The sequence below is a fragment of the Diadema antillarum genome, unplaced genomic scaffold, assembly GCF_040938485.1.
Source record: "Diadema antillarum isolate AM-2024a unplaced genomic scaffold, OU_Dant_1.0 seq00000069_RagTag, whole genome shotgun sequence".
NCBI lineage: Eukaryota > Metazoa > Echinodermata > Echinoidea > Diadematoida > Diadematidae > Diadema > Diadema antillarum.
In genome coordinates this window covers 2219179-2291267 of record NW_027271168.1, presented here as the reverse complement: position 1 = coordinate 2291267, position 72089 = coordinate 2219179, and the positions used below count along the sequence as shown (strand labels likewise).

Sequence of the window (72089 nt, the reverse complement as noted above, 5' to 3'; positions counted from 1 at the left end):
CTGGTTCATTCAGTGACCCTGTATGACCCATTATTGAGTGAATCAATGGGTAGTAAACTAAAGGGGGAATCACTGGAAGAGAACAGAGAGAGGAGACTAAAAAGAACAGAGAGGATTCAGGACTTCATTTGCATACAGCTGCACTGGAGACCCGTGCTACAAACACACACACATGCACAGGGCACTGGAGAGGTGCTCCTACACACTTCACCGCATACTCACATGGCAAGCATGCTGTGTCCGTGCACATTGCCAAGTGCGCACACACACACTCACACGCACACACTGGCTAGATTTTTACAATAGACAGAGGCCGATAGACACTCAATCTTGGTGTAAGTAGCCTACTGTGCGTGGCACACAGGCGCTAATAGTGGTACTAGCTACTGCATAAATTAAAAAGGCCCAGTGACACAGGCTATTGCCAAGTGCGCGCACACTCACACAGACACAGACACACACACACACACACACACACACACATACACACCATACACCGATGCCAATACGTGGGGCCAGACATTCAGTCACTCCTGCCGAGCACTACCAATATTTGAGTTCATATACATCAAGAGCGTTGTTATTGCCATCCGCACTACATAATACATGATATATGTGGCACGGGTAAGGCAGACCAAGGCGCAAGAGACTCCCGTAGACCCATATATCACACGCCATCTCTAATCATGGCCCGCTAAAGCTCCCTGCTTAGGCTTTGTTTAACGTAGGTAGATTGGACGCATAAATCTCAGCTCAATGGCCCGATGTGGCGACAGTAATAGATTTAGCCTCACTTCACAATATTGGTTTTTACTGTTTCGCTGGGCCAGCCTGGTTCAGCAAGGGCAGACTTCTTCCATTACCAATTCATTTACATAGAGACTGCATTGTGGTCAAGTTCACACCCCTCACATCTCTAAACCTACCAAATAAATAAAGCACCTTAACCTCTTGTGTGCTACGAGTGCCAACTGGAGTGCCAATTGGCACAGAAAACCCCATAGCATTGTACATATCATCCAAAGTCCCTGGCACAGAAAGGGTTTAGCCCACTACAAATTGCATCTTTAGATGCTCTTCTGATTTGGTAAAGAAAACAATCATGTAGAATAAATAGACTCTAATCTTGGGCATGAACAGTCAACAAATTTCATTTCTACAAAATGTTAAACATCTACCACTGAAATATTGAGCAAAAGAAATTCAATATTTTGGTTACTTTTAATAAAAATGCAGGAGCATATCAGTATATTTCAACAAAGAGAGAAAATCAAGTATGAATAATACACAAAAGCACATACAACCAGATCCACTTTGCATACAATACAATTAAGCAATTAAAGATTCCTCATGTAACCAAAGTAGCCATTGCGTAATATCCAAAATGCCAAAAAGTACTTTTGTCCCCTACATGTGTATCCACCTGCTTTTATACTATTGTCAAATAAAAGAAAAAGATAAAATCATTTTTCCGCTCTTCCCCTCTGTACGTTTTGTTGAAGGATTTTGCCATGAGAAGCTCCTACCTACTCTCTTTTTTTTTAGTTCTTCTTATACAAATATAGGTATGCAAATATTACATTCTGTATTGGTACAACTACTGGAGATTGCTGAGCTGACACACGACATTTTGATTCAGATAATGGCAACATAGATACTTCAAATAACTGGTTGAGAGTCGACATGCAACCTGATGTTTAAATTTGCCTGACAAGCAAAGTTTCAAATGAGCAGCCATCAATCTTTTATATTTTCATATTGTCTAATTGTTTGTTCTTTTTTACTGACTGTCATGCACAAATATACTTAAATTCCCAAAACACTCCGTACACTTTGAGCAAAACAATTCAAGTGAAGTCATTTTGAACAGTCTATCAAATCATGTACTCATGACATCAAACATTCATATTCACTTTTAATTGAATACACAGGATCTTTATCATAGACAGTCCTGTAACACAAATCGTGGAAAGCATAACAGGATATCCACTGTTGTTGAAGACAATCCTCTACCACCTGAAACATTTGGGAGTCAAAGAACTAATCTGTTTCACCTTTTGTCAAACATGTTTATAAATGTTCAAAACTATTCAAATTATACAAATCTCTGTCAATTTTATATTTTGAACAACACTTACACATATAAACATCACTTACACAACATTCCCTGAAAACATTTATAACTAGAAAGGCTGAAAGGGGTGCTTCTTTATTGCCATATTAGGTAAGGGTAACAGATTTTGTTCTTTTATTTCCCTATTGCAAATGGCAGTGGTGCCTATAAAAAGAAGATTAGAAGAAGAAAAAAAAAAGAGCACAAGCTTTATCTGATCAAGAGCGGCCAAGCCAAGGAAATCACACAAATAGATTGCAATTGACGGGAAGCAATCAAATCTGAATCACAAATTTAGAAAACTAATCTGTTCCGTGTTATGTTAAGAGGTCGGAATTACCTCCCTCGCATGTCGTACATGTATCATGTATCGGGGGGATTGCTGAATTCATATATTGGACAACAGATACACAACTGCTGCCATTCTCGTAAATGCCCAATCTTCCTTTGCTTATAATGTCTTTTCTTTTCTTTTCTACTCTCTTTGTCTAATCAAATTTGCGATTAATACTGACGCGACCGGGGAAATTGGATGTGTCGTGACGATCAAGGGTGGAGGAAAGGAGCCAGATTGGAGCAGGTAGATGAAGATGGATGTCGTCACTGGAAACAAGAGGGAAGATGGGGATGAGATAACGGCCGCCAAGTCTGGCAAGGGTGCGTTCTCCGGGCATAACTTTCTCCAGCCCTTTCCTGCCGCTTGCCATTATGAATGTTTCCTGCGATCTGCAACAATGCAGCCCACCCCTCCCCACAAATTGCCACCTTGTGCATTACAGGTACATTTTTATAGATGCCCACACAGACATATAAACCTATCATGAATATAGTACTTACAACATACATATACAACACCACAATTATTGCTTACCATTCCATAAATATTCATTTGAATGATTAAGAACTCCATCACAATGTAAACAATGAAGGAGATTTCATTTTATAAATGGATTGTATATTTTTTAGCAGTGAAAGGAAATGACTAAATCTACATGGAATGGATTTTGAAATGGCATATTGCTTGATGTGATTTCCAAAGTAATACTCATGAAAACATGACTTGAGGATCTGGGTCACAGGAACTACTGCTGATGTTTCACCCTGAACTCAATTTGATGATAGTACTATTAGTTTACATAATAAATTCAAGAGAAAACATGGACATGGTTTTTATCATTAAATGAAGTTAGATGTAAAATAAAATCATTACATATAGGTGTTCCTATTCCAAACATAAAGCATACATTTCACAAACCTCGCAAAACTGTTACCATTATTCTGGTCTTAATACACTATCAGCTGATATTGAAGATATGCATTGCCAGCAAAGCCAACTTGTAGAGGAAGAGGAAATCATTGTTAAATGTTTAAATATGTGGATTACAACAGTAGGGGCCGACTTCAAATTTGCAACACCATCACACTCTCAATGATGCTACAAAGAAGCCACGCAAGACCAGCCAAATAGTATCCACCTGATCAACCTGTTCATCATCTCTGTATTCTTTGAGACCATAACCACTACCACCACCACCACGGACAAAGGGCAAATTCACTACCCAGGAAGGTACTTAGTGGCTTGTGTGCCTGACAAGGTTCAGTCTTTAGGATACAGATAGATACAAAGGCTACCTAGATTCAATCCCCTTAATCCCTTTGCGCTCCCTAATCCCCTAATCCCATTGTTTTCTGCATAACCCTCTCCTTAGCTACTTTTCTCCAAAACAACAACAATTAGAAACCAATCCCCTCTCCCATCCCAACCCCCTCCCCCCCCCCCCAAAAAAAAGAACAAAAGAAAAAGAAGCCATCTTCCCACTGAGTTTCCTCAGCGGTCTCAAGGCAGTCCCCTCATCCCTAGTCCCGTGCCCATCCTCCTGGGGCATTGTTCTCCTGCCTCTTGCCAACTCTCGGCCACAACCAGAAGTAGCCCCCCTTGGCCCAGGGGTCTTAATTAGATTACAGTTTGGACGAGATCCCTTAATGACTAATAATGACAATCATATCCTGAGAGAAATGGGTCTCCACTTCTGGGCCCCCATTCATATTATAAGAACCCTCACCATTCCCGGACAGTAACAGACACAAGAAACAAGCAGTGTCCAAGCGACAGACAGATATTCTACAGGCCTAGCAAATGCAAGGCAATGCACTAACCCCTTTTCCCCATCCAATACAGGGTTCCACATAAAATGCTTGCCCCAAAGGCCCCACAGTAAGGAAAGATTATGTTTGCATGAAGATTTGGAAAGCAAAACATTTATGATCAGATGCGATATGAACACAAACATCTTGGTTTTCTTTGAAACATAAATGCAAGAAACAAATCAACTTGCTGTTCAGGCCACTGCCAGCTCACTGATACAAGAACAATGAAAGCATCTTGGTTTATGTTAGTTAATATTAAGGAACTGTTTCACAATACTTCCACTTAGAAAAATCTGAGCTGCTTGGTGCAACATGCGAATGCCACTAGACAGTCATACATTGTGTGAATGTAAGAAAAGATAAGGTTGAAAAATAATATTCAATCCTTCAAAAAAGTGAAAATCTGATACCACAAATTTCCCATTCTCAATATATTTTGCACAGACAGTAAGAAGTGTTAGAAAATAAAACATTCAGGAAATGTATCATCAGCGTGGTGATGTGTTTACACAGCTCATTCAGCAGAGTTTAAAACAAGTTTTGAAATTTGGCCAACAAAATTTTAAATACTTTTCTGATATATCTAAATATTGACAGCTGCATGCATGACCCTTGTTTGTCTGTGTAATCTTGTATCCCTATATTCTTCACTACAGAGCAGACTCGGCACTAGTTACATTTACAAGGAGGAACATAATGGCTTGTTGCACTCCAAAACTGACAGATTCTATGATAAATCATATGTATGATCCACTTCAAATCATGGGTGGGGGGGGGGGGGGGGGGGGGGGGGTAGGGCACCTTACATTGACTGCCAGCAATGTTTGCTAAAACTTGACATTTTGTTTCACTTGAATTGTATCATATTTAATCTTTAGAAGCAAAATTCATGCAAAGGATATTGCTTCGTGGTCTTTACCTTTCAAAAATTATGACTGCCAAAAATTGAGTGACAGCTCCAAACTAACTCTGATACAGAAATTAATATTTGCCCATGTTGTTAGCATGCACTCATACAAATGATGCAAACTGCACAGGGCATTCTTAAGAATTACAATAAAATCTTGGTCATGTGATACAAGTGCTGCAGTTCTACTGGTCCACATCATTATTTCATAAAAGTACTGATATCTTTCTTTTTTTCATATTTGTGACATCTACATACAGTGACAATATCCATACAAGTAGGCAACACATACGCAGAAGTCAAGTCGAATCATTCTCTCATAGATTCTGAAATCCCTCATAGACTCGGTACAGGGCTTTAATAGCATGTTCAAAAAGGAAATGGTTTAATAATATGATTTTTTTTTTAATATAAAAATAAATAAAGATGCACAGCAAATTATATAAATCATCACATTTCATACAGACGATGCACTTGAGTTGCTGCTCGACGATAATTTGCAAAAACCATAAGAAATATACTAATTAAAAAGAAATAGTTCTCAAATACATCATATTGGGGTGTGATTATTTCACATGATGATCACAACATATCAAGCTTTGAAATGAAATGTCATTCATTTCATTCATATGGTACATACAGCAGAATATTAATGATAGAAACACTTCATTGATTTGACTATTCTGGATGAGCCATGCCAGTAAAGTGACTGGAGAATAATGCCAAAAGCGTCTGATAAACATGGATGGATATGAAGAGAACTCTTTCAATTCTTGCCACCGACTAAAACATTACGGAAATCGGAACAACATTTTCACTGACAATAATCAAAACACTTGACACCATCTCTGGATGAAATCCTGAAAAAAACTGTTAAGTCCAATTAAGACTGTTTCTGTTAAGGTCAATGACATACGATATAATCATGTAATATGAACTATGACAAACTCTTTGCTCATTCATTCAGGTTGGGAGGAACCTCAGAATTCATCACTTAAATTTCTGGAGTAGTTAAGTCATGTCAAAGGGAGGTAATCAGGTATACAGCAGCTAATTCTGTAGAGGTCTGTTGCTATCTGCTTGATGACTGGCTTGGGAGATGAGAGGAAGGAGGAGGAGCAGGAGCAGGAGAAGGAGGAACAGGAGGAGGAGGAGGAAAAGGAGGGGGAAGGAGGAGAAGACTCTTATGACCTCACATTTTGAAGATTTTGATGACTGGTGAGGGAGATGGGTATACATAGAGAGAGGGGACCAAGGAGGGAAGGGCGATATGTAACAATGGATTGGTACATCCTGTATAGAACTGAGGACTTTGAAGACCCTGTAATGTGGGGAGTCACAGGCGGCCCTATTCATTCGCTACCCACCGAGGTACATTCGAAAACCACGAATAGCACCGGTCAGCGAATATGAGCATCAAACATACACTCATTGGTAATGGTCGACTCAAACCGAGATTCTTCGGCTGTGTATGTACTTTATATAGAGATAGATCCGTGATTAAGCTGTACACAATTCGTCAAGTGTATTCTTGAATGCAAGCCTTCCCATTCCATGGTATCTTTATTGAAAGCTACCAGGTCTAATTGGGGCAAGCCTAGCCTACATGTACGAAGGGGAGGTCTGGGGGAATATTTTGCTTATGACCTACGATAGGGTACTCACATCATCTCCTCTCCCCTCAAACTATGAAATTAATGAAAGAATGAATAAACAGATGAATGAATTTGTTAATAAATGAATGAATAAATGAACAAATAAATAAATAAATAAATGAATAAATAAATACATAAATAAATAAATAAATAAATAAAGCATGGCTATTACAATGACTGACTCCCTACAGTACACGAAAAGGTATTAGGTAATGAATGTCCTCATTTCCTTTCAATTATAGAAGATGAGAAATAAGGGAAAAACTGACAGTTTTAGACAAGCATATAAACACTTATAAAGTCAAAGTAAACTTGAACTGACCCCAAAACAAAATCAAATGACCTCTATAATATACCACACACTATCATGAGCAGACTGACTGCAACCTACTACTGCAGATTAGATTATGACCTAATTCCTTAAAGTCTTTTCTATATTTGAGTGGCCTCCAAAATCAGTATCCAACAAGTCCGTCTCCTTGTTTATGGGTAGGACAGCATCATTAGCCAATCGCAGCCCCAAAGTGGTGGCCATCTTGAATCAAGTAAATTAATTAGCACTTACACTCTCTTCTCAGACAATCGCAAGGTTGTTCCCCCGTCTACCCAGCGCATTCAATTAGCACGCGGAGCATACGCTAACGCGAATCCCTACTCTGGTACATTGATTTTTCAATCACCGGGTAACAGTTAATTACAGATGCACTAATAGAATTTCCTCTTTCTCTCAAATGAAGGGTGCTCTCAAGATGGCCAAAGAGCATCGCTATCTCCGTCTCTTTCTATCTATCTCTCTATCTCTCACTAACCTCTATCTTCTACCACAATCTCTTACCCCTTCTTTCTCTACAAATCTATATATCTCTCTATCTCTCTTTCTCTTACCATTTTTTATCTCCCAATATTCTGTCTTCATCCCTTACTCTTCTCCTATTCCTCTCATCTCTCTTCGTCTTTCCTTCTATCAGTCCCCCGTACGTTTCTAGTCTTTCCATTACAATTTGACTCCCACTCATGGTAGGGACAAAGCAGAAGAGTGGAAAGAGGGCAAAGCAAAGGGGATGTGATGGGAGTGTTGAAGTGGGTTGAGGCTAATGAGTCCGCAAGCTTGTTTCAGCGCTCTGGGCATTTGATTGGGTTATCACGGGATTCAATGCCACACAGAAACATGGGGGAAGGCAGTCAAGCGAGAAGAAATCGATACATCTTCTTGTTTGGAAACACGTTTGGTTAGCGCTGGACAGCACAAGCCATGTCAGAGTCCAGTCCAGCAATCACCAGATATTTTTTTCTTTAGATAATTGCAATCTCTTCTTCTGTCTGAAACAATCTCCCCACCGATTAGTCCCTGTGCTACCACTGTTTCTATTTGGTATAATTCTGTTTGAATGACTCAGAGTCATCAAATCATACAACCCTTACATCATTTCAGGAAACAACTAAAGAGAGTACACCTTTGTACAGTTTTGCTTTTATTTCACTTTGATGTCAATTTAAGCTTAAAGACATCATATCACCACATACATGGGGAGATCCATATTAATATCACTTGAACATCGAAATGTATATAAAGCACATCACTACTGTCTGGAAATTCTTTTTATGAAACTATATTGAGTACCGGTAGTGAAATTTGGCACTTTCTTGAGAGAAGTCAGAAGACAGCACAATACATTTACCATAGCGAGATTTGAGTTTTTATTTATCTTTTTCACAAATATTCATACATGTCAGCATTTTTTTTCTTTCTTTCTTTCTTTTGGGGGTGGGAAGGGGGAGGGGAGGGATTGGAGTTGGATGAAAGAGTTCTGCTCGGTAATGACAATGTGGATCATCACTAGCTGCCCAACACAATACTCTAATGCTATGCTATACCAACACTTTTTCCACTACATCTCTCCACAGTGGTATAAGATCTGGGAAGACAAATGTACTGAAGCCATTTCATCCAGGGGGATTTCAGGCAGTTATCGCATATGGATAAATCATTTCTTTCCTTCCTATTCTCTCCCTCTCTTCTGTATAGCCGGGGCAAACTCTCAGCTGCCCTTGAACGCTGAACTCAGTCTATGGAGGAGCCACTGATGAAAAGACGGCAGAGGGGCAAATAATCTCAAGCACAAATTTTCTGGTTTAAAAACCTCCCATGGTCTCAGATATTTTTACGAAATCACCCGAAAACCTGTGGATGTAAATCTTCCTACTTATCCCTGTGTTCCTTTCGTAATTGTAAGTTGTAAAGAAGTCAAATGTTATTCACTGCTACATTATTTCAAGTTCTTATCAATAAAGCAAAAAATAATGAATAAATGAAATACAATAAATGAATGAATAAATAAAACACATTAAAAATCCCTGAACTGAGTTAATACTTCATACTAGTTTTATACAGTTGTAGGTGAGATGAATCTTTAGTATGTTTGTAATGGTATATAAGAGCTCTAGTAGATATTTTTGACTTGTTTTACTTGCTCACTAGTTATTGTTTGCATAGTCAGAAGTTTGGAAACTCACAGACAATGTGAATGTTCAAGTTATGCCATAACTTTGAAAGACTTGGACAAAGATATCTACAAATGGTATGTACATGTAGGGCAGGCCTACTTATTGCAGGCTATTAAAAAGCACAGCAAGATTGAACATTTTCTGCATATCTGTTATTAAAATGGCAAGTACTCTTCCAAATTTTGTCAAGCTGTTTTGTATCACTGATAGGCTTATATCACAATGTATAATGGGAGGGAAAATTCATATGTTACATACTATTAGCAGTGGATCAACATTTCAGAGTGACTTAAACATGATAATGCAATAAAAGGACATCCTGGTAAAAAGGCTACAAAATTCTAAAGTAAAGATAATATTTTCTCCAGAGATATTATAATGACTTCAATAATCATACACTGTGATATAATAATCATATTCATAGTATCTACGATCATAGACTGACATGCAGTGAGGTAGATTATCCATCAAATTAATAAGTTTTACATTTTCGACTATATACACTTTGTCATGCACAACCTCCTCCTTTGTAGCCCATCAAAACTTAAACAAAGCCCAGTCCTTTCATTTTGTATACACAATATTTTCCTTTTTTTCTTTTTTTTTTCTTGTACTCAAAACATGAGCAAACGGCAAGGTCCGGTAAGAAGCTTAACTCATTTCTCGGGCTACAATCAATGTTTCTGGATTTCAGAGGCCTCTTCGGCATAGGGAGAGCCGGAGAGATGGAGGAGCAAGGTGGAGGCTCGGAGAAGGGGGGAGACGAAAACACCCTGACCGGGAGGGGAACGGGAGAGGCAGCATCATCAAGCTTGCTTACCTCCTCAGTGATCGGGGCTGTGAAGTGGGCCCCCATTTGAAAGGAGAAGGGAGAAGGAAAGAAGAGGAAGGAAAAAAAAAAAAGAAAACGTGCGAACCTCCAACCATCCTCTCCCCGGAGATCCCAACCAGTCCGGGCTTAATTCTGCTGGAGAACGAGGGAAATTGCACTTTTGCCTCTTATTCTTCTCCTAGCCCCCGTTGACCCCAAAGAAATCTCCGCCCGTGAATTCACAGATTCGAGAGAGAATCAGCGACATAAAGCAGAAGGGCTTAGCGGAATCAGTGCCGACGAAAAAGAAGAAATGAAAGTGTGTGTCTTGGGGGGGGGGGGGGGAGGGAGTGGTAAAGGCCCAAACTTGATACATGCTTCTGTAGTTTCCTCGCCCGCTAAGGCAGGGTTAATGGATTTCAAGGAAGATGGAGGTCTGCGGGATTTACTCGGGGATTCAGACTTGACAGAAATATTGCATTCCATCTACTGGCAATTATGAAAACTTCCTTAGATTTCAGTCACGGTGGAAACAAAGCCAGATAATTTACATAACTGATGCATCAGTTGTAGCACCTTGTGTAAAACTGGGCCAAAATTTATCAAATGCGTTATCCTTCATCTCTCACTTTATATCTTCTTTAATATCACATTCCTATCCTCCTTTCATACTGATATCTCATTTGAAAACACGATTCTAATCGCATTTCATGTCAATCAATGAATACTAATAAGTCTGAATTCAAACTTGAATCGCATTCTCATCTCACACTTAATAGTTATCATGGTCAAGGGGTGTTTTAAAACCAGCTTTTGCTCCACTTGAGGTGTGTATTTGTAATGTGAATTGTTCAACCCTTTCCGTGCAAATGTGTCATACAATGTATGTGCACAATTTTCACACACACACCTATGGGCAAGTGATTAATGTGGCAAAGTGTCAACAGTTCTAAATCAGGATTGAGGATGCGAAGCATAGCGTGACCTTGTAATCACTTCCGCCACAGTGCATACATATACGTACGTACTCCCATATATGCAAGTGTATCAAGAGTTGCATGTTTGATTGACAGATTAGAGCGTTTGTGATGCAGATGCTGTATGGAACGTCATTGGCTGTTCAGGTCAGGGAGGAAATTCCTTGTGGTGTGTTAACAGTCTGAAACTCTTGACACATCTATAAATGTGTTTCAAGAAAGACGATTACACTGAAGTTCTTCCAAATAGGACAGCCATTTACTTCTTTACGACAATTCGACTGGTTAACTGTGGCAATAAAAAAGTGGAATGAGACAAATGCACTTGGAATATGTTAGCCTTTCTGTCTCCTACAGGTCAAATAATACACAGATTCTACTCAAATGATTTTTCATACCACTTGCAGCACAAGGTCATCCGGCATACTAGTACTAGGTACAACTGCATTTAACCGTGTATGATTTCAACTACAAATTTCTTCAATCCCTCGGGTTAGATTCTTTTTTGGAGTCAGATTCTTTTTTTTGGAGTCAGATTCTTCCGTGAAAAGACAAATTTTGTAGTAATTACTGACACGAATAGTGACAACAAGCATGGAACTGAAAAAATGAACTGAATGATATTGCACTGGGCCACCACTCCACCAGATTACAATGTAGGTGCTTTCCCTTCCAGCACCAGATGAATTTCACTGCAGCTTTGTTTTTTCCTTTCCAGAGAATTTGTTCCCCATCACCACCCTACTTTTTCTAAACTGATAATTAGTTTAATTCTTCTTGCATATGTTTCATCATAGATTCAGCAAATGTTATACAGCAAAGAGATTATCATGCTAACACTCCTTAACAGTAAACACAACCACCATTTGACAATCTAGAGTTTTACAGATTACAATCTTGAGATTCAACACTGGAATGGATTTTTCCTTTACACGCAGGTTAACCCCCTTGATTCCAAGTCAAAAATACCCGCCACAGAATTTCAGTCTTTTTAGCATCCCGTGGCCTACGTCTTTCATGACTACCTCATTGACTTCAACAGAACACCTTGAATCACCCGTCTTTCATGCTGGTGAAAGGTGCAGATATGCCCAAACAAAGGGGGGCAAATGCGCCGTAAGCATATGTATAAATAATGGCAGCGTTGGGCACAAAAGCTCTAATCCCGCTATCTACCAGCCACTCATGCCACCATAAATCACCTTGGCAGTGATAGTAAACAACGCTTATGCACCATGAATAGGCTTATTTATGATTGGCCCTCGGCATCATCCTTGCCTGCAGTCACATGGGCTCGAGGCCGTAGACCTGCCCCGCAGGAGCGCCTGCCGCGATTTCTACACAGCCACTACTCTTAACACCGCCCGCTCATTTTTAATGAGAAATGAACGAAATAGAAGGCGCACTGTTTACTGTGTATGTGCGCACTGCACGTGTTGTAATCTACACAATTAGAGATGCTATACATACACAGGGAATTCATTTCTGAAAGCTTGTCAAAACTATGACTTCAATATACTTAGAAAGCGATTCAAAATATACTGGATATTTTCCCTTTCTTTTCACTCTTATTTTATGTAATTATGAATGAACAAATTGTATGGTGAAATTGGGTTGAATCTCCTTTCAACTCCCTTCCCAACATTACAAAAAAAAAAATCAAAATAAAATGAAACACAATCCAGTACAGGCTGCAGACCAATCAAACCAAAAATTGAAAGGCAAATACCCCAAACTTTATAGATCATTAAAAATATTGTCTATGCCTTTCTATGTACAACTAAACTATTCCTTTGACTTTGATTCTAACTATTCCTTTAAAACAAAAACACATAATGGCCCACCATACTCGCTTTTTATTTGTTTTTGTTTGTTTCTTCTACATACATTCACAAGTAACAAACCGTTAAGAACGAGCTATCACAGATATCTACATCACTTGTACACTTGTAACTTGACTGCTTGGGAAGGGAACCAATTAATATGGACACATAAACTTTCCAGTGGGATGTTGACCCCAAATTGATGGCCATAAAATTACATTCTACCAAATCACGCATAAAAGCCTCATAATGATATTAAGGATGATCTTCATGTCTCATAGTTACAGTTGTATGGTCAAACCCACTCCAGCAGCCACCTGTTTATATACACCACCTGCCCATTAAAGGGACTGTACAGTACTGGTTGAGGTGGGGATTCAGGTATATAACATTCCTAAGTGAGATAAGGAGAAACCTCTTGTGAAATATGAAAGAGCATGTAATTTTAAGAAGGATTCAACATTTATTTGATGAAAATTGGTTTTCAAATGGCTGAGATATCCAAAAAAGTGATAATAATAAAAGGCGACAGGCCACGTCTTTTATTAGGATCTCTTCGTTTCACCTTGTTTTTGGATATCTCAGCCATTTCAAAACCGATTTTCATCAAATAAACTTGTGATACCCCTTAGAATTGCATGCCCTTTGACATCTCATAGAGTGGTTTCTGAATATCTCGCAAAACGTTAAAAGCTAAATCTTCACCTCAACCAGAACTGTACACACCCTTTAAGCACCATGAAATCTGCTTCCCTTCAGAGTATTTAAAATGGTAATGAACCTGTCTATAAAGCCAATTACCCCCATGAAGGCTGTCTTTTCTGTCCTCCTTACTATGGTCTTTACAGACAGGTTTACTCTAAGATCGTAATTTCCTGGAAACAATGTAATTTCCATATCTTTCCAGTGATTTCGCTACAGATCAAAGTGTGACTCCTAAAAAAAAAAAAAATTATCACTGGGAGACATACAACAAGTACATTGGCTACAGAACAGCTTTCTTTCAACAACAGCAACAAAAGAAATAGTTTTTGTTGTTGTTGTAATTGTTAATTTTCAGTGAAACTCATATCCATGCTTACATACAGAAGTAGTGTCACATTCTATTTTGATTTTTACAGACTCTGATAATAATCACTGTAATAGCAATAGGCCCAATGAATGATGTGTGTAACTGTATAGCTGTGTGTATATATGTGTGTGTGTGTCTCACTTTGTGTTCATGTATTTTGTGCATGTAAACTGCCCACACTGTATACTACCATGATCTTTCTAATATTCAATCACATCAAATCAACTCGGCTATGCCCCTCCCCATGTCATCAGTGGTGTCCATATGGACGAGAGTCCTCACGTCATTCACTGGGTATAAAATCCATCCTATCCCACAATTCCCCTTGTCAGGCGAGGGCCATCCTTTTGATTCTTCACTTTGGAGCTGTGCAACCTGTGTGAAACTATAATTGCCCCTTTCATGCGAGGTGAAAAATTAGGGGAACCACAAAAAAAAAAGGAAAGAGGCGCTGAAAGAGTGTGCAGCTCTCAAAGTCCAAGTATTATCCTTTGACCGATGGTAAATGAGCTGAATATATCTCCCCTCGTCCAGTCAAAAGGTCTGTGCTCTCTTATCGGTGTACCAGTAACATCCTATCATCCCCACACATCACTGATTGCTTGCAAACTATCTTTTACACACACACACACACAAACACAGATACAATAGATGTACCATCATCAAACCCACGCACAAATGTATACTGTTGATATTATTATGATACTCAAGGCAAAATGCAAGCGAGGCATGAATCAAATCCATCAACTTGTTCAGGACGTCACACACTTGTATCGACACTGGAAGAGAGGCACGAACCAATATAGCGGAGCACCTTGCAGGGTGCTACAAACCAATTTACCCACTCTACCAGGGGCAACTATGACTCACTGTCGGGCAAGTGAAACAAATGGGCACTTGCCCATCGAAAGTACAATCTATTGGGCATTAGCACCAACTTTCCATTTTCAGACATGGGGGAGAAACATATGTATCTCTGCATATTAACTTAGAGGATGAACTGATTTTGCTATACACTGTAAAACAGGTATTTCCCATTGAATACCTCCCCTTCCCCTCCATGGGGGGGGGGGGAGGGGAAGGGGAGGGGGGTTAATGCTCATTGTCCTTGCAAATGGTTACAGGTCAAAGATGACCCTTACCTTGCTTGTAGCTTGAATGGTGCATATTCCCACCATGACTCCCGTTCTTGGAACCCGCAGCCCCTGTTGGTGGTGAGAACATCTGTAAAAGAAAATTGAGAGGACAAAAAAATAATTGTCACATTTTGGAAAATATCTCACCCCTCCCAACCTTTCAGACAAATCTGTCTTTCTTATGTCTCAATTTTCCACACAGGATACTTTTCATTCCCTCCTTTGAATGGACTTTCACGTTTCAAAAAGGCCAGGTGAATTTAAACTGGTAAACTGTAAACAACAAAAAAGAAATAATAATAATCTCTAGCCTAATAACCTTCAGCAAATCTACTTCTGTACCCGACGAAAAAAAAAAGGAAAGAAAAACAAAGAAACGAAAAGGAAACTCACCACCTGTACATTATACCACATACTACAGAAAACAAAGCCAGACTTCCTTTTGTTGACAAATCAAACACTTAATTAGATTTCCAAAAGGTAAAGCAACCAGGACAAAGTCTAAGGGGGCCTTACACTCACAGTAAATCCCACACACACACACACACACACACACACACACGTACGTATAAATACAGACAATGGTCATACCTTCGAAACCAACACCTACATACTATAGATATAATCGTTTAATTCCCTTTCAAGCACAAAATTTAAAACACTTGCCTCTTCAAACAGGCAGCCGTTTAGTCTCCACTCAACTCTCTTGAAAGCTAAAAATACTAAGGAATTCCCCAAACCATTGAAACAAACAATATCAACTTATAAACATCTTAACTTGTGATAAGTTGTTGGCAAACCCCCCCCCCCCCCAAAAAAAAGGCTTATAAATTTGGTTGACTGATCATTTAAATTGATAAACTACTGGTTTCTTTTACTTTTTTTCAAAGCTGTTTTAATTAGTTTCATGATAAATATACAGTTGTGTTTAATGTACCATGCCTCTTTAGGTGGGGAAGTGTGTAATATTATGCGCAAGCCTAATATTGGTTGGCCGTCGGAAGAGTCGGGGCGAAGACGAACCACTTCTGGCTCTTCGGCGGATAATAGAGCAAGATTATCACCGCCAGAGTGGGGGCCCTTGAGTGTGTCATTCGTATCGGCCTGGATACTCAAGTCGCTGTTGAAAGCAGTGTGCAGGAATCAGCCTTCAACTCTGGCTTCCACGACTGTTATTTTTATCTCTTTTTTTTTTCTTCTCACTCTGCTAACACTCTTTCTCTCTCTATCTACATGTATCTATCCATCTGTATCTATATCTATCTATCTATCTATCTATCTATCTATCTATCTATTTCTATCTATCTATCTATCTATTTCTATCTATTTCTATCTATCTATCTATCTATCTATCTACACTTGTATCTATCTATCTATCTATCTATCTACACTTGTATCTATCTATCCATATTTCTCTCTTTCTCTCTTCTTTCTATCTGTGTATATCTCTTTTTTCTACCCCTATCTAATATCTGCTTATCTAAATCTCTTTCTCACAACGTGCAGTATATACGATCTCTAAAACAGTATCTTTCATATAGTCCCAAAGCTTTCCACAGTACTGTAAAATTCACAACTCATATCTTAAATATATATTTATAAAACTAACAAGTCATATGAATTTCTCAGTTACACTTTCATCAGTATTTTTCAAGTGATGGAAGCAGACAGCAGGCAAATTTCACCATAAATAAAACATCTCAATACGTTTGTACAATGTATGTAACAAACCTAAATTACAGCATATGTACCTTTATAAGTACACTGTTAAAAAGAACATCACTATGCAACAGTTTTACTGTAAAAGTGGCTTCTTTCGCGTACAGAAACTTTCGCGGTTTCCATCGGTGCCGACTTTTTCGCATGTGTTTAAATTCGCGGTCGGTAATGATAGCGTTGTAACAAGCGACGAGTTCAAAACATTTTCGCGTGATGTTAAATTTCACGGTTCAATCTCAAAGCGCAAAAAAAAACCCACCGCGAAAGAAACCACTTTTACAGTAATATGCAACTTTGCATCAAACATGTATTTCATGCAAAACTGTATTTAGTTTTGTCATGAATCACAAGGATTTAATAAAGGTTGTCATAAATACAGAAATACAAATCTATTCATTTCCAATTGTTGAATATGCAGAAGTTTCTATTTTGATACAGTTTCTGTCTCAGGCTAATTCTTCAGCCTCAACACTGGATACACCTGTTGGAAGTACAAGGAAAATCTCAGAGAAACTATGATTTCTATTGCTCCTTTTTTTCATGGGATATCAAATGTATACATGAACTTTAAAATGTGATCACAGTGCATTTTTCTGTTTCTTAAGCAAAGTTTTGTATTAAATGTGGTTAACCATATTTCTCTCTCCCAGGGATAAAGTCCATTATAGTTTTGAAAGGAAAAATACGCTGGAGATATTATTAGCAAAGTGCTACAAAAAAAGGAGTAAAGTACTATCAAAGGGAGAAAATGAAAAATCATTGAATAAGTACAATGATTTATACACACTGATGGAATGTAAAAGGCCAGTAGCAGTATACTTTTAATCTATGGAATCCACACAAAAACAGTAGGCCTACATGTACATTGTACTAACTTTTTTTTTAATTCCACAATCACCTTAAAGATTTCAATTCAAACACTCACAATGTCTCACACACTAGATACTCATAAACACCATACACATATCAAATGAGATTATACCATAGCACCAGTGAAGTGTACAACCTAGTAGCCATCAAAGCAGGCAGAAGTCTGGAACAGAAATCACCATCAATATGTGCATGGATTTTGTGACTCACAAGGTAAACACGTCAAACCATTCTGCTTAATACTAGTAGTCGGAATCTCAAGTAACGTTTACACTACAGACTGAGCATGTAATCCAACATATAACACTACACTACCTGAGCTTGCCCATACATTGTAGATCACTACATACCTGGGTAGGTAATACACGTAGTACACAAAACATTGTACGGTATGTAGGCCTACACTGTACTTTTTAGCATTCGAAGTCGAAGTCAAGACAATTGGAGTACATAAGCACTTTAGATTAATCTCTACAAAACAAACTGCCAGCATAGTCTGATACTTTAAAAATGTCATTATTACAATTGTAGGTCAGGGGTCATCTTGGGGAAAAAAAAAACATCTTCTGGGGATATTGGGAGATGTGACCAAAGGTGGTTACATTTATAAAGCTTTATATGTGTAAATGCTGTGGAAATAGCAAGTACAATTGTACCATAGGTGTGAAAGTATTGTTCCATTGCAATGATCGCACAAGGTCATTAAACATTGTTGTACCCACTGTGTAAAATAAGCACTTGTTAGGAATCAATAAAAACATTGTCATCATACAATTGTGTAACTCACACTGTTTATATAATATATCAGTACATGCTGCAATACTTTTGATAGCTCTGCTATGATCTTTTTTGGGGAGTTTGTGAGCATAATGGACTTTTAAATGGAAAAAACTCCACTGCCATCATAGAAAAGGTATTCTGGGTCCAGTATAATTCAAAAAGGCAGAGTTGTTCACAAATATATTGGATTTCACATCATTATGATGACGGTTGAATTTGCATTCACAACATTTCTAATCAAATACAATCTATACACTCACAACTGCAACAATATGAGAGTGATATTTCATTTTTGTCAATGAAATTTTCCCAAAGATCATTCATATACGTGTATGTAAAGATGGATAACAGAGGTTTTAAATATCACTTGAGGAAACATTACTGTAACTTTTAGTATGCAAGGCCTATGTATGAGTGAGTGATTGGTCAACATTAAAAAAAAAAAAAACAGCACACTCTGGCTACACATTAAATTACTCTCCCAAGTGTTTCTTGAAACCAGCACACTTGGGCTAAACATGAAATTACTCTCCAAAGTTTACTACCACTGTGTCCTCAGCTAGTACACTACCCTTTCAATAGCTGAAAAAAGCACTACTTTTTAATGATAAATTTAGATACCGAAGGTATCAACATTTTGGCTTCTTTATGTTGCAGGGGCATTTAAAAGGTACACATAGGTTTGATAGATAGCTCTGAAGAGTCTCAATCTCACTACACTTTACTGCCACTGAGCACAGTGAGAGAGGGAGAGAGAGCGAGTGAGCAACATATGGGGCCGTTCTCACGTAAGGTCATTACTCACCTGGGGTCTGCACTTGAGCTTATTATAAAATGCAAAGCAGCCCTCCGTCGGGAGGGAAATTGATTTTAATTACGGCAAACAACATAATGAAAATCAAATATATCACTCAAGGTAGGTATGCACGAGCCAATAAGCACTGATTGTAAGACTGGCATAGGAGAGAAAAAAAGGAACAAGTTTCACTGCCACTTCTGGTATACCTGTGAACGAACTCTCTCAACGGTTTCCGTGCTGCACTGGTTGATATTCGGAACCATGATACATCGTAGAGGCACTGAACGCAATGTACACTGTATGATACTACAACACTTACATGATGCGCATGCTAATGTCACATCAAGTACTCTGGTTTGTTGATGGTGACATTGGTTTGTTGTACAAAGGCAAAGAAATACTGTTTCCAAATGAAAAAGGAAAACAAAATATCACTTAGGCGGAACAGTTCGGAAATTGTGTGTATCACTATCAAGATTCATGATGTTAAATCTATTTTGTACTGTAAAAAAGACCTTCATGGGCTTGATACCAAACAGTATTTACATCTACATACCAGAAAATCAGGACAAAATATGGATCTCAGATGTAAAATTCAGATTTACATCATGAAAAATGCATGAAAAAGGTGTAATTTCCAATGCAACCAGATCACCTTCCCACTCACTCCCATTCACAATAGCACTGGTAATACCACATTTACAGCCTTATACTGTCATTTGAATCTGCCGGCAATATATTGTACAACAGGCGATAACAAACTTTATGTACTGTACACTACACAGGGCTGTGTTTACACAATACACAAAAATGCTGAATTTCATTTACGTAGCATATTGGCTGTCTTAAACAAGCAATAAGCAGAAAATACATGACAATACCTACAACTGTATGGTTTGAATCAGATAAAATTGAGCCACACTGATTGTGGTGGGTTTTTTGTTGTTGTTGTTGTTGTTTTCAGATGCTACAGGGATACCATAAGTTTACTGTCTGATATAAAAATACAGATAAGGGTTGTATTGGGAGGCAAGCTTTTGTTGTTTGAGTGGGGCTCCGGATTATGCAGTGACTGGTAATGGCTCATGTAAACCATCCCACATGAAACCCAGTATGTGGGCATTACACTAAACCATGCACAGTTATTTTATCCTTTGGTATCCACAGTAACAAATTACACTCGTGCTACAACCCCAATTGACAAGACTGCAGTGAAAAATAATATGACAGCAGTCTCACAGCTTGGACAAATGCATCACTGGAACAAATCTTCATTCATTATGTTTGTTCCACTATATAATCCTCTTTTAGCGTTCACAATACACTTAATTATCCAAGCACGATGCCCATGACTTTACCAATGGTGTGAACCTTAGTAAACAACATACACTATGAAACTTTAAATAGTGACAGACACAAGCTTCTTTTTCATATTCTTTACCGATTATCTGTTTGTCTCTTTCTGTCTGTCACAAAGACACATAAATGTATACATCCATAAATACACTCACTACACAGACAGACGCACACAGAGGAAGGGTATGGGACACAGTTGTCACACGGAGACAGTGACTCTCCACACTCGCACTGAAGTGCATATTCAGAGCAGAAGCTGATGGTGCTTGATATGACCGCCAACACAATGCCACAGTAATGCATGGTTCCCACAAAGTAGTGTCCTACTGCCTAATAGTAATGTCAAAAGTTTTAGACTGTGCATTCGATAGAATCTATCTAGGATTAGTTAGAAAATAACTGTTCTGAAAAGGAAATAAAATCCTTGCGATTATTCATGTGGATTCATCATTATACAGTATATGACATCAATTACAGACAATGGATGTGTTTCAGCCAAAATATGTTCTCGGTCCTGATTAAGCCATGAAAATAATAGGCCTACATGAAATTGAAAAGTTTGTAGCATTAAATTGTTGCACTTTAATATGTAATTTCTAATCATAGGGTGAGCGCTATATCACAATTTCTAATTTTTTCTTCCCATATCTTCCTCACGCAGTTTCTAAGAGTATCCTTACACAACTTTCCTCAAAGTAGCTTTCTCTCAGAGACAACTTTTCCATTTTGAAACATGATGAGGTAACAATGGAGAGCACCCCTAAAATTTTCTTTCTCATAGTACAAGTTCTGATTAGGAAGAAAGGGAGATGCTACCTTTGAACTTGATGCACCCTGAAACACCCCTAGGTGGGATCATTAGTATTGCTGTTGAGACAAATATGACAAAAAAAGCTCAAATTTCATGATATCAGTCGGGAGATGAGCGTAACCTTGGCACTGATTCTAGGATACCTTTGAAGCATCATGTTTTCCACAATGCTGATCAGGATTGTAGCAGTTCTACACATTGGAGGGAGATCATTTCAGGAAATATCTCTGACATATGTGTTCTTTCCTAGGCAACACTAATGGAGAATAAATATCAGTATCTGGTTGAAGAACCTTCTTTGCCCATTACCATCCGAAACGACCCTCTGGTATCTCTAGGATTGAATGTGTAATTTTACACTTTTTAACTTGGCAACTACGGTTGTTGGCTTGCTTGTTTGTTGTTGTTTATTTCTTTTTGTATTTGTTTTCTGTGACTATCATTTAGCTCAATCTGTGTTTAATGATTTTTCCACACTGTGCATTCTGTAATCATCCTGCTTGTGTGGGTTTCCATCTTGTTTTTCAACCGCAGTTGGTTAATTTTTCAGATTGATTTTTTTCCCCCCTCAAAATGAATATTTCCTCATCATCCACATTACCACTGCATGTTAATCAATATAGTTCCACGTACGTAAATGTTATTGAATTCAAAAATATCAACAAATATATCGATAGAATTATAAATGTGTTTTTGTACAATTTCTCTTCAGATTGTGGAATCCTGTAGTACACATCTACATGTACCTCTATTTTCTACTCAGTTATGATACAAAGAAGTGCTTAAGTACCTGTTCTACCATATCCTAAGCAGTCAGGCATATTACTATATTTTACCTCAGTCTCTTCTTTGCATTTTTTTTTCCAAGGCATTTATTGCTGTCAACACAGAGAACAAAGCCCTGTTACAATACATCCCTCAATAGATACATCCTATGTTTGCATTGGGGCAATGTTGACACAACTCTGCACAAACTTGAGACTGCCGACAGAACTTGGAACAGGAGGCAAGATGCAGACCATGACATCATGTAACCCCCTATTTATAGCGGCACAGACATTAACCACACTCGGCCTGCGACAATTTTAGCTCCACCGGTTGTGCTCCAAATACATGTCATAGCACACATGTTTGTTTATCATCGCATTCCACGACCAAGAAAATACGGAAAATCTTTTACAGATACTCAGACAGGCGAGTGTAAGAAGTGTAAAGTGTTAGCTACAAGGGATCCATGCCAACACTCACCCTTCAAAATCACGGAGTTTACTATGGAGCAACCAGGGAGATAGTTACATGTAGGTGTTAAATGCATCTCCACATGACATGAAAATGCCTAATTCAGGGAAGCTTTGACACACTGTAAAACCAGAAATGTTCATGTGCTCAAATTTTGCAAATTTCGCGAGAGCCAAGATTTGCGAAATTAAAATATACTCGAAAGTTCTTGTCTACACCATACATTGTATGCATTGAATGCTGGTGGCAATTCTGAAAAATTTCATGCTGCAAAAAAGGCCATCGGCTCTAATTCGCAAAAATTTCATGCCGCGTAAATATTTTGCTTTACAGTAGTCTCAGGTCGGGATATGAAGAAGCAATTAATCTTTTAGGGAGCCTTCTGTAGAATATTAAAGGCAGACTTGACAGCTCTAGTCTGTCACCCCGAGATCATCATCCTACAATCGTACGTTCATGTTCCTGATGATTTCAGCAAACAGACTTTTTGATTTGTAGGAAATGTCATTTATGCACTCAGAGAGCTGGCACATCAAGTTGTAACAACAACGAAAAAAGAAAACAAAAAGAGAGAGAGAATGTAACCAATGAAGCTACTTTTACATTGATACAAAAAATGTATCAGTACATGTACTCAAGAAATCAAAATTGATAGTTTGATTGAAAGTTTTGATACATGTACTTACCGGTACTTCAAATTCTTTATTGTATACTTTGCAAGTTTAAAGAATGAAACAGACTTGTCATACCCCTTAAATTCTAGTGTTAAATTATACCTTCAATGTAGATTAAAGGATTCCTTTTTTTTTATTATAAAGGTCCACAGTTGCAGCAACATCTGTACACATTTTGAGCACTTTGTCTCTGATAGTGATCAACTTAATTTCAAAGGGCCTCTTCCTGTCGAGTGCCCTCAGTACTTACTGCGCTGAAGTCCAGCAAGTCGCTCAGCTCCTTGTCGGAAGTCATTTTAGGCACGCTGTTCTGCATCTTGTATATTCCTGCAAGACACAAAAAGAAAGATATTGGGGTCATGAAGAATGATATATGTCCCTGGATAGTAATCTCCCATTGTCCCCATTTTGATGTAATAAAGGAAGGGAAAGAGAGAAAACAAGATGTTGAATCCTTAGCAGGGATAAATGACATTCATATGTCTTCCCTCTTCCTGATGCAACAAAAACAAACAAAACAACCACAAGAGAGAGAGAGAAAAAAAAAGAGAGAAAGATTGAGAGGGCAAAAAGAGATATCATTCCATATACAATTGACAACATTCTTGGCACCATTCACAGGAGATCCCATGGCACGAAATATCATTTCAGCAGAGATAACCCCGCTGGCGAATTTAAGAACCTGGTATCATAAGAAATGAATGCACAATGTAAATAATGACCCACAGTTTATCACACAGACTTTGAAAAGTTTGCGATTGTACAAAGGTCAAACCCTACCTGTACATGTAGGAGCAGTCTTAGAAAGTACAACCAAGCAAAACTAGAGGGAACTACTTGGTACTTCAGCGACGGAACATTGTCCAATGGCCATTTGTCACATCAAATCAATACTCGGCATGTAACCCTCTTTGTTTCAGTTCGCCGCCCTTATTACATTCTTCCTCCCTTAATAAAACATGTTTGCACGAAAAATTTGGGCAATATTTGTGCTGCGATAGGAGAGAAATGTCATCTGACAAATCTCGTTGGACATTTGCTAAATATTTGACGTGTATTACATTCTGTAACGAATGTTTGTTTCCTCTCAGCAAAAGCAGCCAGCGAAATGCACTTTTTCCCCTCCCCGCCCTACAAAGAGCAGCGGTCCCAGTTCAAGGTTTAGGGCCGGCCCTAAGGAGGCCGAATGACATTTTTCCAAAAAAAAAATACAAAAGTTCAACTCAGAGGTGAACTTGAGATGCTTGACATTTCAGAGATGACATGGCAATTACAGAAGTACGGCAAATCGGAAGAGAAAAGTTTTGCGAACCTCTTCTAGCGGACACAATGGTATTGGATTGCAGCGCTTCTCTGGAGTTGTCCAACATGTATCATACAAACTGCATTTTTTATATGCCATAATCTTTTCACGTTGGAAGGTTTAAATGAATTAAAATCTTAAGGGTATCTTGAGTGATTACACAAGTTGTGATTAATGTAGTTTGTACAGTAGCAATTCAATAGCTACATGTACAGGGCACTCTGCAAATGTATTATTAGCAGAAAGAAATCACTATTGTTTATTGAATGTACAGTAGTATGAATTTGCATTTCAAGCACAGATATCAGTTCCACCAAATAAAGATAACTAATAAATCTTGTCAGGTTCTTTTTTTTACAAGATACCAGCTCCTGCCAGCCAAGTGTCTTCTATCTCATTGATAAAAATGCATATCAGAGGCATTTTGTTAACAGGTGTTTGTCTTCTACAAGTCCTTTCTTTTTTTACCAAATTTTATCAATATGCCTTGAAACTCTGCTTAAGAAGCACCTGACAAATTTAAGTTTTTTATGAAATGAAATCCTGTTAATCTTCTTCTATCCTATGTGAACAAGAATGTATACATTTGCCTCACACTGACACTTTATTAGGTGAAACATTAAGTCCACTGCTTGAAAGCTTACAATTGTAGTTTACAGTACCATCAGAGTTGCTATTGTACTGCACAAAATACAATTTAAGATTTATTCCAATATCAAGCACAATGACCTACAAGAGTGGGCCCTGTTTTATAAAGAGTTATGATTGATTATATAGTTGATTTCTATCATAAGTCTATAGCAGCCTGTGTGGTAAGAGAATTTACAATCAATTAATATCTTTTGATAAAACGGGGCCGAGATTGTAAAGCATCATTAAGTCATCAACCAACATTTGTGCTTTACTCTATCTGCAATACGTACTGGAAACAATAAAACTCAAGCACCAGTATACAATGTAGTTGTATTCATTTTATGTATTTATGTACGCACTACTTATGTACAGAGCATTGGTTATGACTGCTATTGTTATTGTTGCTGTTGCTGCTGTTGTTGTTGTTTAAGCAGTTCCTCCATCTTCCTATTTTCCCTAAAATACAACTACCACATAATTTGATTTTCAATGAAGTGGCTGAACAAGCATCAATGTATGCATGACATGTACACGTAAGTATACAAATCAATCACAATGATTTATTCTCTTCTTTTGCAGCAAGATTGCTAGTTTTCAAGTGCTACCTTCTACCAGGCTACAGACCAGTGTATTTTCTATCAAGAAAAAAAGAAAAAAAAAGTTATACTTCCTATTAAGACCCCTCAAGTACAAATGCCCTATTCACTGTGGTGCGAATTGTAATACATATCAGTTCTCTATAGAGGGCAGCCTACAACTTGGGGCTCATAATAATGTGATTGATCCCAGAGTTCAGTCCACTTGCTTCTATCAGTGTGTTCAAAAGTAAAATGTATGCTGATGTTTCTTGTTGTAAACCACAGCCCTGACAGAACAGGAGCATGACTTTTGTTGAAGAACATTGTACACGGCAAGGAGCTCATAGAGCATCGAAGTCAAATCTCATCAACATATAGCAATCAAGCACCAAAAAAGGTTAGCCTGGCTTTTAAAAAGAAAAGATTTGCCCAACCACAAGTTCAGTAAGTTTTGTTATCAGTACACACATGGCAATGCTGTGCAATGTACGAAAGGGACCTCTATATTGGAATTTGCATGACTTGCCATCTTAAGGCACAAAATGGACATATTAATGAGCAGTTTAGGACTGAATGAGATTATCAGTTTGCACAAAATGTTACATGGACTGAATACCATTACACATATCTAAAAATGAATTTTGAGTATGAAAATCTAAGCTACCGACTAACAAAATTCACTGGCTTAAGACAACACATGTAGAAAAAGCTGTAAAATATCATAGAGGGTATACAAACTGTTGTGGACAGATTTTAATCAAGATGTTCCTGTTGCAGCAAACCCTTATTCAGGTTTTATCCACCCCCCCCCCCCCCCCACCTAATCAAATAAAAGACTTTTATATGCTCCTACTGAAATGTGACGGTTCCCTCATTGCATACCAGTGCAACCACCAGGAATGAAACTTTTAGATTGGGATCAGTATTTGGGATTAGGAATTTGGAGAATTGGAACTAGGCTTGGATGTTTCTGGATTTGGGCTGTGTTTATGGACTACAAAATACAGTACCAGATACAAATATATTACAATGTGTATCACTTCAGGCACAGAGTTCTATACATCATTCAGTATGAAACAAGAGTGGGATCAAGCAAAAAGAAGCCATGTGGAAAATCCTAAATGACGTACAACTGTACATTGTATCCATTCAGAGAGAGAAAAAAAAAAGAGAATATTGCTCACACTTTAAAAGAAAATGAAAAAAAAACTTTTTTTTTCACACAATACACAAAAACAGACAAATAACCAAAGATTCTTCTTCTTCTTCTTCTTCTTCTTCTTCTTCTTCTTCCTCTTCCTCTTCTTCTTCCTCTTCTTCTGGTAGTCCTGTGTCCTTCAGGTTTGAAGATTATTACATGATTGATGCTGTGTGTGCTGTCCTTGTGTGAATGTGCAGTTGTATGAAATATCTGAGGGTGTGAGTACAAATCCAGCAGCAGTCCACAATGCATAGTTTACACCATAATCCATTAATTATATACCATGAATGTTTAGCAAACCTTTTATTCTACACTTCTAGCTACACTTCGATTTAAACAAAAAAATATTGTAAAGCTTCTGAATGAAAAGTAAGCCTGAGCCTTGGTATTGATTTCTGGGATGCTCATGAGAATAATTTGATCTGTAACATATTGCAATACAATCTAATTCAGTCTCTTGAAAGAAAACAGAAATAAAAATGCAATGCATTCTTAGTCTTATAACTTGGTTGTACAAAGTATTATACTATGTTGCCATTTCCCACAGATTGGTAGTCATTGTGGGACTACAGTATAAGCTACAACTCTGTTGGAATACCAGGCATGCATCATATTTAGCTACTAATACTATAGCCAAATAATGAACTTGCAAGGGGTAGTTACTTTCAACAGACGACGCAGACAATTTGATCAAGGTTGAAATATCATTTACGTTGGTATACACAATAACTACATTTAAATGCTTTGAATCAGTTTCGGAAATGCATTCACGACAATTCTCAGACAAAGGTCTATGTTACAGTGTATCTACACTTTGGACAGCTATGCCTTTCTATAACCAAACATGTCAATATCTTTTCCATGAGAGAACCTAGAATGTCTTCAGTAAAAATATCAATCTTTTTATTGCATTTTAAACATTTAAATGTTAAAAGTCCATTGCACTATTGTACAGTGTAGCAGACTATATCTTTAATTATGAAGCTAAAGTGACCCCATTTGCTTTCAGGACTCAACTTAAACAGGGCTTTACATAATATATGTCATGATTTATGCTTCATCCTTCCTTTGATAATATACATGTAGCTGATCCTTAAAATATCATACATTGAAGCGACAGAAACATATTTGATTGCAGCTAGAGTAAACATATTCTCTAGTGAAGTACCTTCTTTTGTATTCAAACATGTATAACAATTTTTATATCTTAAGCTCCATTACAATTACAGCTACTATCGAAGCACATAAATTGTATTTGCTGTGAAATACAAGTCGTGGTAATAGTCTATGGTGCAATAGTGCACGTAAAAACCTTACCTTTGTATTTTCTAGTATCTATGTAGGCCTCAATATCCAATGATTCGATAGGATGTACTTCTTATTTATCTAACCGTTACATATGAATATTGGGGAGGGGGACACCTTCCAAGAACAGTAATTACTAGTAGATTAATTTTATTTATACACACGTAGCAAAAGATTTTAAATTTACTGGTAGTTGATCATCATATCCTAAAGTGTTTTGAGAATCAAGAACCATCTCCTACCTGGTAATGTATTTCTGCTGATGTATGTTAGGTTAGATCAACAAGTCCCATCTCAGCAATGTATTTCTAGTTGTCAGTTTACCACACATATGGAACAGACTACACTCTACAGAGTGAAGACGCCGACATCTCCCTGGAACCCATTCCTAGTGGTGAGTCATTTATATCATGAACCACTTTCCAAATGTGCACAGGATAGCTCACTGACACACGCTTGTGCCACAATTAAACAAATCCTATTTATCAATCCAGGAAAGCAGATTTGCCACTTGGACCTCCCAAAATTAGTGTGCTTTCACTATGCAAACCAAGCTAAACATGGGTCCTAGTGACATGGAACTCTCACTGCCTGACCTTTTCCATCATTACAGGAATTGAATGATTGCAGAAGTCAAAAACGAAATGTATGTGTACTTTTGAATAGAGCACTTGTTCGGGCTTGGACAATGCAAAACAAGGCAGCCGCACTCACGCCAGCGATACTTGTTACGACCCCCGTTATAGTTCGCTGTGCCCGAGCCCTTCCGTTGACTACCACGCAGTAGAACCCCCTGTGCGGCTTTATGGGCACTTACAGGTCAATCGCTACACTCTCCGCGTGAATGGCCCGGTCGCATTGACTTAGTGTGACGATAGAAGCAGCCTACGCTTGCAGCGCAAAACCTACCTGATTTTCTGATTCGTCACCGCTCCAAAACAAATGTCCGTTGGCAGTTATAAAACATAATTATCAAAGAATAAATCCTGTGGAAAAATCCACTGGTCAGATGACGGGACCGTCGCAAAACATCAGATTTAGTCTGCACACATGTTACATAGACGACGATAGAATTCACACGAACAAGCAGGCAGACATCTTTCTTGTTACTCGCTCTGTCCAGCTTTTGTTGTTGTCGGAATATAGTATTCCTCCGCGATGTAATAAAAAATCTCAGCAATGACGGCGCACTCAAAAGTCATGCGCAACTTTATTTACACCTTTGTAGCAGATAACTTTTTGGAAATGTGCACACCACCTATCTCTTCTTGCCAATATATACCAACAATGATAGTGTCGAGTATCAAACTATACTTTTCATCCGCATTTACTACACAGTATGTAATGCGGCTTGTGGTGTGTTTTCATACATTCACATTTCGGTCTACGGTCGAGTCACTTCGTCGGAGAGTGCTCAGGCGCGCTCAGGCGCGAGTGTGCGAAGTGCTCGCTTCGCCATTCACTGCGAAGCGTGCGAGGCCTGCAGTAGGCACGCTTTACAGAATGACAGCCAATTATAAGATATATCGCCCAGACAACAAAAGCTTAGTTTGGCGGAAAACAGTAGAGGTTTCGTCGCTCGCGCTTTTTTCTCTTTTCTTTCCTTCCCCATTTTTGTCGGTTTTTTTCTATTGTTGTTCAGAGAAAAAAGGGGAAAGAGATCAAAGGAATAAAGAGACAACGAGCTATCGTATCTCTTTCCATTTACCAAGAGAGAAGCGTGCGCCGCCTTTTGAAAACTCACAAAGACCTGTTACGCCGCTACGCTCAATCAAATTATCGATTCCCGTATATCTCTCTTTTGCGCTATTGTTCGGTAACATTGAAACCGTGATAATGGAAATGGAAAAAAAAATCATACCCAAAATCAGTGCAGCGAGAATTATTCATTGTAAAATTGATATTATAGTAGTTAGATATCCCAGATGATATAGTTAGGTCAGTGTTTACACAAAGGCTATTACACACAATAATGATGAACAAGCGTTCATACTCCAATGTTTAGAACAAAGTCCACTCACATTATAAACTTATAACTACTATAATATGTATTAAGAAAATCAAGGCTTATACTAGTATTAGATAATCGTGAATGATATGAGGCATATTTATATATAAACAAATGCATTTTGCTTTATTCATGCACACTTGTCATGCATTATAAAGATGGCATTTTAAAAGCGAAAACAATAAATCTTTATCATGTTTTTGCCCCAGTTGTCACCATGCACGAAATACATGTGAAGGATTTAATCGCAAAATGTATTAACTCCATTTTTGTTGATGCAATTTATAATTAAAGCTGCAGTAAAAAGAAAATGATAAGAAACTAGGGGATATTCTTAACCATATACTTCATGACGATTCGTGATAAATATGTAGAGCAAAATACAGTGTAAAACCTTTATAGTGATACTCCAATTGTTACATAACAAGGGCCTTGTTATGTAACAATTGGAGTATCACTATAAAGGTTTTACACTGTATTTTGCTCTACATATTTATCACGAATTGGATGGTTGACTTGCTTAAACAAATATTAATGTTTAAATATGGCGAGCTTAACATGTTTTCCGATCATTATTGTACAAGCTAATGGCGCGGAACCTTGCTATGCAAACATCTTAATTATCTAGTTTTGTTTTCATATTCAGTTATATTAGAGACGCCAAAATCTTTATTCAGATTGGATTCCCTTCTCTAGAAACATCGTGTCGCATCTTAGATAGCCTTACTGTCACTGTTAGCCTCCTCGAGTGATGATCAAACATAATCAGGACAGGCCTATAATTGAAGGGGTCGGTGCAATACAGTGCTAACCCACACACAATGGTCATTTTGAGATAATCGCTGTTGAATGTTTGGAAAGTCCATACATTTATAAAACATGAATGCGTGCATTTTTTACCATCTTATTGGTTGAATTCAAATATGATATTTTCACGGAGGTTAGAGTGAAGGATAAGGATCATGAAAATGCATGTAACTCAATTTTGACAAAAGTGTGGGTTAGCACTATATTGCACCGACCCCTTCAATTATCACACGTGAAAGAGATTTAAAATAGACATTGATTGTGGCGGAAAACATAACAATGAAGTATCTTTTACAACTTTATTCGAAGTGTTTGCTCGAAGTCTTATCTTTGTATGTTTTCCAACATGTTGTATGACATGAATGTATATTGACGCATATATATGATTCATATAATTATTATGCCAACATTTATACTGTATTGAGACTGGCATGCAAAAGTAAAATTCACCTGAAGTATGTCCTATCACGAACGGAAAACCATCTGATATGGGCACGCACATAACAAACAAACACGCGCATGGTATTCACTCACACACACCCACAGACGACTACCCCCCCCCCCCCCCCCCCTCCCCAGTTTGCAGACACAAACCCTTGTCGGAGTCTGTGCCAAAGCTGCTAAGCATCTCTAGCAAACTATACCCCCCCCCCCCCACATCCGTATACATTGTATACGCGAGCATAGCACATCGCTAAAATACACACACACACTCGTGCACTCACACACGCACACACAGGCTGTCAGTATTCTTTATGATGGCGCTGTTGTAACCTGGAACTGTCCAGGCAGAGTTCTAATCATTATTAATTGTTCTATGATATCAGATTATCATCTTGATGATGAATATATGAGTTTAAATACAAAAAACAGATATGTCCATTTGTATCAATGATATTTGATATCGAATCTGCTGAAAACAAAAGAAATATCAAAATGCATGTCTTATCTATAGATAATAATTTTTTTGATATATTGTTATCTTAATAATAATCATCTTCAAAAATATTTCTTGTAATGTAACTAGTACAGTATCAGTAAAATGATTTTTGCTATTTTGATGATGACCATACTTATAAGACTTCGAAAATATCATTTATCTGTTTTTGCATTCAAACTTTTATTACTGTCTCGTCATACACAGTCTCCCCCACCCCCCGACCGTTCTCTGTGTCACGGAACTAAACCTTCAGAAACTAGAAATCAGAAGATGTCATAATGTTTGAACTATATAGAATAGTAGTAGTGGTATGGTAGTATAGTTGGAGTAGAGGTAGTCGTATAGGAGGAGGAGAGGCAGCGCTGTTGATGTTTTATTCATCACTGTTATTAATATATGATAATGATAATAATAATAATAATAATAATAATAATAATAATAATAATAATATTGTTATTATTATTATTATCATTATTATTATCATCATTATTATTATTGTTATTATTATTATCATCATCATTATTATTATCATTATTACTATTATTATTATTATTATCATCATCATCATCATTTTTGTCATCATCATCAAACAGTGTTTATCGCTTCGCAAAGTTTTCAAGGACATGGCCTAAACTCCATACTCCGTTTCAAAGCACGAACTATATATTACAAAACATGTATGACACATCGTTGTATGTTATGTGTATAGGCGTATAGCCAGGGCTCGACACTAACTTTTTTGTTTGGTGGCCCGATGGGGCCACCAAAATCCTCAATTTCAAATTTTTGGTGGCCCGAGAGAAAAATTTGGTGGCCCCGAAAAAAAAAAAACAGTAAAAAAAAATCAAAGGTCCTGTTTTTTTTTTATGAGTCAAATATCTAAGTTTTATCCAGTCATAGTAAATATTGGAAGTTGGACATATATCTACTCATAAATAAACCTCAACAAACTCGCAACACTCACTCTCAGGCACTCATTCAGTCCTTTTCATCCATCCTTTAAACAAATATAACTGCTAATTTCCGGCGCAAAAAGTTACGAATTAATTGACGTACTTTTCAACAAAAAAAATTGGTGGCCCGAGGCGGGCCACCAAATTTGCCCTTTTTTGAAATTTGGTGGCCCGACTTTCAATTTTGGTGGCCCCGGGCCACCGGGCCACCGTTACTGTCGAGCCCTGGTATAGCTATATCTGAATGTTTTCTTTTCCGATCATACACCATTAAAAAAAAGACAAACAAACACCAACAACTACATTCTTCTTTACCCCCCCACCCATCCTTTTCCTGATAAAGAAGAAGAAATAAGGGCATAATGATAACACCATGCAGTTGCATATTATTATACCCGTTTCCAAGCAAACTCGCAATCTTAATTGTAACACCGACACTGACAGAATCGAATAACACTGAACAATGACAATTTTTAGTATTCCTAGTTACAAGAAGTCCATTATATTCTCTCTCAGTGACAGATTACGATGTTAATGAAAGGAAAGTATAAAAGTAATATTTTAACATCGAGAGATTGGTTTGGTTTATTTCTGCATTTTCTTTCTCTAAATACAATAACAAATCAAAACAAAGTGATACAGAGTATGCAAAAAAAAAGGAGAGTATACCATACAAATCCACATCAGAAATGTCACTTTTATAACAACATTAGTCTGTAATAACATATGAATGAAAGCATATATGAACAAAGGAGAAATCAATACAGAGGACCGTCGTCATAAGCAGACTTGTCGTGGATGAGGCCCTATCTTGTATGTATACCTTATAATTCAATTCATTTATTCATCTCAATCATCATAAAAACAAATACTTTGTGAGATCAACATAGCAAAAGGAAATATTGATGAGGAGAACGGGGACTACAGAAAGCGATAGCTTGAAAAGGCGTAAAGCCCCCAGATTACAATGGTAAATAGAATGCATGTACATAACGAAATGAACAAAATTTTTAAATGAAATAAAATAATGAACTCCTTAAAATTGTACATAAAACATAGGAAAAATTATATACATTGAAATGGAGAAAATAAATAAGGAGGTCTAAGCCCAGTGAAGTACGACGCCTCCCCCCCCCCCCCATGAATACAGCCACATGCAGACTGCATATAGGTAGAAGTATAATGGAGAGCACATGAGCGGTTCTTGGTGATATATGCAAGTTCTATAAAAACTTTTTGTCCTCAAATCTTGTCCTTAAAGATCCATTGAAGTATATATAAAAGACGTATAACAACCTGAAAACATGAAATAAAATCAATGGCAATGGCATCGGGTACTGTGTATGCGTCGAGTATCGATACATAACATTATCACAGCACATTTATCTGCTAATTTGAAGCAGAGACAATAACTTTGCCCATTTTGATATACTCTGTCAGAAAAGGCGATACTCTCATTTTGTTCAAGATTTGTTTGTAGGTCGATAGGAGATTTGCAAAGCGTTGATGAATTTGATAGTACTGTATCATCATGAGCTTATGTAACTTACATGTATTTTTGTGCATGAGACTCATTCCCTTATAGGTTGATACGTAAAAACAAGTGAGATTAACAATTTCCCCAAACTTTCTCTTTGTTATATCGGATTTTGATGAAACTTCTACCATTGTGTTTATTTGGTTACAGCTCGTTATTCCGAAGGTTCGTTATTCCGAAGGCTCTTTAGTCCGAAGATTCATTATTCCGAAGGTTCGTTATTCCGAATTCATTTTTGGATTAACGAATCTCCGTTATAACGAACCTTCGGAATAACGCCACAAATGTTCGGATTAACGAACCTCTAGGTATAGGGAATTTGTGTGTTTCGGATTAACGAACCTTCGGAATAACGTACCTTCGGAATAGCGAACCTTCGGAATAACGAAGAGCACCCGTTTATTTGAATGATTTTGACTTATTTGACCCTTTAGATGTGCTTGGCACAGAAAACCCCCATAGCGTTATACGCACTGTTCACATATTCTCTGACACAAAACAGGTTAAGTCTATTATTATATAACGCCGACCAACTTCAGTCTTGAACATCGAGTAAAACTGAATTTTTAGTCTATAAAGCATAGTGAAAATGCTAAAATCACCCATTTAACTTCACTGTCACATATTGATAGTTTGTAGCCAGGTTCACGCAATCCACGGTCTACGTGCGATCAAGGAGCTAAGTTACACACCATAGCTCCTTGGTGCGATCTAAAGTTCCCATACGGTATAATGCACTGTCCAGAAAGTAAAGTTAATTTACACTATACTTAAAGACTGATGTTACTTTCTAAGTCGGCTTTATCGTGAGGTGCCATGTGTGAGTAAGACACATGCAGCGTTTGGCTGAATATAATATTGGGATTGCGGGTACGCCGGTACGGGTTATTATCACTGATACAAATTACATTATTTTACTGTTTTATCGTGTTGGATTTTGCGACAAAAACAAAAGAGGGAGCTACACAATTTATTTCTCTTTCCCTTGATATGCATGTATATGGAAAGTAAAGTGAAGTTAAGTAAAATATAAATCGGTCCTAATAAAACGTGGGACCCACCTTTTTTTATGACCCCTTTGATTTACTTTAGTTTTGGATACCTCAGCCATTTCAAAACCGATTTTCATCAAATAAGCCTTTAATTCCTCTAGAACTGTAAAGTGGTTGCCTATTATTTCGTTAATAAAAAGAGTTAAAATCTGAGTCTCCATTTCAATTAAAACAATACCATCCCTTTATGTTCGAGGTAGACTTTGTTTCAGGGAAGGGCACTTCAGCAACGGTTTGTTAATCGCATCCTGGGAAATTAACTGAGAATAGTAAGGGAACCCCTACCCCCCCCCCCCCCCCACACACACACACAAAGCAGCAGCAGCAGCAACAACAACAACAACAACAACAAAACTATACTGTATGGCTTCACAAGCAGGACATGTAAAATCAGTGTGTGTGAGTAAAGATTATGTTTGCGATGGCGTGTGTATGTGTGTGTTTGATGGCGAAATGGGGGGGGGGGGGAGAAAAGAAAGAAAGAGAAAAGTACAGAAGTATTCCACACATGGCTCCAATTACCCCTCACCTATGTGTGAGAGCGACCGCTGAACTCTCAGGACGGTGGTTAGCGCGTTTCGGGGGCGCCCAATTTTAATTGCTGCCTGATTAAAAACCAATGATTTCGCTTGATTGACACTGGTTTGGCCATGATCACCAACATGAATTTGACAAGTTTGGGGTGAAGGGGCTGGCGACTGCTATCATACAAACAATAAAATGTCCCCGCAACACTAACGGAGTGGAATCTCGTTGTCATGGTGACCCAGTCAGAGCTCTGAACAAAGAGAGAGCTAAATTCAAATGGAACGTATTCAAAACTTTATGTTCATTGACCGATACTCTCATAATGACACTTTATTGTATTCAAATTATATTACATTGTATTATGTTATATTATATTATATTATATTATATTATATCATATCATATTATGTTATATTGTATTATATTATATCATATTATATTATATTATATTATATCATATTATATTATATCATATCATATTATATTATATCATATCATATTATATTATATCATATTATATCATATTATATTATATTATACTATATCATATTATCATATTGTATAATGTTATATCATATCATAAACTATATAGGCCCTATATCGATGTATCTCTTTTTCCTTCCCTTAAACACACACACACATACATACACACACGCATACACACACACACACAATATGCAACCGTCTATGCCCATGAAATCAAATATATTATGACATCATAATATTATTGATAACAAAATACAGTGACGTCAGACGGATCTCGAGCCGCTATTATACGGAAAGAGGAAATCGACAACGATACATCATGTACCACCAAGTCCCGACTACGGTTTCTCAGTAACTGGTTATTCGTCATCTTTTTTTTTTTTCTTTTCTTTTTTCGCTTTTTTCCTGAAATGATACCTTGGAGAGTCTAATTTCACGTAAGATCACGTGATAACTCCGCCAGTCACGCGGTATTAAAGAGTCATGCTGCGGCGAGCAGGCCGTAGCGCGTCTGTGTCTTATACCGAGTGAGCTGTAATTTGGAGACCAGAAAAAAACAAACAGAGGCAAGATGTAAGTACATGATTATAACTACAACATATACAACAACAAGAAAAAAAAACATAATCTTTGTACAATATTGTACATTTCAATATATCATATAAGAGCTTGCTTCCAAAAGGCGCTAAATCCATTGAAAAATGATAGATTTAGCGCCTTTTGGAAGCAAGCGCTTCATAATATATACATACAATAGATAGATATATATATACATATAGATATAGGTGTATTGTAATATAACAAATATACAATATATCACTCTGTGTAAGTGGATATGTGTGTGCGTGTTCGTAAGGTAAATTGAATTGTCTTGTGTTTTCTGTCTATCCAGGAAACGATCCATAGGCTGTTGTGTTACATCGTTATTGATATAGTCATGAATTTTTAAATGAATAAACAGAAACATACATGAAATAATGTACCTATGATTATGAAATATCTCTTTCTTCGTCGTCCAAAAATGAGTGTCGATCAGTTTTCTTTCTAGGTCGTCTCTTCGACCGTGTAAATCTTCTTCGACCTCTAATGTGACGAGGCAGGAATTCAAAAGCCATCAGGCGTCTAATGATAATCGTTTCTCCGAAAAATGTCCATGCCTCCAGCAGCCCTACATTATGCGCGGCACTTTTTTCAACTGATTCTTGTCTTACATGCACCGTTTCTTACAGGTAAACACTAAAATAGCCTACATTCCTTCGCTCTTTGTATTACAAAACGCAGGGCCCAACATTCCTATAGGAGAAAATGAAACAAACAAACAAACAAACAAATAAATAAATAAATAAACAAACAAACAAACCGCACACACACACACAGAGAAATAAACAACAAAAGAAAACAAATTGTTGCTGTTATGTCAAATGTTCAAATACAACGATAATGTACATACATAATATAACACGGTGCGCGCGCACACACACACACACACATACACACACAATATCTATCTATCTACACGTGCATATGGAAGAGAGTTTAAGATTCTCAAGGAACAAAATTACCTAAATACGCCTGTGTTAGATGTGGAAACATGTTTAATAGCACAAAATCAATGTGTAAAATGTTCCACACCCCTTGCTGTCATCTTGATACATCGCAGAGAGAATATTTTATGCAAAATACCGATATTATGCTCAGTTTCAGTTTCAGAAAGTTTTATATCTTCACTTGTATAAAACAAAAATAAGTATGGCAATATCAAACATATTCACAAGTCATGAAAATATAAAGAAGAGTTCTCATTAAAAAATATAATCATGTGAATAACACATGATATTTCATGACAAATCTGGACAAATCTGCAAAAATATTTCACTTTAAATCGGCCCATTCATGATTATTATAAAAGAAATTCTGCTGATTATCATCTCCCGTCCGTATGTACCACAGTGCTAAAAAAATCTGTTTTCTATAGAGGCCCTTTAGTATGGAATGATTTACCATACGAAATAAGAACTATCTCTTCACTAAATCAATTCAAGAAGAGATATAAGTTGTACTTATTAGATTTATATAACTTACAATGATCTTGCCACGTATAAAGCGATGTGTCACCTCATATTATGTGTGTGTGTGTGTGTGTGTGTATTAATCTGCAAATCTGAATGAATTATTTTGTCATCAGGGTCCAACTTCATATAAGGCAATCAGCCTTCCTGTTGTGCCCTTACACTTTTATAATGTTTCTTTTCCATTTTCTCCTCTGTCCTGCAGAGGATTGTATGATTGTAAATGTGTTAATGTGTTTTTGTTGTGTATCAATCGTGATGTTTTTTATGAAAGTGTTGAAATAAAGAACTGAACTGAACTGAACTGGACAGTGGATGAGACCGTTGTCAATGAGCGAATCGCTCTTGGACAACGGCCTCTACACATTACATTACATGTTGATGGGGTGATTCTAATAGACCCGGATGATGAAGATGTTGAATTGCAAAAGATGGAAGATAGCTGAGGATGAAGACCTAGCATTTTCCTGTGCTCATATGTAATGCCATGGGTTGAGTGTGATAGTAGCAGAGGAAGTTCAACGATGTGCAGACGAATCGTCGCGGAAAGGAAACGGGAGAGCGTCGAAGTGACGGAGGGGAAAATATGGCGGGGCGAATTCGCGAGTTGCGAGGTGAGGGGGAAAACTTATATGAGGGGGGATAATTTGCGAAGTCGTTACGCCGTGAAATGAGCGAAGATTAACATGGAACGTTGCGCGGTTTGTTTTTTTCCTCCGGCTAACAGCGACCAGTGATAGGTTATTATAAGAGAATAATGTAGCGCGATGAAAGGCGAGGAGCATTACAGTTCACGCTACCTTGAATTTGGCGCGAATCCTATATAGATGACTGCCTGTCGTCGGTCCATTGCCATCGTTAGGTTGTTCAGTCATAACAAAGGAAGTTCAAATAGTTTATGGAAGCAAGAAAAAAAGTAATATGGTTAAAAGACGAAGGGGTGTACGATGATAGGGGTGGGATAGGAGAAGATGATATTATTATCATCTCATGTAGGCCTATAGTTATTCATATTATATTTCTTATACAATGAGTGGAGAACATGTTAGAAAGCACTTAAAGTTAGAGTGAACGTGTTTCTTTTCGAAGAATTTAGCTGCCCAGTACGCATGTAATCATAAAATAACCAATATATATATATATATATATATATATATATATATATATATACAATCTTCGTTTTGCTATATACAGTTTATATGACGGAGCTTGATGTACACTGCTATAACGTGTTCATGAAGTGGCACAAAGTTTTCCGCTAACGAAATCTAAGGATTCAGAATACAATAGATCCTTTTTCTTCCTACCATTATAAATGAAAAGCTTATTGTACTATGTTATAGTAATTTATATCACGATACCAACATGTATCCTTACTATATAATAACTTCGTCACATTTTGCACAAATCTTTGTAAAATATTGCTGGTTAAAACATTTTTGCAAAAACCAATAAATGAAATGAAATTAAGTGAGATATTCCTTCAATTTGTATTTATATCATAATATTCTAATTCGAAGAAAACAAAAAAAGTTATCGAAAAACAGTATTCAACATGCTTTGTCTATTCCTAACCTTAACTTAAGGTTCCGAATTTCTAAGTAAATATCATATTACGTAATATATGCATAATATATAAATACATGTAAAAAAACAATTAGTACACGGATCGAGATCAAAGAAAGAAAGAAAGAAAGAAAGAAAGGGTAAATATAGTTTCGCATATAAAGTACTCCGTCGGCTTCGTGGTACTGAATCCACATAAAGATTGGTAATGCCCATATTCCCTTGTCATATTATATTAATGACACAATTGCATGAGAACTACACATTGAGCTCTGGTATATGATTAGAATACACCCCAATTGTAAAACCGTGTGGGGGTATTTACGGGCCATACCAGTATTCCCGTTAATGTAGTACTCCAGAGAGAAGTGCCTTCCGTTCAACCTTGCCAGCCAACAAAGTAGATTTTTTTTTCTTCTGTGTCCGACAAAGTGGACATTGTTCATCGGAGTTGAGACACAGGAGTGACTGAGGTCAAAATGACGCCATAATAGCACTTTTTATGAGTTGATTTCAGTCTAATGATGATAAAATCATTAAGAATGACTTTCGTCGACAAGCGACAAAAGCTGGGATTCTTTCCCCTAAATTTGTCAGTGAAGCAAGGGAAAATGTTCTTTCCGTTCCCAGATCTTTGTGCGTATTAGTGGGCGTAAAGAAAACAGGCAAAAGCAGCAGACGTCATCAACAAACAAACAATATTATGTAAAAGACGTAAATGTTTGGATTCCGCAAGCCAGATGCGTGTATATTATAGGCCCTACTTAAAAAAAGATCATTTACAGTTCTTCCTAGACGTAGCGATGATACGCGAATTACACAAACACACACAAAAAAAAAATCACAAAATGATAACGCATCTCAGGTTCTATACGTTCAAGGCGAAAAGTTATACAGCCCCCATGGCTTTCCAGCGGGAACATTTCGCTCTGGTAAGGGATGCCCGCCGCTCACTCTCAACGTCTACAGAAAGGCCAAGTTGGATTTGCTTGGCTCAACATCAATGAGAACCGCATTCTCTCAGCAAGCAGAATGCAAAGCCACCTTCTCCTTCATACATTTTAAGTGATACACACCCTGGTGACGGATAATGAAGCCATTGTAAGTCACGATTTCAAACTGTGTGAACGAGCGATATATTGCTTTATATCATACTCACTCCAGTTAGTGGTCCCTGAACATCCGTAAAAACTATTCATGTACAAAATGTTCATATAATTATCGTTGGGCATGGACTAAACAGTATATTCCTCTTTTATTGTCGTTCTTTTGCTCTATGTTCAACGTCTTATCGTATACTTTATTGCTTTATATCAATGCGTCTATAAAGATTTTAATCTATGTGAGGTTTAATGATATCATGCAGGGCGGGGGGAGAGAAAGTGCATGCGGCCCAGACGGAGCTGCGGTGAGCCCCCTACGGTTCCTCGACGGTTCGGCCCGCTGAGAGTGGCGGGAGCAAGTATCGAAGAGAAGGGGTCCCATGCCGTGTACACTTCCTTCTCGTGCTGGCTCGTCAGAGGGTGATGACCGGCTTGGTACAAGAAGAGAATCGCCCAGAATATCGTTCAGAAATTTAAACCAATTTGCTTCGCTCTTGTAACAACTATATCACAGAGTTGTCCTCTGACTTTTCTTCGCCCTCCCCGTACCCACATCCCCCATTCTTGTACCCCTTTCTCTCCCGTCTTTCTTTTGAGTGCGCTCCAGACATAAAGTACTTGTTTCCATAGATTTGCACCCAGTGTACAGAAATGCACTCTTACCCTCTCTCACTTGCACTCTTAATATTAATATTTTCTTCACTCTTTTTTTACATGCTTTCCTATTCTTTTTTAATTTTCTTTTTGCATTTTTGAAATGTTATTGATACCATTTTTGTATATGGCGCATGGTGATATATATCATCATCTCGTGAAGCTACTCTGTATATCATAGTTCATTGTATTCAGTTATGTATCAATTTTGTTTTCGTTTGAAAAACGTAGAAATGAAACAATAAACTAAACCAACAGTTGCGAGTCTTTTAGAGAACGCTAAAGCTCTGATATACGATTAATCTATAGAGTCAGCCGTTTTACCGTATATAAATTAGGCCTGGTTGTACATACACTGCAGATCCTATTCGCGGCAAGTTAAGGAAGCGCACACCAGAATCACGAGCACATGCAACCAACAACAGAAGTTACTATGACAACAATGGCAACCATAGCAAGTTTTTCACGTTGCAATAATAAAATGAGTTTAATAACGAAAACAATCATGAATTTTACACAATGTCCACCAAAGTAGTAATATCTAATGCCTCAGCACCCAATTCTTGGTGCAGAAATCATTTAAAAATAATCAACCAATAGAGCAAAATTCAATGTGATAAAGATTAGTATGTCTTTTGCAAGGCTAATATTGGTCAGTTACTGCGCAGTCAGAATATCTTGCAATACGATTTGACACTATACGGGAAAGCCATGGGGGGGGGGTGCTTCTCAATTATAATGTAATTGTCTAAGCTGATTTGATTTTTCTATCACGAACGGCGCCATATAGGCCTACTGAGAAATGCTTAAAATCGGTTTTACAGGACAATTCACTATTTTCGTATTAATCGATAGGCCTTTTCTGTATCCACCTTTGCCTTTACCAAAACACACACACACACACACACACACACACACACACACACACACACACACACACACACACACACACACACACACACACACACACAATGAATGAATATTCAAAGAAAATTCTGAGAAAGCTATATATCGTGAGGGAGTTATGGATATGATTCTCTTTCTTTTTTAAAGTAACGAAAACTAAATTTTAACAACAAGAGTCAAGGAAAGTGCTTAATATGAAGATATGGTCTGAAAAATATTAATGTGACAAAACAGAGGACAGTTGCACATACTCTGTACATTTGGAAACAATTTGATCCCGTTTCAAAGATTATTATTTCTCTAAAATCTCAACCTTACTCTTGTGGATACCAAGTTGAATATTGTGCTCATACAATATTTCTGAAAAGGTAAGCATTGTTACATAAAGTCACTTCTATTTAGCTGTGGTTTTTAATTTTTGTTGATTTGGTACATACTTTCATAGAATGGACAGGAGTAGTTTGTTTGTTCCTTGTTTTTCTGCATAATATCTATTTGGATTCAATAGATGGCGCCCTTGGATAAACCGAGCCGAGATCTGGTGGGGAAACGAGAAGATGATTAGTGATCTTACGGCGGGCTGTAACACATTACAAGCCGTGCAACCTAGTGTACCTCCTTGGTGCAACGTTTTGTTTCACAGAGTACTTAATCAACAGCGTCTTAGACGATATTTGAAAGTGATTTGGCCCTGAAATGGCTTTTTGTATACGTGTTATTAGGTTTTATATTGTGCTTTGAATAATGATCGTTAGCCTTTTTGAGGAGCCGAATGAATAGTCTTGTGTAGAAGAAAAATCAAGGCTTATCGTTGGTCAAGTTTTTGCAGAGAGGTACACCTTCTTGAATATACAATTAATTAATTATTCTCACTTGTTTCACTGCTTACTGTATATTGCCTTGCTAATGCCGAATAAAATCAATAGTAATAATAATAAAAATGATTAGATTTGCACTTTGATCTATCATTTCGACACTCGATATTTGACATCCGTATGTCAAAAGCCTCCTCCAAAATTACGAAATTATGAAGAAGCGTATATAAAAGATTTTTCTTTGCCATACATATAATAATCAAGTCCTGTAATATCTGTTGAATACCGAGGAGTCTAGAGGAGAAATGAACTCGCATCTGAGAACCCATCCCAATAGTACACCTGTCACACAATAATCTGGTAACCTGCCACAAAGTTACTAACGTCTGCTATCATCCCCTCCTGATAATTGGCGGGAAGTGTGAACTGAAATTTGGCACGTGCCACGTTGTACAGTGAACTTAACAATGGCACCTTCCCGTGAACATTCTGTTGTAGACATTGCAGAAGGATTGTGAATATCATAGGACTCCATGCTACACAGATAGAGTTGGGAAGGGATCGAACTGCTACAGAGAAATACCGACTGTCTCGAACGGATGAGGTATTAATTCGGGGGGTCACTGCTCTTCCTTCGAACATCGCCGAGTACCCCCGGTGTTATGTAATCCATGGGGAACGCCCGGAAACTCGGCTGATATGACACTTTTCATAACGTTGTCTCCAGCTCATAATGTTATGACAAATGCGTTGTTGTAGTGCTCTTTTTAAGGCCTACCACTGACATGAATGTAAGCCTATATACGTGCGCATTGTTTACTAAGGTATTTGTTTATCCTTTCATTCTTAAATGCATATTGATTTATGTATTCATTTATTCATCATTTATTCATTAAAGGGACTGTACAGTACTGGTTGAGGTGGGGATTCATGTTTTGAACATTCCAAAGTGAGATAATGAAAAGCCTCTTATGAAATATGAAAGAGCATGTAATTTTAAGAAGGATTCAACGTTTATTTGATGAAAATTAGTTTTCAAATGGCTGAGATATCCAAAAAAGTGCTAATAATAAAAGGCGACATGCCCCAACTTTATAAGTATCTCTTTGTTTCACCTTGTTTTTGGATATCTCAGCCATTTCAAAACCGATTTTCATCGAACAAACTTTTGATACCCCTTAGAACTGCATGCTCTTTGACATCTCATAGAGTGGTTTCTGAATATCTCACAAAACGTTAAAAGCTAAATCTTCACCTCGACCAGAACTGTACACACCCTTTAAATACATGCATTCATTGAATACAACACTTACTCTTTTTTATGAAGTTCTTCCGTCGTGATGTTTTCATTGCAACTGATTGACAAATTGCCCTACATCGACGTAAATAAGCACTGAATTGATCAGTGTTTTAGTAGTAGCCATGATAAAAAATCATGGGCGTACATACTCGAGCAGGATTCGAACCCACGACCTCCTGATCACCGGACAGGCGTCATCTCCGCTAGACCACCGAGCTTTCGCCCGACAGCAAGTGTTGGTTCTAATCCTTATAGCATGCAGCGGGTACTGATTTTGTTATTCAAATGTATGAAGTTCTTCCGTCGTGATGTTTTCATTGCAACTGATTGACAAATTGCCCTACATCGACGTAAATAAGCACTGAATTGATCAGTGTTTTAGTAGTAGCCATGATAAAAAATCATGGGCGTACATACTCGAGCAGGATTCGAACCCACGACCTCCTGATCACCGGACAGGCGTCATCTCCGCTAGACCACCGAGCTTTCGCCCGACAGCAAGTGTTGGTTCTAATCCTTATAGCATGCAGCGGGTACTGCTTTTGTTATTCAAATTTATGAAGTTCTTCCGTCGTGATGTTTTCATTGCAACTGATTGACAAATTGCCCTACATCGACGTAAACAAGCACTGAATTGATCAGTGTTTTAGTAGTAGCCATGATAAAAAATCATGGGCGTACATACTCGAGCAGGATTCGAACCCACGACCTCCTGATCACCGGACAGGCGTCATCTCCGCTAGACCACCGAGCTTTCGCCCGACTGCTTTTGTTATTCAAATTTATGAAGTTCTTCCGTCGTGATGTTTTCATTGCAACTGATTTTTTGTCAATGTACGCCCATGATTTTTTATCATGGCTACTACTAAAACACTGATCAATTCAGTGCTTATTTACGTCGATGTAGGGCAATTTGTCAATCAGTTGCAATGAAAACATCACGACGGAAGAACTTCATAAATTTGAATAACAAAAGCAGTACCCGCTGCATGCTATAAGGATTAGAACCAACACTTGCTGTCGGGCGAAAGCTCGGTGGTCTAGCGGAGATGACGCCTGTCCGGTGATCAGGAGGTCGTGGGTTCGAATCCTGCTCGAGTATGTACGCCCATGATTTTTTATCATGGCTACTACTAAAACACTGATCAATTCAGTGCTTGTTTACGTCGATGTAGGGCAATTTGTCAATCAGTTGCAATGAAAACATCACGACGGAAGAACTTCATAAATTTGAATAACAAAAGCAGTACCCGCTGCATGCTATAAGGATTAGAACCAACACTTGCTGTCGGGCGAAAGCTCGGTGGTCTAGCGGAGATGACGCCTGTCCGGTGATCAGGAGGTCGTGGGTTCGAATCCTGCTCGAGTATGTACGCCCATGATTTTTTATCATGGCTACTACTAAAACACTGATCAATTCAGTGCTTATTTACGTCGATGTAGGGCAATTTGTCAATCAGTTGCAACACTTACTCTTTCTTTAGAATTTTGTTCTTTAAGAATTGCCATTAGATTCAAGAAAATCCCAATTTATAAAATTTGAGTTACCGGTTAGATCGTTTGCTGCTTCCCATAAGTATGTCTTCAAGGCAAATCCATTCGAGGCTGGGGACATTGCATGTGTAACAACGAATCAAAGCATATTTTCGCTGGTTTCACATTATGCCGATACCTCATCGGCATGAAGAAGAACTACGCGCCATGATGCGCATGCGTCTCGCAAAGATGGAGTTGCACAAGTCGAATGAAGCGTAGACTCCCCTCTCTTCGCTGTCTGTTTTATTTCGCAGTATTGACAGCGCTGAATTTCGCTTTTATTTTCATTCGGCATGCTTCCTGTTTTTTTTCTTCAAATGAAAGTATCAAATGAATTACAAAATACATATTGATAATGCGTGAGGATTACTATAGTAACTTTGGAAAGAATTGATTTTACAATATTGCTGTAATTTCGGTGTAATTCCTTCAAATTAATGAATGCTAATATAGCGTCAAGTTGTTTTTAATGCAACTGATTGACAGATTACATCGACGTAAATATGCACCGAATTGATCAGTGTTTTAGTAGTAGTCATGATTTAAAAAAAAATCATGGGCATAACTTTTTTAGCATAATATTTTAGCTTCATAGCTTCTACTAAAACATTGATTAATTATGTGCATACACATTTACGTCGATGTAAACTAGATAGGGCAATTTGTCAATCAATTGGAATTGCTGTAATTCGAATCATAACTAAATGCATTCATGATATATAATATAGCAAAGACACATTGGAAACTAATATTTTCTTCATCAGATATTGATTTTTCCTCCTTCCTCTTCTTCTGCTGACATGTGCATAAATTATCAATGAATGAAAAGTGCGTGAACCTTCATGATCAACGGAGATCGCAGAGTTCAACAGAGCATGGTCAGCAAAGTTTTGCACGTAAATCAACGCGACTTACACATCTCTCACATCTCTGTCATATAATATGCTACGATATTATATCATACTGCATGTGCAAACGAATGTTAAGAGAAATTTGCATTCGACGGAACGAGCACGGCAAGGGCGCATGCCAAAACACAATGACACTTAAAAATAGATTTTCTTGTTTTCATAACTGTATCACTGCATCGACGATTCCTCGACATTTCTCATGGTCCAGAAGCTGATCGCAAACATAAGGCCGCTCTCCCCATTCGACAACACTATTATCAATGCTAAATCGTTCCAATTCATCCAATATAACAAAGACAGTCAAAACAACTGGAGTCGTCAGTCTAACCATTCCCTTTCGGGGACTCTCCCTTCACATACGGCCACACCGTGCCGCTGCCATGGAGACGAAATAACAGAATCAAAACAACGAATCGACTTCATGTTAATTACTCGATATTGTGGTTTCCACCTTGTGTGGTCGTTTACCCGTTAAAACCGGTGGAGGCCCCTACTTCATGGTCGATTTCAGTAAACATCTTTCCGGTTTTGATTTTGTGAAATAATTTGGATTTATATTATAACTGGATAAGATAATAAAATCAACGATGATAACATTCTGACGAGCCTCTCTACCAATATCTTCTTGATCTGATTGTAATTATATCTTATCCTGGCGATCATGGCGAACACTTTTTGTTTAGAATCTTCGATATAATGTGCAATGAAATGCTTCATTCTTATTACTTGTGATTATCGACTCTGACACACCATGGAGCTGTACAGTATGCCCCCCCCAAAAAAAAAAAATAAAGAAATACAAGATACAAATAAAGATTTTCGCATTAATAACTTTGAAAATGATTTAGCAATCTACATGTTATTTCAGAAAATAAAACTTTGACTTCGCGCCTACATTTTGCAGAAAACCCAATTCAATTTGGTTGAGTGGTCACAGAGAAATGTGGATTGTTGTAACGCATGTCGGGTCCGTTTCTTCCAAGTTCAGCACTTTGATGCCCTTGGAACTGTCAACACAATGGACAAAACTTGGAGGGAAGGGATTCCTGACGTGCTCTACAAACATCCTCATTTCTCATTGACCACCGAAGCAAATCGGATGGGGTTTTCTGTAAGCTGTGGTTAATAAGTTAATAAGTTATAGTTTCATATCCTAAAATAATTTTATTTGGATTGATTCATTATATCTAAAGTTATAGTTGCGGAGGGTCCCGTTGTATTTTTTTTGGGGGGGGGGGGGCATGGCATGTGGTACAACGAAGCTCCATGCACACATTTGGCAGTCTCTATTATGCTAATGTCGAATGGCGCCATAATAATATTTGAATATGAGAGTGAATTCGCTACATTTTGAACAGCTCCAATGATAACTCGCAAATGAAGTAATCTATTTTGCATTTGAAAACTTCTAAATGAATACTTTAATCGTAATCATCTTATATATACACACAATCACACATAATAATACTATCATGTAGGCATGCATGATAGCAATTTTTACAACCTTGATGTGTGAGCTCTTTGCAGCAAAGTCTTCTTGACAAACACTTAAGGAGAAAGATTCGATGAACCATGGAACCATTTTTAGACCTGAAGGGCTGGTTTGCGTGTATTATGATAGGGCCATTGACACTTTTTCTTTCTCTTACTCTCAGTGCATGAATCAAGAATGGTTTCCAAAATCACAATTACTCTTGGTCTGCACAGACAAACTTGACAGCAGACGATCCTTCACTTCTTTCTACAGCCAAGAGGGGATGCTTTGCATTCTTTGAACAATTTAAACTTTGCTGCAACATTTGAGGTCACTGGCCCGTTAAAGGTTACGTCTGAGGGGGTCCAAATGAGCGGGGAGCGTGCCTTCATCTTATATTTGGTTCCATGAGTTCAGTCGAAGTTACAATACTTTGGTATACAAGAATTTGGCACGTGCCGACCGGAGGCATGAGGTTGCGACTGCTGTCAAGAAGAAGGTCTCTTGCAGGATTCGAACCTGTAACCATGGTTGTGTCATTTTCCAAAACCCTTTATCCACAGAGATTCTCCTCCCTATCAAGGTGTACAAATTGGCATTAAATAAAGAGCTACACGCCACACTGCACCACGAGGTCCCCAGTTCGAGTCCCCTGTCATTGGTTGTGCCCCTTGGCAAGACACGGTTATTCGGAGGGGATTTACAGCCGTCGGTCCGGTGCCTGCTTGCTCCTTTAGTAGGTATATTTTCAGGGTCATCCCATGAGACCGACACGAGTCATATACGGCCCACGAGTTCGACGAGTCACACAGCCTATGCGAGTCATACTGGCCATGAGTCCGACACTAGGCAAAGAAGACCCATGAGTCCAACAGTAGGCAAACAAGGCCCACGAGTCCGACAGTAAGCGGAAAAAAAAGTCCGACACTTTATAGTCAATAAAGGCCCACGAGACCCGACATTATATCAGGGGATTAATGTTTTTATTTGCCTATTCAAAGAAGTGTCGGGCTCGGACCTTGCTTAGCCTACCTAGATCGTCGGGCTCGTGGTCCTTATTTGCGCAGTGTCGAGCTCATGGCTGTGTTACTCGTGGGTGTCGAACTCGTGGCTGTGTTACTCGTGGGTGTCGAACTCGAGACGTGCACCTTTTCTTGCCTTCTTAGCGGCGGCTTAATTAGCACACTGATCATGATTTGTATCTACAGTATCTCTATCTTTCGTTCTATTTATCTGTCTATCTATATACCAATCTAACATATCCATTAAGGTTATATTCATAGATTAAAGTCCCTCAAAAGTTGTGCGATTCGTTTAAATCTTAAGTTTTAAGGGTAACTGAAATTATCTCTTTTTGTTCTATTATCATAATATGAATGCGGTATACATTATCATCAGAAAGCAATAATGTCTCACTGGTATGATGCTCACGATATTTTGAAATGCGCGGTCATTCTGAATAATGCAGCCACATCAAATTTCAAATGTTGTTCCACAAACTTTCTTGAGCGGCATAGAATATTGTGTGCGAATGTGTGTTACAACAATCCGTGTTTTCTTTTGCTTGTCTGGGGGAAAGGGGGGGGGGGGGGGGGGGGAGAAGGATGAGAAACAAAAGGGTAAAGATCCATCACATCTCCCTCCGTGAGAAGGCAATGAACCACGAAGGAAAGAAAAGGAAAAGCTGCGTTCAGGAAGAGTAGTCTTTTCCCCCCTTGAGTACACTCCGAACGGGGAGGTGAGGTATCACCTCCCTGCTCCAAAGTAATGCTGGGACCAAAATTTCGATATCCAAAAACTTACACGCATGCGCAGATAGCTAAAAACACCCTTCCCCCCCCCAAAAAAAAAAAAAAACAAAAAAACAAAAACAAAAAACCAAAACATAACAAAACAAAAAATTGCGGTACCCGAGTACTAACGCCGTACTTTTCTCGCCTGTTAAAGCACGCGTCTTACACTTATTATAGCGGTAATAACAATAGATTGTAATTCTGGCGTTTTGTTTCCGCGTGAGCCGCGGCGTGTGTTGCCGTCCACTAGACCGGCAAATCGAGCCGCCTTCTTTGCATGTTTAATTAATTGGAATCCTCGTGTCCGCATTAGGAACCGACAAAGCAGTTTTTCCCCCGTCTCGCAGGGGAATTTGTTTGTCGTCACTTGAATTCGGCAGTCTTTAGTCGCAGTAACTGGTAAAAACATCAGGCACAAAGCGAGCGAACAACGCATTACATGTTTTCCCTTCCTCTCCTCACGAAAATGATCAGAAAGAGTGGCTGAAAATGAGATGCCATTTCCCTCCTCTTTTTTTTTTTGAAACAGAATGACAATAATCTAAGAGAATATTCAAAAGTGAAAGAGGGAGATTAGTCTGAAACAGTAGCAAAGTTAGAAGAAACAAAAAGGAGGAGGAATAGATAAAAGGACATAAACGAAAACAAGAAGAAAAGGGTGAGGAGGAGGAGGAGGAGGAAGAAGAAGAGGATGAGAGAGGAGAACAGGCAGTAGAAGAGAGAAAAAAAGTTAGGAAGAAAGAGAAACTCTTCAGGAGCGAACAAGTTAGATAAATCTAAAGCAGTAACTAGAGTTAGAACAAAAGGGAGGTGAGACTATCACCCCCCCCCCCCCTTCTTGAGAAGAACAAGAAGGAGCTGAATAAGGAATTTATGAAAAGAAGAAGAGGGAGAAGGAAGGAAGCAGAAGGAGAGAGGCAGAAGAGGCAGACGAAGAAGACAGAAGAATGAGAAGGAAAAAGAAAAGAGAAGAGGTGAGGAAGAGTTAGGATTGAACCAAATAATGATTGATTTAAGTGTGGGCCTCTTGATCGTCACAAAAGACAGTACTTACGTAACCGGTGGTTTCATTGTTCGGTTCGACGTTGACAGACATGATAAGTGTGAGTGACAGACGGACAATTATTGTCAAGTGAAATGAACGTCTCTCTCAGAATCAGTCGTCTTGGGTGTGCAAGACTGAACAAATCCCACACGATGAGCATATTGGAAGTTTATGACATTTCGCTTTGGGTGCTGTTCGTTATTCCGAAGGTTCGCTATTCCGAAGGTTCATTATTCCGAAGGGTCGTTAATCCGAAACACGCAAATTCCCTATACCTACAGGTTCGTTAATCCGAAAATGCAAAAGGGTTCGTTAATCCGAAAATTTGTGGCGTTATTCCGAAGGTTCGTTATTCCGAAGATTGGTCAATCCGAAAATGAAATTCGGAACAACGAACCTTCGGAATAACGAATCTTAGGAATAAAGAGCCTTCGGAATATCAACCTTCGGAATAACGAGCTGTAACCTTCGCTTTCACGTCTGCAGAAAGATCTCTGATTTTTACAACGGCAAGCAGGTATCTTGCGAAATTGTGAAGGATCGAAAACAAAGTCAACACGAATGAGCATTGATTTTTTTTTTTAAACAAGTACTTGAAGCTACAGAATAAGACGTAGCTTGACAAATTCCAACCCTCTTTGGTTATTCTAGCACAAGGAATGTGTACGATCAATACACTCACTTTTAAATGGTTGACTAAAAGATAATTTCTAGAATAATGGATGACTATGCATTTGCCTTTGAATGAGTTATTAGGGCCTAAGTTCTTTTGCCGTTCTGACAGTCCGAAGTTTGATAGAACTTTTCTTTAAAATTTTTCACGACAACAAAGTTGTTCGTTCTTTTTTCAACGAAATTACATGACTTACGATTCTCTACCGTACGTCAACTAGGAAGCACTCTCCCGGTATTACTCTCAATTAAAAGCATAGCCAATCACATTTACAACAGAAGACAACAGAGGGCGACATTCTTCTTTCTTGGACAGGAAAGGAAAGGGAAGGAAGAGATGGAGAAGTGGAAAGAGAACGAAAGAAAGACAAGAGAAGGGGGGTGGGAGAAAAAGTAGGCGGAGCGATTAACAAGTCGAAATTAAAAAAAAAAAAGACAGAGAACTACTTAAGCTGCATTTATTTGAATGCCACTGACCATTTCGCCTAGTTCATGTTCATGCATACATTGCTCAGTTTTCTTACACGGTTCTACGGTTATCTTTGAACCGAGAATGAAACATAAATCCGTCACATTTTTTACAGAATTTCTTCCACATTTCATTCACTCCAAAGAGTAATAACTTTTATATACAGTTTAAAGTTTCTGAACTTTGCAAGCAGAGCTTTAATACTTTTATCTTTCTACCTATCTCTCTAGATATATACATTCCATTATCTATTTATACAAAACATGTTATCTTATGATGACTGAAGTGGATATGGGATACATACGATACGTTGTCCTTCCCTCTTGCAGAATTGACAAACTGAGAAAGTGAAAGAGATAAAATGTCATATATAAACCTCATGTTTCCAAAAAAACGGGCACGCATGATATCAACTGAAATTCTGTCTCATTCTCTTTATTGACGTAGCCAACAAATGATGGCGCTATTCACTTTGCCACATTGTCCATCTTGGTGTGTTGGTTACTCGCAGCACAGCGGCTACCTCGATGTCGGCCACTTGGTTCTCTGCGAACAGCAGAAATCATAAGGCAGTTCACACGCAAGAGCAAACTGTTGCAATAAGAATAGGAAAGTGGGAGCAGCAAATAACGGAGTTATTTGCTGTATATTTGCTGTATCTCTCTTCTCCCCCCCCCCCTCCCTGTGTAAATAACATATGTGTGCATATATATATATATATACACAGCCTGTATATATATATATATATATATATATATATATATATATATATATATATACATGTATATATATAATTATACATATGAAGAGTTTGTTTGCAAAAACCGATAAGTCTATATTTGCCAAATGGAGATATTTGCGATTAAAGGTCAAGAGAAATAAAGAGTATAATAAGAAAGTTTTTGCTTCTTTTGACCATAACTTCAAAAATGTACCTTTATATGTAGTGACCAATATATCATTTAAAAGGTATTATTTTGTACTTTATGACAGAGACCGTACTTCAAAATCTTCTAAAATGGACTTATCGGTTTTTTGTGAACAAACACTTCATATATATATATATATATATACAATGTATATATATATATATATATATATATATATATATATATATATATATATATATATATATATATATATATACATATACACTGTATATATACGTACGTATATATCATACACACAAATTTTTAGAAGTTTATGATGTGCTACTGACTTCTTCTTTTTTTTTTGGGGGGGGGGGGTCACTTATGTCTAACAATGTTGCAACTGCAGAAGTTCTGTACAGTGGACTCCTGTTACAACGTCCATGGGACTAGCAATATTCTTTCATTATATCGAAATTTCGTTATAACTGAACAAATCAACAATAAAAATACATAAAACAGATAATGTTGGGGTCTAAATTTTTACTTTGTTGTAACCAGAATTTTGTTTTTAACTGTGTTCGTTATAACGGGAGTGCACTGTACTACAATATCACTCATCTACAAACAAATCTCACTCATATTCACATTTTATTCTGATGTACTTGATATAAAGTCCTTAAGATATATTTTGTACATTGTGAGTTGGGCAAATTCATTCAGACTTAGCTTTTATTGAAATCATTTTCTACCATGATTTAGCTAAATCCATGCTTTGATAAATAAACAATGAACACGAAAGTAGTTGTCAATAAACTAATGACCCTCTATGTTTAGTTAAATAACAATAAGTGTTCTCATGCTTTTTATAATTTTGTTCAATCTTTAAAAACACATTTTCAATTTCGTCCCAGACACTCTGCAATGTGGAATGCTTGTTTCAATTTTGTCTTTATCAATCGATTTTGAATCATTGTCACTAAATCTTGTGCTTTGCCATCTGTTTGCATCGATTGCAATTCAAATTCATCGGTTACAGTTTGTACCTGAGCACGAAACAGCTAAAATTGATTTCGTCTGTTCGCATTCATTTTTGTCAAAGTTTCACTCGATATCATTACCCTGATATAAACGGTATAATGCTGTACTTCTTGTCTGAATTCAATTGTTAACTCATCATATGTACAATGCAGTAATCATTCATAAAAACACTTTCCTTCCACAGCACTCACTGACTCACCCACATCTATCCAATGGACAGATATGCAGAAATATGCTCATGGAAACATACTGTAATATCAGAAATGTTCGCCTGTATTTTAATTTTGCAAATTTCGCGAGAGCCACAATTCGCGAAATTAAAATGCACTTGAAAGATTTTGTCTACTGATATGTTATATGCACTGAATGCCAGTGGCAATTTGCAAAAATTTCATATCGCAAAAGAGACCGTCGGCCCCAATTTGCAAAACTTTCAAGCTGCTAAGAATCATGCTTTGCAGTATGCAGAAAGATCTGGGTGCCACTTCATAAAGAGTTGATGTATTAGCAACTCTTGTTGGAATGGCAATTTGTCATTGTAACGACATGAATCCAGCTTCCTGATTGACTGTTGTTATTGGAAGTTGCCATTCCAGCAATATTTGCTATCATGAGATCTTTTATGAAATGGGGCCCTGTTTTACTCTCCATATACGTAAAGGCCTATATAACACTTGACAAATATGAATAACATCCGGGAGCTTGTAGGGTTGATATCATCATCTCAAACATTTTACTATCATCAAAGTTCTCAGGATCAAACACTGTTGAAATATCCTTTGGAAAATCAAAAACTACCCTTAGTGACAGGGCATGACAATGTGAGAAAATGACAATTATCATTTGAGTGCTGTAAGCTTCACCGGATGAATTTAAATGAGGAGTTTACAAAAATGGGTGGGAAAACCTGTCATATACGCTTTCATTCACCAGGCACAATTAGGGTGAGCTTCAAAAGAGACTTTGAACATCCACTGTCTTTGTTCCAGTATTTTGGAGTTACCATATAAACTCAGTTCTCATTAACAGACATCACTCAAAACTTTGAGGTAGGGTGAACCCTGTCATTAAAGACAGAAAAAAAAAACTTTTCTGAGGTGTAACCTTTAAGAGACATCAGAAAAATCATCACCTTGAAATAACACTGCACAATAACGAAAGAGATTTATTTGCCAAGCGTCATCACAGGATTTTTTTTTTAATAATTAAGACTGCATCTTTGGAATACCCTGGCACTGATCACTATAGGTTCACCAACAGTACATAAGAAATATTTCTGAAAGAAGTGCAAAAAGCATCCGATCTCCATCCGATCCCAACTTGCTTTACGTCATGCAACCTGCAATCAATTGAAAGTTGCGTTCAAGCTTTGGGCTGGATCCACAATGCGATCAATTACCACTCTAAGATTTTAAGCCACAGGCCCCTGGACTGATGTTTCCATTCCATGTATTATGGTACTCTTGAAGATCTGGAGGGTGTATGTCAATCTTAGTTTGAAGTCACAATATCCTGGTAATCCAAGAATACTTACTGCATGATTCAGTTACTAATGACCTCAAGACATAACAGCATATAAAAACTTGCCATATGCTTCTGATTTGATGGTCCGAATGTCACACACATGCATAAATATCCCAACTCAACCACCCAGTAAACGGACATCAAACGGCTGGCTATGTGTAGAGCCAGTCATCCTGTAGATTTGAAGACTCTAAGAAAGTACTTCCATTTGAACAATCATCAGTCCATCATCTACTGAAGGCATGTTGGGTTTTGCATTTCTGTCGATTTTCGCAAGAATCAAACTGCATCCAATAATCAGACTGAGTCCAGTCTTATTGTGTAGCTTGGCTAAAATGTCTCTCTGTCACACACACATGTAGGTTCTTTTTGGCTTTTATTTTCTGTTTTTCAGTCTTTCAGTCTTGGTGAAAAAGAAGGGGAGTCTGTTAGCATCATGTCTCCTCCTGGTGGAGAAACTGAGAGGGTTTCTTGGTCTCCTTGTAGAGTTCATACAGCTGTCCAACCTGCGTGTCGTTGAGGTCCTCTAGCTTTGCCTCCGCCATGTGCTCCCCAACCTGTTGAGCTTCACCATCTGCCGTGACCCCTTGCGTCTGCTGGGCTAGAGTGGTCGCATACATCTGAAATGACGGAACAGCACACACTGGTAGCCGATGTGGAAACATCTACAAACACTTTGTTTCTCCAGTCATATTAACGTAACTGAGGCGATCTTGTCATCAAACCATCAGATTTCGAATATAGCTTGTGTAACTGCTGAACACTTTAACAAGAGATGAACTTTAGCAATAACTCTATTGTTGAAGGACTTTATCAATCTTCTAGTTGAAAATAAGAATTATTGTATGGGCCGGATCACATCCGAGAGGAATTTTCCTGAGCGTGTCTCTGAGACACTTCTGGCATTTCATTCCTAATTTGCCACTTTGATATCAAGTTTCAATCATTTTTAATCTATCTTACAAAAGCAGACAAAAGAAATCTTCTCTTGAGGATTTTACATTATTAGACATTCAAAAAGATAATTGTAAATTACTTCTTTATTTAATACTTCATGAAGAGAAACAGTAAGACAAAATGAAGGCATCTGAAGTGGGCAAAAGGTTTTGATTTCTACAAGTGGAGTTCTCTTCAAAAGACTACATGTGAGTGATATCACATACGGGCCCATTTGCACAAGAGAAATTTTGAAATGGGAAACAGCATTACATCGATCATGTTAAGAAATTTGAAAGACTAACACATCAGGACTTAAGAAGGAAATTCCATCCTTTTTTTATGCCGCTTTGTATGAAAACAGAGAATCAGAGAAGTACATCAGTGACAATTTCGATGATTCATTAATTTCCTCTTTTTTTTTCCTCCAATATTTGGGCACAGACAGAATGTATTTGCAGAGAAGACCATGCAAAAATGTATCACAGTTATCATATCCCAAGAATAGGTCTGAAGAAAATTGGCCTCAGGAGAAAAAAAAGAAGAAGGTAACTTTATGCACTCAAATTGGATGGAGAGCTGTGCTACACCTACATCATGCAGAGTTGTCAATTAGTCTTACTCTCTAAACTTCAATAATTCAGTTTTTATTTGTGTGTGTGTGTGTGTGTGTGTGTGTGATTTTTTTTCCCCTAAAATTTTCACCAATTTACTTCTCTGATTCATCAGTTTCAGATAAATAAAAATGGTATCAGGATGGACTTTCCCTTTAAAGATCTGGTAGCATGGGAGGGAATTCATAGGTAATGCAAGTCAGGCATTGCCTACCGGGGTACACATATAAATCACAAATAGCATCGGTCAGTGAATATGTGCTTCGTGACGTACGCTATATGTAATGGCTGCCTCCAGTCAAGATTCTGCTGTGGCTGTGCGTGTACTCGCATAAGGATCAGTGATAAAGTTGTACTCATTTGGTACACAAATTCTCGAATATACCTGAACAGGGCCAGCCTTCCCACTCCTTAAATCCTCAAGTTACAGGGTCTTTTCATAGACAAAATGACTACCGTATTCGCCGGCGATAAGAGCGGATAAGCCACATCCCAACTTTGGTGATGAAAAACAAAAACAAAAACAAAAACAAAAACACAAAAAAAATTCAGAGGGATTTGTTTCTAATCAACAATTTTTTTCTACCTTATTCTATTTTACAGGAAACTTTGTTATTTCTATGCGTTTCCACACGTTTCCTAACAATAACAATAACAATAACAATCAGCACATTGCAAAATCCCATACATGATTATGTGTGTTGGTTAGGAAGGTGATACTCTGAGTCGGAAAAAACAATACAGTAATTTGCTTATACTGCATATAGGCCTCATCATCCCGACTTTACTGCTTTATTTTTGCAAAAAAATAGTGCAGCATTATTGCCGGCTATTACAGTAATTGCATCTTACCTGCCACTCTCGCATAAACCTTGTGACCTCCTCAGGCTTTGCCTCCTTGTGCCTCCTAAACTCCGCCTTCACGTACTGGTCTCCAAGGGCCTTCATTTCTAGCGGCAGGCGGCGATGCAGGAGTAAGATCTGCTTGTAGAGCGCCCTCACAGTTGATCCATGAGATCCAGCCATGGTGTAATGTAATACAGTTGAATGTGTATCTACGAATATAAATGTGTGTATGTAGATATGAAAGCATGCATTACTACACAGCTTGACAAAATTTCTTACATACGCTCATTTTCGTCACACATTAGTAAATTACACAGAGGGAGAGATTGAGACAGAGAGAGAAGGAATGATGGGGGGGGGGCTGAGAGACAAGCTTGTCTCATGATCTAAGTGCAGATAATGATGTGCAACTACAAGGTCCTGTTTACCTTTGGGAGCAGTGATTTAAAATTTTTTCAAGATATCACATTTGATGCATATGTGTAGGTCTCTTGTGTCACAAGACATCCTATCACAAAAAAAAATTTGCAATAAAGTCTAAAACATAAGGAAAAGCAGCATTTTTCTCAATAAACCGTAACTGTAGATGGTTTAATCTGGAAACATTTTTATTACAACTATTGTTCACATTTTGTGTATTCAACAACACTTAATTAATATCAATTATACAGATCCAAATTTTTACAGTGGTTGTTTCTATCCCTAACTCACACTTTAGAACTATATTAAAGCACCAATACTGGGTTTTTGTTTCATCTGCAAATGGTAAATTATGCCTTTAATAAGTGTTTAAGGTTAGGAATGGAGCAAGTCTGTGATTGGAACAAGTCTAGGATTTAAGTGCTACATCCTCTTAATGATTTGGCAAAGGCAACTTTGAAAGGAAATTTGTCTGACTGCAAAGTCCAGCATTAGTTTTCAAACTTGTTACTAGATACCTGACAGGCCACGTTCAGCTAATCAAATTTTGTAAATATATTTTACTTTACTTAAAAAAACAAACAAACAAACAAACAAACAAACAAACTCTTCTTTCATAACTTCTTTCAGGCTCAAGTTTTTGTTTTCTATGATATGCTTGAAAATGGTGACTGCATCTTATATAGAGTAAAATATCCCGTTTGCGGCAGTTTAAGCATTGTTAAGGGTTTTTCCAACTTGTAAACAAATCAGGCAAATTATTTTCAACCATTTCATATATCATAGACAAGATTATTCATTAACGCAATTGTTTTCATGAAAGAAATTTACCATTGACCAACGCAGTTTTCATGATTTACCAGGGCAAAACCCGGCACAATTTTCGCCGATAAGGGCGATATGCGACGTAGTATTTCTGCTTGCGGCACGATGTACAATCCCTATGCAATACGCGCGTGCTCCGCGATCTTTAGCTGAACGCCTTCACAATGTCTCGCGAACATTGCGTAAGCGCCAATTCCCATTGCGAAAGCACGTGAAAATAGCGTGCGCACATGCATTGGCCGCAAACAAGATCGCAATTCTGGCGGTGTTGTTGATGTCTTTCTCGTGTTTTTCTCATTTTTTTTCGATGGTAACATCCACTTTCCGAAAAAAATGGCGGCCCACATTGGCTCGCGAAAATTCTATTTTACGTGAGGATATGTTTTCAAAATCCATGAACATCGAGAAAACGACAAAAAATCAAGTTTCTTGGACCATTGCTTCTTAACTGTTATGTTAAGAAGTACCGAAAATTTCATTTTGGATGCGATATGTTGTCATTTAGGTGAGAAAATTTCACTTTCGTCAGAGATCGTGCCCATTTTATCGGTTGGTTTTTGTTGATTGCTAGTGTGTTAGTATATGTGTAGTGTGCATGTAACAGTGCAATGCTGTGTTTAGCTGTGTATTACCGTGTATGTTGTACCTGCCGCGAACGGCTGCACGGCCGCTTACTGACGCAGTTACTCTAAACTAAAAAAGGCCCTGATTTAAATTTCTGGTTGATCAGATTCTTCCACAGTAGATTCTTTAGCAGCTAGTATTTCATTTTGACATGCACAGTGCCAAGTGCTTCTCACAATCATCGCTGTTGATGTTCTTTCCCATTATCCCAGGAACAGAGCCTCTAGAGTGACTAGAAATATGTGGAAATATGTGCAGTGCAGTGTTCGTTTGTTGTACATCATGACATTGCTATTGCTGAACTCTGAAGCATATTTGAAACCTCAAGATTCACTTAGCTAAGTGAAAAATGCTTGCAAAGAAGATAAAAGAGTATGGCTAGACCTACATGAGAGGATATAGACTCTAACTTGCTGTAATTTATACTGTAATCGTGCCCTGTAATCTCGGTAATTAAGCGTTCCCGTTCCGCGATCTCTACTTGTTTTCGGATGATAATACAACACACCAATACCAATAAGTGGGACTGAACAAAGCATTATCATAAATTACGACGTTGGAAAACCTCATTTCTACTAACCACAAAAACTTAATTAGCAGGTGACGTTGCATTCAAACATTTCATACCTGTATCAAAACTCGATGATGATGAAATTATAGGTGGAACTTACCTAAAAATACGTATATCAGGAAATTACATAAGCAGTAACGTCAGAAGACTGACGAACACAGAACATCAATTTTACATAACACTGTCTGCTAGCTGTCGTGTGGTGGCGTCATTTATGTAGACTCAGAGCGGGTTGCAACCACAGAACTCTTACATAGTTCTGTGGTTGCAACCCGCTCTGTGTAGACTTCTCTCCTTTCTTCTTAATGAAACCCCAGAGTTGTGAGATAAATAAGAGCAAAATTATTTCTACATCATCTGAAAAAAATAGACTTTTTAGAATATGTTTAAGAGAGATCCGGCAAGACTAGGTATATCATCAAACCTATCTGGACTAATGATGTTACTTTTTATTAATCAAATAAGATTCAAATTGCCCATCAGCTAGTCCCTACTATACTAGCTAATGCCCCTTTTCTGAGGAAAGTTAATTCGCATTGCAGGCTTTTTGAAACTTCGATGTAAAATATTTTCATAGTAGCATAAATCATTCATATACGTTGATATAATGTCCCACAACACTATCGATTCCTTGGCAATCCTGTTAAGCCTGTGGTTGTTTTGGTTTTATTCGATCGTTTCTTGTAGGCCTATATTTCTTATATTTCTTTATGTGGTTGTATGTCTCACATATTATTTCACGTTTATCTTTTTCAACAACCCTATATCTGTCTTATTCATTGATCATTGATAACCATTACCTTTCTATCCAATATGTTTATAAGCACCGACGCTTCCGGGAACTGCAATTAAGCAGTCTTGCTGTTGGGAGGCCTCACCTTGTTAAAGATTTCGAGAAATATTTTGGTCACAAACGTCTTTTTTTTTTCACGCAAAGTAGAGCTGCAGGTATTGTGATCGAATTTCTTGCAACGTTTCCATTGGATTATACATTGAAACTCAAATTCTCATATCATACATACTATTGGTCAATGCCTTAGCATGAACAATCCTCTCCCAGCTCACTGATAATTACACCTTTACAGTGACTTGACTGTACTGAATACATCTCATCTTTACATAATACTCAATCTCAACGAGGGAAATTACTTTGTGAAGATGCAGGCAGGTCTATGGTAGACCCATATTGAGGTGACGTCATCAACTCATCTCATTTGCATTTTCGTGGCTGTGGCTTCATCACATCATTCTGATTTTTTTTTTATTCCTTTTGTTTGATTATAAGCATATATACTCTATATTGATGCCAAATTGCCGTCGAGTGGCACTTCACCATAAAGCAGGTGGAAAGGCTTCTTTGGAAATGTACAAGTATAAATTCAGAACAAGATCATGTAGGCCACAATTTGTGAACTGTTAACAATGTTTTGTTGTACCGCAACACGGTTGTGCTTGGCAAATTTAGTATCACACTTCCTTAATGTTTTCGATTGACATATCAAGAGCAGTTTTCTTCTTTTTTTTTCTAACTTCAATTTACTACTCGTGGCGTCTTCCAGTCGTTACTGGTGAATTCGTACGAGTCCTGGAATACAACCTGACAACAAGAATTGGCCTGGAGTATAATGCACCCGACACCACCGAAGATCATGATCACGACGATTCGTATGAACGATTCGACGAAAGTGCAAGAGCTCCCTCTACCGTCAAATTCAGGTTTAAAAAAAATAGTCTTCCAAAAGTCAGTAGGCTGAGGTCTGGTGAAGAATAAAACACTAGGGATATGCAGGAACAGGAAAGGGGCGTCGGGGAACTATTCCACTTGTAATCGTTGTTTCCGTTAGCTTGTTTTTTTTGTTTATTTATCAATTGCTTGTTTGCTTGTTTGTTTGTTGTTATGAGCAATTATCATGTTGTGATTTTTCAAAAAGGAATACTCCAGAAATAGAAAGAGATCAAGCGTCTTAATTTCTGGGGAAATGAGTGACTGGAAAATACTTCACACACTACTCCTGAAACAAAACAAAACAAAACAAAAACAAAGACAAAGACATAAACAACAACAAAAAAAAAAACATGGACAAACAGATACGAGAAAATGAGCAACAACAACAACAACAATAGCCCCAACGGACTAATGAGAGCATGCCAAGGTCATGTAAGCAGGTCTGCCTATAGGGCAAGTGTTTTGTCTTGGAATTCTCCTTCATTCCTTCTAAAATTGGCATCAAGGAAAGAACTTCTGAATAATGTGGTAAACATCCCTATAGCACACTCACAAACATAACCACACACACACACACACACACACACACACACACACACACACGCACACTTATATACACTACTCACTACTTGCAATCATTCACTTTCCAATATTTCGATATGAACGATGAAAAAAAAAGCCACGAATTTTATCATGAAATTTTACTCCACGTATTGAAGGCCCATATATAATGATGCATGGACACGAATATTGATTATGCAGTAAACTTTATCCCAAGGTGTTCAAAGTATTCACCAACAGAGTGGTACCCACTGTTTATCATCATCTGTACACACTGCCAACAACTCTTACCACCGATCTCATTTCATTTCATTTTATTTAATTTCCGACGAAATTATGGGACAATATGACAATTGCATATAAACAAAATTAAGTACAATGTTACTTTTACATATCCAAATGAGATTTAAATGCACGTCATTTGCTTACGATGAGACAATTAACATACTTTAGATGTAGAAATGAATGGACAAGATGTAACTGAATCATAACGAAGAAAAAACCGAAAATGGTATACAATACTTTGAGCAGTGGGCAGAGCACATTTACCGAAATGTATTTGATTTTCATGTCATTATTGGGCCATCTCCATTACCCTCACGCCTCACCTCAACTCCCCTATCAAGAAACCTTCATCAGGCTTATCCCTCACCTCCGCCACACCCTTCTCGGCCATCAACACCCACACACTCGTATGTATCATGGAGCTACAACAGAGCACTGTTGCGGCTCAACGTCTCACCTCCCTGGTACACAGTATAACTGTATAATGTCCCCCCCCCCCAAAAAAAAAAAAAAAAAAAAAATACAATGGGACCCTCCACAATGATAACTTTAAAAATAGTGAAGCAATCCAAATACAATTTCAGGGTATGAAACTATAATTAATTTATCACATCTTACAGAAAATCCAAATTGATTTACTTCAGTGGTCAAAGAGAAACGAGGAGTTTTGTAGAGCATGTCAGGAATCCCTTCCCTCCAGGTTCTGTCCATTGTGTTCACACATGCAGTTCCAAGAGCATCCCAGTGCTAAACTTGGAAGAATCAGACCTATGACATACCTTACAATCCACTTTTCTCTGTGACTACTTAACCCATTGAATGGGGTTTTCTGCAAAATAGAGCTAAGATGTTATATCTTAAACCCTGAAGTAGCATTTAGATAGTTTAATCATATATTGGACGTTACCAATGCGAAAATGCGAGTGTATTTTTTTTTACCATACTGTACATGGAGATACAACAGACTGTTGTATAGCTCCATGATCATTCACACCCTCACGCATCCACAAACACACGCATACGTCGTGGTATCACATGGCCACGACGGTTCCATGACATTTGCTCCTGCGACAATGATTAATTGCTCCAATGAAACATCTGCACCGTAACCCAAACATTGATTCTACCCACAAACATAACCCTAATCCTAATCCTCACATCAAACAAAACCCCAAATCCCATCACAGCCCTAACCCTTACCTTAAGTCCTTGGAGAAAATAAGGCCGGAGCAAAAATTGTCGCAGGAGCAAATGTCATGTCACCGTCCACGACAGAAACTGGAGCTCTTGAACCAAAGACGAACGGATAAAAAGACAGAGAGGGAGAGAGAGAACACTCCTAAATCTAGGGGAAGGCTGATTTACATCGAACGACAGGATGGAGTGTTTCCCTCTCCAACCAGGAGATAAATTGCATCGCACTTCGCTCCCCCGCTCTGATTTTTCACTCTTAACCCCGCTTTCCAGAGTGATGGATGGACGTTCAACGCCATCTGCGAGATAATGGAGATTGCGCTTTTGATCGACATTTACTAAATTTTGTTTGAGCGATCTTGAAAAAAAATAGGGGAAAAAACGTTAGAGAAATCTACGCCATTTACCATCGAGTTTCTTTTTTTTTTTCATTCCTCCAAGCAATTTCCAGTCGTGATTGTAATAATTTTTGTGAAGTGGCTCAAAGAATACATCCTTAACCCTTTCCTAGTCGATGTTGCCAATTTGCAAACATTCGAAAAGACGCTCGTCAGCCACTGATCTCTACCTAGGAGACCAATGCAAGCAAGTGGATAGCTGTTTTTTAAAGTGTCCATCATAATTCAGCAGCTGTGTCTTGGTGAATTGCACTGAAAGACAGAAATGTGAACGATATGATTTGTTTTGTATCCATTTCATCATCTTCTCCTTATGCATCAACGCAAAAGGAAAAAGTGTGCTTCAGGTGCAATAGAAAATGGTTTCCCGTGAAGATTTATCAAGATATAACCTTTTATTTTCAAGCTCGATTACTTCAATGACTTTATTTTCTGTAATGTTCACATTTTGCTTCTTGTTCAAATCTTAGCCAACCCATTCTGTCTTCCTCTTCATTGCGCTTTTTGTAAGTATACCTACCCCTCTCGTGTAAGACACGGAAAAAAGTATAATGAAATCCAATGAAAATACAGTGCCCCCCCCCCCATCCTTACAATGTTGGAGAGAGAATCGTCTAGGTATTTAAAAACTGTTTGCCATCACTTAGAATCGTCGTTGGAAATGTCGCATTAATAAACCAGTCTCCAGTTAAGTGTGATTTAGTGAACAGCAGTTTCATTGCGCGCTTACTCTCTCAAAGAAGAAGAAGAAGAAGAAGAAGAAGAAGAAGAAGAAGAAGAAGAAGAAGAAGAAGAAGAAGAAGAAGAAGAAGAAGAAGAAGTGGGGAAAACACAGAAAGAGGAGTAGCAAAAACGTTTCACCCTTGGGAGCAGCAAAATGCCGTCGACACCGACGCAACTCATTTCCGTTTGCCGTCCTACGTTCTTGTTGATTACATAGAATCTCCTCTCCTGAGAGATATCATTTCATTCGAAGCAGCGAAGCCTGCCATCTTACTTAATACCGAGCCAAAGCAACAACATCTATATTATCTATAATTGCGCACACGCTCGGCAAATATAGTAGATAGAAATATAGAAAAAATAGATCATGACAATAATAATCCTCTTTATTTACAGAAAGTGGTTTCCTGGAGACATATGAATTATTCATCGGGACAGAGGGAAGGGAGTGGATTCGAGGGACTTAATAATTGCTTGAAGTTCATCATGACATTTGCTATCCACTGGCTTCAGCTCAGTAAGTTCGTATAGTGCTGCTGCCCGGTATAGAGCAAAAGGTGATAAGGTTGTTGCGACTTCTATTCAAAATGTCAGACTCTGCAAAAATACCTTTCATTACGCGTAAAATATTATCCTCTCACGAGTCTTTGCAGATGTTACGCTTCATTTACGAGGTTTGTAATAATTTTGCAGCTCGAGGGGAAGGATTGCACAAACAAGAAGTGTCTTTCGAATAATTGTGACATAAAAGGAGAATGGAATCCAGTGAAAATTGAAGAGAAGTTGGAAATGATTGGTTCGTTTTATTTTGTTTTATATTGCTGTCTTGTGTATTTTCTGAGGGTCCCATATCGTACAAGCTTTGCTTCTTAGTGGGCCGGACCCTCCATTTCCATCCCCATCCTTAGTTAACTTGTATTATACGCTTTATGTATATATTAACAAAGATATAATAGTGTTTTTTTTTTATCCGCTACTCATTTTCATATGTACTTTGTTAAATCACATTCTGCAATTATTACAAATAAGCTGTGCATATGCATTGTACATAATTTCTTTGTTTATTTGATGGAAGTGAAAATAAATTTGAATCTTGAATCTTGATTGAAACTTTTATACATGACAGACATTGTATACCTTTTTCTCGCCACTCCCTGACATTAATCGTAAGGTAGCGCGTCAAACAACGGTCACAGAATCCTCCTCCTCCTCCTCCTCTTCCTCCTCCTCCTCCTCCTCCTCCTTCTCCTCCTCCTTCTCCTTCTCCTCCTTCTCCTTCATATCTCATGTGTTCGTGCTAATGTGATGGCGATGGTGATCTGGGCGATTTTGGGTGTGAAGGGAGTGAATGACGGAGCCCTGACAATATTTCTGTTTTTAATTGACAAATATTAATATCAATTAAAATTGAGATAGATATAGGCCTACGTACTTTGATACAACAGATCATGATATCTTTGAATATTAAAATTGTTTTAACAATGAAGATATAACTAAAGTACTGCTGATTAGTAGAAACACAAATTGAATGAAAAGATAAAGTATAATATGAAATCACATAATTTCCTACGCAGTGTGAGCGCTCATGACAATATCTGGCTTTATGTTTGATTGTCTGTCTGTTTGTAAATCTCTCTCCCACTATCTCTGTCTTTGTCCCGTTCTCTGTTGTCGTGCATCCCTTTTGAAACATTCAGTTACATCATAATATATCCACAAATACTTGTGCTTTGGGTGGTTAATCTCGTAATGACGGTGGAAAATGCGTGATACTCGATCCAATTTCATTTTCTTGTGGTTTGATTAATAAAAAAGCTACATATCACATGTCACGGATTCCCGTCAACACATTGCGAGAGAGGATCTTTCCTGCGTGTGCAGCGGTATAGTCATACCTGCCCTATAACTGATTGTACACGCTTCAAATGATGTCACAAAGCACACCGAGTCCCGTTTGTGGACTAAATTTGTGTATGTTTCGCCCATCGTAATTCTCTCATCACATTTACATTTGAATATAAACTGAGAAAATATTTGCTTTCTGCATACAACACTAGATAATAGATTGCTTGTGTAATAACTTTCGTACTTTCGCCCGTCCTGACGATGGTATGGCGTGTTCACAGACCTCTCTTCTTTCTTCTCTCCTTCTTCTCCTTTCTCCTTGTGTTTTGTTTTGTTTTAATGTCATTGTTTTCTTTGTTATTGCTACAATACTGCGTTTTTCTCGGTGTTTGCATTTTTTTTTTGTGCGTGACCAACTGTGTGTTTAGTATGCATTGATATTTTTGTCAACATATTTACCTGGAACATAACGCTCAGTGAAAAGTGCACGTGTCTGTGACGTAAACAGTACTGTCTCATTTTACATTTGTATTTCTCCTGACCCTTAAAACTAGTACTCTTTACATTATAATTTTATATTACCTGCATTATATATCTTAACAAGCGCTCTAGCTGTATACATGTAGATAAATCTTGGATAAATTTATGTTACTTGCATGTTGTTTATCGAGTAATCTGTACGTCATAGAAGCTCCATTTTCAGTACATCACTCTTTTCTATCACTATTACTTAGGCCTTGCAAAGCGTGCATTGTTTCTCTTATGATACATCAATTCGTATTTTGTATTTCACTTTTTGACTTATACTTTTTCCAGATGCCAAAGCAATAAAATTTTTCCTTAATGTGTACTATAATAATACTAGTAATATGTATCACACTTTTTTTTTGATGGAAATAAAGTGTAATTGAAATGAAGGGCATAGAGATAATTGTTTAGTTTTAAATGATGTTTTATTTCCTTCTTCTTGCCATATGAATAATTCACGACGCACGAAATGATAATAATGATAATGCATGCACAATGTACAAAATGATTACATCTCATTGATACAAGAAAATACATCTCTATATACCTCCAAAGACCTCCCTTTTGTGATGATCACTCCCTCTACGGTCGTGTTCCGATAATCCCGGGATTGAGCGAAGTAATCGAGAGTCCTCGGGGCGGATCTCCGGTGACTTCTTCAATCTCCTCCACCGCCGTGTCCGAGGAGGGACGGAGTGTTTACAATCCAGATGCCCCCTTTCTGGTCAGCTCAGTAGCTCAGGTCAAGTCTCGAGAGGAGAAGGGGTACTTCAAGAGGCTAAGAATATGGACTTTGCTTCTAACCTCATTCCGCAGTGCAGACTTTGTTTGATGTCCTGATGGGGAAATCAGTCTGAGAGAAAACGATGAGGGAGGGAGGAAGGAACGACGGCGGAAGAGCAGGATGTAGGAGGAATAAAGAGATATTAAAATGGAGTAGATCAGCAAGAAAGAGATATGGAGAGAGACTCAATAAGGCATGAATGCGGAAAAGAAAGAAGCAGATGGGAAAAAAAGTAAAGTCAATCAGAGAGAAAAGCAGATAATATGAGGACTTTGATTGCATAACGGGATAAGCACCATTTAAACATTTTTTAAAGTAATTTCATTATCAGATAGAGCAAAATAAAACGTTTCAAATGATACGTAACTTGTAACAAAACAAGGAACGTTTTTGGACATAATGATTGAGAATATTTTATATTTTCCTATTATTTTCTTTGATAATTGTTAACAGCTTTTATTCCATTATATCTCAAATGAACAAGAAGGTATTATAGTTAACTAGGTATACGATCAAAATCCTCATATAAGTGTGTGTGTGTGTGTGTGTGTGTGTGTGTGTGTGTGTGTGTGTGTGTGTGTGTGTGTGTGTGTGTGTGTGTGTGTGTAGAAGAGAAAGAAGGAGGGGGGAGGGAAGCGGATGAGATTGAAAGGAGAAGAGAAGGAGAGAGGGGGATATAAAGATAATAGAATATACATCAAAAAGAACAGGGTTAGGGACAGAGAGAGAAAGATGCACACTTAAAGCCATCGAATCGTGGTATACCCACAGCGACAGCGACAGCGCCACGGGGCATAGGGCACTTAAAGGTCACGTAATGACTCTTCCTATAACCCAATACATTAACAAGACCAGACGTTCAAGTGAAAAATAATTCAAGAATAGGAGACAACGATAGCGACTGATCAGTCACGACTTTTAAGTTAGAGCGCTTTTCTTATAGTCGAAAATTCGAAAAATCAATGCCTAGACACGTAAATCTTCCTTTTCCTCCTCTTTTTATACTCAGCTCCAAGTCACACTTGACAAAAAGGCGCCAGAAACTCAATCGCTTCATACAGTATGAAAGACCTCCGGCAAGGATTCCTGAATAAATTTACCCATTTACGTGAAATCATGGTTTGAGATATTTCTTCTTTATATTGATAAGAAGCTTCACGTTTTTACGTGAAATTATATTTTGAGATATTTCCTCCTTATATCATTTTGAATGAGACGTTTACAATAACTATATCAACTCTTTGCCAGGGAATTTAGACATGGTATTCAAAGCTAGATGGGATTTTCTATGCCAGTCAGTAATAAAGGCACACACAACTCATGGTCAGAGTCTACAGATATGAAACAAGGGGGTATCTTTAGTTCATGGTCATTCTTGTTTGACGTTCTCACATTGGTTGATACTACGTTGAATTGCCCTTTTCTGGTTTAGATAATGATAATTTTAATGATGCGTACTGTATCACTCAATTCCAACCCTCACTCTGCCTATACTGTCTAGAGCTGGAGTATAACTTCCACACAGCGTGTCAGATTTGCACATTGGTATCGTCTTCAGATGGATATTTGTAAGTCGGATGCGTAGCGATGATGAATTAATTTCATGGGCATCATTCATTTCATCAGTATCATTCAATCCAAGAACCCCGGCATGAATTTAGTAGGGATTCGATTTGCATCTACAGCTGTATAATTTGCAGCTCGGTCTTGCGCGTGTAAGAAAAAAAAATCGCGAGCAAGCAACAAGGTTTCTGGCAAGGACACTTGTAAAATGCATATTGATATACATACATAAGTAAACTAGATAGCTACTCCTTGATAAACCAATCTTATGCTGCATTTTATCCCTTTTTAAATTCAAGTACAGTGTGTAGTAACAAGCTATCACTATCAATAAACTCTAACAATTTGATTGCCAGTTTAGTAGTGACTATTACAAAAAATATATATATATATTGCAGGATATTTCTATTTCTCTTAGGTGTGGGCATCAAACTGTACATGCGCACATACTCACATATACCACATAAAATGCATACACACATACATGTACATACATAATGATAATGATGATAGTAATAATAATGATGATGATGATGATGACGATGATGATGATAGTAATAGTTATAATTTTAAATAACAGTAATAGTAATATTTATATATTCGACTGCGCTGCACTGAATTACTACAAAAAATAAATCTGAAATGATTATCAAATCTATCAAAATTATCAATCTATTGTATTAATCTACTCGGCAGAATAAACCAAATGAAAAAAGAAAGAGAGAAATAAACCTAAATATGATAAAACAATCTTACGTTTGTCTGGCTGTGTGGAAATGAATGCAGACGGCCTTGTCTAAGCTACCAGGGACAGGTGCCTGATATTACTGCCCTGTTCAATAGCAGGTTAAGGAAATTGCCCATGGGGCAATCCCGGCAGGCTCATCACTCACGATTAATAAGCATTTTTGTGTCTGTCCCATATATATATATATATATATATATATAAATGTAGTTATGATCAAATCGCTAAATAGAAAGAGATCTTGGTGACACCCAGTGTATTAAGCATTGACCTACTTATCAAGGGAACGTGATTCACCATGTACCAACGGATGATGTTCGTTTTTCCGAAAAACACAAATTCAGTATGTTCGTTAATCCGAATGTGAAATAGGGTTTATCAATCCGAAAATTTGCGGCGTCATTCGTTATGATGATATAAGGTTCATT

General features: G+C 37.8%; 2 protein-coding genes across 3 annotated transcripts in view; both read right to left on the bottom strand.

Annotated features, from left to right (window-relative positions):
• The window catches only part of LOC139725992 (transcription factor 12-like), a 260859-nt gene extending 231336 nt beyond the window's left edge, over positions 1-29523 (bottom strand). For both annotated transcript variants that reach the window (XM_071637073.1, XM_071637074.1), the window contains exons 1-3: positions 29325-29523; positions 23646-23722; positions 15154-15235 (exon numbers count right to left, since the gene is read on the bottom strand). In XM_071637073.1, coding sequence (XP_071493174.1) covers positions 15154-15235; positions 23646-23711 — 148 coding nt within the window. In that variant the 5' untranslated portion in view covers positions 23712-23722; positions 29325-29523. The remainder of the gene's footprint in view (positions 1-15153; positions 15236-23645; positions 23723-29324) is intronic.
• A 27379-nt stretch (positions 29524-56902) lies between these two features.
• Positions 56903-59049, bottom strand: LOC139725944 (succinate dehydrogenase assembly factor 3, mitochondrial-like). The gene is made up of 2 exons (XM_071637028.1): positions 58876-59049; positions 56903-57093 (listed from the first exon to the last, which is right to left on the bottom strand). Exons 1-2 carry the CDS (start codon positions 59047-59049, stop codon positions 56908-56910), a joined length of 360 nt encoding a protein of 119 aa, XP_071493129.1. The 3' UTR covers positions 56903-56907.
• Positions 59050-72089: the final 13040 nt, after the last annotated feature.

What these genes read in the sequence shown, in the direction of transcription:
- LOC139725944 (XM_071637028.1), bottom strand. Translation starts at nt 59,049, where the DNA reads ATGGCTGGATCTCATGGATCAACTGTGAGGGCGCTCTACAAGCAGATC. An exon ending in GGTTTATGCGAGAGTGGCAG is followed by an intron (nt 57,094 to 58,875) that starts GTAAGATGCAAT and finishes CCGTCATTTCAG; the next exon opens with ATGTATGCGACCACTCTAGC.